This window comes from Apteryx rowi, unplaced genomic scaffold (genome assembly GCF_003343035.1).
Source record: "Apteryx rowi isolate R43461 unplaced genomic scaffold, aptRow1 scaffold_383, whole genome shotgun sequence".
NCBI lineage: Eukaryota > Metazoa > Chordata > Aves > Apterygiformes > Apterygidae > Apteryx > Apteryx rowi.
Window position 1 is genome coordinate 452,634 of NW_020450341.1, and position 63,880 is coordinate 516,513.

Below are 63,880 nucleotides of genomic sequence, written 5' to 3' on the forward strand. Positions count from 1 at the left end.
AGCTGCATGGGAGTAGATTATTGGCCTAATAAATGAGAGAAACAGCCAAATATTAAAAAAGACAAATTAAAGCCAAAAACAAATTGATTCTGAGTATTTCTGGTCCCATTTGGCTACTCAGTTAAAAGTACTTCAAAGAGTGTTATTATCAGAGAGGTGCTCAGCACTTTATGAAAATCTCCCTCTCTCAAAAGTGTTTCCTATCGGTTGCCTTAAAATATTTCCCCAAACTTCTGTTCCTTTGGAGAACCCTGGGTACAATATGCAGATCTATAACCAAAAGGAACCTTACTGTTTCAAAAAAAGGTAATAGAAAGCAAAGTTTATAATTTTGAAATAAGCTCCAGATTTCTGAGCCTGAAACCCAGGGTCACATTTATCTGTGCTAACACAGCTCTTGGCAAGGGCGTGTAGCACGTCATTGCATAGTCAAACTTAGCCTCTGGCTTCAAGCAGGCATTTCAATTGCTTGTTCAGTTACTGCAGCCACTCCCTTAGCAGGCTAAACAAAAACCTCCCTAAAACAGTTAAAGTTCGGGAGCTCTTGGCAGAGGCTCAGCAGTTTTACATCTTTTGTGCAGATGTCAGTGAGGACCTGCTGCTTTCATGGGGTTGGACATTTCCAGGGCACCTTGAATTTGGGCCCACCTGGGAGCTCTTTGATAGAGGAATCTTCTGCTATATGTGGCCAGTGAAAAAATATGTGATTGACTCACAGAAATGAATAAGATGAAATCCTTGCCTGACTCCCTGGTCTGCAGGAGGTGGATATATCTTTCACCATCCTTTCTGGATGGTTTGTCCAGGAGCCCCAGCATTCTACTTACTTCCATGGGAAACACCAGCAATCTGCCTCCTTTCTATACTACTGGATTTGCTGTGCTCTCTCTGTGCTATGAGGAGCTGCATGTATCTCTAGCATTTGTCACCCTATTTTCCTGTCTTGAAAGAAAATTGAAAAAAGAAAAAAAATCAAACACCAGACTGGAATTAATCCTACAAGTGTTAAGCAATGTTGCATAAAAAGAAACGAACAAAAATTATCCCCTTTATTGCTATGGCAGATTTCTTAAAGCAAAACTGAGCACGCTAATTTAAGAGCACCATTGAAACTAATACAAGGATCATTGGATGAGTCAGGTAGAAACCTTCTTAGTAAAAACTTCAGAAATCCAAAGTCATTCAGAGCTGTACTGCTGCAAGTGCTGTTAAAAGAGATCTACACAGAACAATTGTTCCCTTCTTTTTCACAGGCCTTTAAAGTTAGAACAAGCCTATTGAAATAAACTTGGTTGTAAGTTATAGAAGTCATTCAGCCAAATATCTAAGCTGGATTCACCTCTTTCCTGAAAGTCATAATGTCTATAGCTAAGAAAATGTGAAAGTGGATACATTAAGGGAAAATTTAAGACTTCTTACCAGCTAGACAGGAAGGAAATGAGACTGCAGCAGTCAGTTGTAAAAGGAGCACAGAAAACATATTGTAACTTGACTCTGCCAAGGTGCAGAAAGGTACATGGAAGTTGGTTTTTTTTTTTAATTCTTCTTTTTTGCAGTAGGGTTACTGTGTACAGGGAAGAGCAAAATGGACCAGAAACCTGATCAGCAAAAGTCCCACCCAACACCCATTTTATGCATGTTAATATGGATTAACGTGAGGCTTTCAAGGCTCAAAAATCATCTTGGTTTCTGTCTAGCTAGGAGGGCACTAGAATTGAGTCAGCTGATAGTATTATGGTTTCTGAGCATTTAAATTCTGTTCTTAGTCACCCCCACAGGGGCCCAGACCTGATAGAGAGCGAATTGTCCCCTCTCTCACACCGATTTCCTCCAAGCATCTCAGTTAGGCATTCCTCCAGGTCCATATGTGCTCTCTGAGCATTCCCGGAGGATAAAGGCTCTCTGAAGCTGAGGGGAACCAGCAGCCTCTCATGGGAGCCTTCCTGCTGAAGCTGAGCAGTTGTGTAGCAAAGGGTTCATCAGGTAAGGATAAGATAGACAGACCTGTGCTATGGCCTTTACAACCAGTTCTGCTTCTTTATTTTAGACTAACTGATGCTTGGGAGATACAGAAGTGTAGTCACAAGACTTGTTTGGAAATCAGGTCTTAACCGGTTGCATAAGAAACCTGTGGAAGAACTGCTGAATCTTAATCTTCCATGTGCTCATCCAGTCCTTTATTTTAAAATACTGCCCATCCTGAAAATCAGGACTTGGAACTGCCCTCTCCTGGGTGTAAATCAGCATGGAAAATTGCTCAGTGTTATTTAGATGTAGCAGCTGTAAGCTCTAGTATTAGCTGAAGGTAATGAATATATTAGTAACTGTGTTTTACATGAGGCAGGATCCATTCATTCACACTACTTTTATTTTGTGATTCATCTATAGTTTTTAATCTATAAAGGGAATATGCATCAGGTCCAAGGGGCGGGGGGGGGAAGAGGTTTGAAAGAGCATGTCAGCAGGTTCGTATTTTCTATACCCTTTCTTCTGATGATCTTCCTTTTATGCCTGCATCATCATCATACTGAAAGTAAATTAATTACATGTTTCCTAAGTATAACTTCATATAATTGATTACTAGCTAAAGTAAACCTCAAGGAAAGCTCTGTTCTTAATTTTGAAGGTCAGTAAAGAAACATCCAAAAAAGAGAGGACTGCTTATTAATGTGCTCTTAATTCTGAGGCATTTTACTACCCTGTCAGGTCAAATATATAAATATTAGTATTTATTATTTATATAATAAGTATTATAAGTATAAATTATAAGTATAAATAACATAACACTATACATACATAATCAGTTATCATCTGAAGACTACTATCAAACCAACACATCGATACCAAATTTTAGAAACTGTGGATGGCCTAAATGCCAGCTTCGTCACCTCTTCTATGGTTGAGTCTCTACTGCCAACAGGAAAGAACAGAGATACCTGAGCAAGCGTTGAACTATTACACTTTAGATATTTTAGCAATCTCATTATAACTGCAAAGTTGGGTACAGCTTGACTATTTCTCTGATGTATCATTATGATTCTCAGCAGTCACTCTGCTGACATGTCGTACCCATAAATGCATGGGTAGCAATGTGGTGAGAGAAGGAATTTCTTTCAGGAAATGAGGCAAAACTGAAGGCCTGGTCATTTATCTTGATTGTGTGTGTGAAATTTTCATCAGAGAGAGCAACACTGTGGACCAGTCTTGTTTGAGACTTCCCAGAGCTGTTTACAAGAGTAGAGCTGTTAACTTACCTTACTGATAAGGCCAGATTCCTATTTCTTATGGCTGTATGTTGCTTTGAATTGCCAACTGGAGAAGTGACAAATGGCATCCTTCTTCCCTTCTCCTCCCTCCTGACCCCTTCTCCCTGCCACATCAGTCTGTTCCCAGTGGAAAAGGAACTTCAAAAATATCACTGGGTAGGAGGAAGACTTTTACATTTTTTTCTCTTTATGTGATATTCTGGAAGATGTCTCGGTTTCTTAGACAGCCTACCTGCCAGGAGTAGAAATCCCCTGAGACCTGCTGTGACTCACAACGCCAACACCGAGAGAGAAGATTTTGGAACCTGCTAGTGTGTTAGTCAGAACAGAATGCGATTCATTCAACTCTGAATTTGAGCTCTATACATAAAAAAGAAAAGAAAAAAATAGAAGCCATTAGAGGGAGGATATTGAACTGTTGAGGAGAGGACCTGCCCAGAGACCATTTGGACAGGAACTGCCCATCCAGTTGTGGAGAAGCATTCAAAATGCCAAGAGAGGTTTTCTTCTGGCACTGCTCAGTGAATACATTGAGCACTGTGCCAGTACCATAACCGCCTCTCCAGAGCGGTGCTCTGCACGGGCAAACTCAGCTGTTCGCTTTCCTAAATAGCAGATGATTGAAGCTTTTGAAATTTTCTGAGTTTTGTGTTTTAAGACTAATGAAGCAGGTAATTACGGTACTCAGTATGAAAGTCTGGCCTGTGCTTTATAATGTTTTAAGCTGTCATCTTATTTTGCTACTTCAAAGCGCTACAGATTTGGTTTGCTGCTGACAGTGAATTAAAATATGCCAACGTACACTTTGGTTGCCTTGGGCAGATGAAGAGACTAATATCTTTTTTCTCTTCTCTGAATTTTTTCCCCATTTAATTAAGAGATTAAGAGACGTGTATTCGAGTATTATGATATAAATACTTTGACTCATATTTTTTCTCACATTAGAACATTTCTAAAGAGTTCAAGGGCGTAATTGTTCTGGCTTCTCAAATAATAGGAAAAAAGTATTTAATTATTTGTGAAAGAACACACTAACATATGCTGCATGAAATACTTCTTGATACATGAGCTAGCTAAAGTTTGCAAGGTCAGGTCTTTTGTGTTTCCTATAATTTTGGAGCCTAAGGCAGTTGTGGCAATGAAGGGAGTTATTTAAAATTCAAAGGAAGAGGATTTATTCATTAATAAAAGGTGTTTGATCTTGGGGGGAAAAAAAATAAAATTTATTTAGAAAAAAATAAACTAATGCATTATTCCTGTTCTAATATGATCTATATCTAATTTATTTATTACCCAGACTTTCTAAGACTTATCATCTGAAGAACTCAATACTTTCRTGATATTCTTTTGAAAATAAACTCTACAAGTTGTCTGTGTGACCAAAATTTGGTATGCAATTCCCGAGAAAGCAGCCCATTCTGAAGCACAGGCAGTACTCTGGCACGCATCCTAGGAAATTCACTCAAAGTAGGTGACTGAGGGAATCTTTTCCCAAAATCACACAAGTAATTTGCAGACTTTACAGATTTTAACAGTATTTATCTATCTCCCATAGAAATCAATAAGAGTTAAGTATGTTGAATCTTTTCAAAATGTCATGCTTGCCTGCAAAAAAAGGAGTCCAGATACAGTGTTAAAAAAAAAGAACACCCAGAAACAAAACCTATCTATCTCAGTGATTTTTAAAATGGGACGTGGATTTCATAATCCCTGGCATAATTTTTGATATTTTACTTCAAAACTGAGTATGGGGGATTCGTACCATACACTATTGTTTATTTTTTTCTGCTGATACTAGTTCTATGCAAGCAGATTTGTGCCACTCTTTATAAAAGTGTATACCCCAGTGTAATGTTCACTCTTTTTTGATGAGGTTAAATAGTGCTTGCTCAAGGAAATGCAAATGAAGTAAATGTTGATTGAATTTAGACTGTCAACTATCAACTTAATTTGCTATTAATATCTCAAGGTCATGAGATTAACATTGTTATAAATAATTGATCTGAAAATAATTCCAACAAATTATTGGATTGTGAACTGAATAAAATTTTGCTTGTTTACCCAAAGATTAAATACTGCAAATTTTTCTCTACTGAGAAATTCCTCTCTTTTAAATTGTAGAACACTGCTGGATATGGTTGTTGTCTTTCAAGCTGATCAAGTTCAAAAAATATATATATGTGTGTGTGTGTGTGTGTGTGTGTGTGCACGCGCATGTGAGAGAGAGAGAGAGAAACCTTCAAAATGAGGCAAACCTAGTCAATGTGTTCAATATTAGCTTTGTAATAGGTGATATTCTTCAGGAAAAAATTATATTTTGTTGTAGATTATGTTTTAAAAGTCCCACAGAAGGGTGAATGAAATAATGCAACAAATGGGGGGGTTAAACACGAGTCTTTGAAAAGTGGACTAGAAGACCAGTGTAATAGGTGTAACTTGAACAACTAAGTGTTCAGTGGAGAAGTAAAAACAATATGTAGCTCAGAGGCCACAGCGGGGGAAGCCGTGTGAGCACTGTATGAGCCACAGAAGTGCCCTCTGTTTTACTTTGGTAAAGTTTTCATAGCTTTTTGTTCCCTGGCCATGTCTGTCAAAAAAAAAAAAAAGTACAAAGATGCTCCAGGCAAAACTTTCAGTTTGTTAATAATCTCCTGAAAGCTTGATACTTTATTGTTTTGGAAGTTTTATTGCTTCAAGTCTGCACCGGGGGTATGACAAAATGGTAAGAAAATAAAGTTAAAAAAGCCGGATTGTAGAACATGCATTCTTGAAAACTGTTGAGGGAGGCATGCATCTCTTGCATCTTATTTCTTTCTAGTAAATGAGAATGAAACTATTTAGATCCATGAATTGTGATACTATCTCTGCCCGGTCATTTAAAGCATCAAAGGACAATTGCATTGTCCTTTGGACAATGACAGAGATGCTTCACTGTGAGTTACTTGACTGAAAAAAGCATGTGTTCAGGGATATTTCTCCAGAATATTCCCCCAGCCTCCAGAAATTTGCAGAAACCATGTGATTCAGAGATGAGTTTCAGTGAAATAATTAGAAGACTGAGGTTTACTCATTTAATTATCAAATAATCAATGACAGATGTTGTCCTCATAAAGCCTGTTTATGTGGGGTATGAAAACAAAATCTGCTGACAATCAGGTTTCTGATCTTCCCAATTCTTTTTTCCTCTAATTCCTTGTGCTTTTTCCCCTGACTCCTTGGCCTGCTAGGAAGAGGAGAGAACAGGGGATGTGAGTCCTGAGGCACGTATGACACTTGCACAGCACTTTTCTGCCTGTCAGGGTTGTTAGTGTGATAAGCTCAGTAGATGACAATCATCTGCCTCCCTATGGCTTATATTGATCGCTATATTGCTTTTAATTAGGGAAAACCTTCAGGAGGAGTTTGAGTGCACCCAGACCCCAGACCCTGGCAGCCTTGGTGACTCTCCACTGCAGACTGAGTCCTCAGCATTGTGTGGAGACACACTTCAGCAAGCCCAGCTTGTTACAGCTTGTCCCACCTGGGCAAGTACTGAGATATTTTTATTTTTAGGAGCAAGTAGGATGGAACAATTGTGAAGACAGTGGCTGATGGGTTTGAAACTGGCCATTGCACACTAACAGTAGTGATTATTCTTTTTCTGTTATTGAAGTATTGACTACTTACTGATATTTATCGCAACACAGTGCCCCAAATGCCACTAGTTTTAGACAAAATAGCTGTGTGTCTCAAATACAGTGTAAAAGTTGGTCATTTTTGATACATATAAGAAAAAGCTGTTTATTATATACAGAGATCTGCACTATCAAAACTGGCAATTTTAGAGGCACTTAACAGAAACAGGATTTTGAGCTAGCGCATGCTTGCTCTTCCGCTAAACAAGATCCAGGAAAGGGATCACTCAGTGCAGCTGCTGTGCCTTTGGCTCGCAGCTGGGGGACAGAGATGGCAGCACCAGCTCGGCTATGCCACAGTCTTTGAGATCCAGGTAGTTCTACAATAAATTTTGTTCTAATTACTCTAATTTTCAACAACCCATTCAGTCAAAAATTGACACATTTTCAATAATGAATGACACACAAGTACTTCACTCTCAGATATCCCCAGCTAATGTGATTCAGTCTTGGCTTCATTTGGCTATAGGCACGGCTTCCAATTCAAACCAATTGATACTTCCAGAAGATTAAAGGGTTGGGGTTTTTCTAGTATTTACTTAGTGAAGCTCAAAATGCTGCAGACAGAGTTGCTGGCAGGGTAAGTGTAGGCTGGACATAAATTAAAGAAATTGAGGAAGGAAAGGAGAAGAGATGGGAATTACAATATATTCTTGTATGTGGTAACCAGGAAAAGGTTTGAGGTCAATTAACTGAGATGAATTTTACTTTTATTTCTATATAAGTAGAAGCTCCTACATAAGTAAGAGCCTCAGTACCATTCATTTAGGTATATGCATGTGTGTCTGCATATACATCTCCATAACCCCAGGCACCAAGGTCTTCATTTGTAGTAGCTGAAAAGCTGCCTCATCATTTCATAATCTTTGTCCTTTTCTTTTTCCCTCCTCTCCTACTCTTAATTTCCTTCAACCATGATGTCTAAATATAGACTGTAACTGTTCAGGAAAGGTTTCTGTGTTTCCTACTTGCTTTTTAAAAGCACTAAGCACATATTTGGGATTCAAAATCAATTCCTCATTAGCCATTCAGTATTAGTATACACTCATGCATAGAGTAGTCATCAGAAGCTAATTCACGTGAGCCATGTGATGGAAGTGAATTTTTCAGAAGCATTTACAAGGCAAGAGGTAGGCAAACAGATTTCTGGTGGATGTTTCATATAAATGAGAAGCAGGAAATTGAGGTGGAGATGGAAGGAGGAAATGGAAAAGACTATTGAACCTGACTGCTAGCGAGGTAGAATAAACAGGAAGGCAAACAAATCAGAAATGTCAGAGCAAGGAAGTGATACAAGGCTCTGAAAGTAAACACAGGATGCTAATGGTTGATCTGATCCTGTTTGATTTTTGATCTAGCTTGTTGCTACCTGTATTCCATTTCAGAAATTTTACATTAAAGTGATGTCAGCTCTGATCCTTTATCTGTTGGTTGGATGGTTTGTTGATCCTGTACGACACAGCTAAAGATGTTACAATTCTGCAAAGACCGATGCATCCACACACATCCGTGAGACCTAAATTTATAACATGCTACTCAACAGATTTGATGTCAGCGTTTTTTTAAAAGATGTTCTACACTTTGAAATGAAAAATGTTACTAATAGTGCAAGGCAGTGAAAACAAGAACACAGAAATGAGCTGAGCTTTAAAAGAAACATTTTATTTGGTAAAAAATAAAAGTAATAAATTATTTCAAGACAAATTTTGGTTTGTATCTGTACATACACAGTACATCCATAACATAGCTACTATGTAATCCAGGAATTCCATCTGAGAAAACGGATTTATATATTAAGTAACAATTTTAAATGAAACCAGGACATTCTTATACATCTGTCAGTATCGAAGTCAACTTAACAGAAATCCTTTTTTTTTTCTTCCAGAAGTTTTAAAATTCTTTCTTTTCTCCTTTGGAGTCAGTAATACCTCTTCTGGGTCTTGTGTGTTTGTAACACGCCTTGTGTTTCTTTTACATTATCTAGATCAGTGTTTCTCAGCTGTTTTTAACCGAAGACCAGATAATTTTTTTTTTTTTTTTAAACCCAAGGACCACTTCTATAGCATTGGTGTACCAGCTTCCATTTTCAGCAGGCAAAAATTACATTGTGAATGTCATTTATGGCTTTATCTTCTGATTTTGCTTCCTGCCTTTCCTCTATGTGGAAATATGTGCAGATGCTTTTCTGTTTTGTCTAGTTGATTTTTTTTTTTTTTTAGTTATTTGAACTCACTTCCATGCCACCTTCTGAAATCTGATGGATTGCCATGGATCCACAGGGATCCTGCACTGAGGGTCTAGACCCTAAAATCAGAACCATATTTTCACACCAGCTTATGAAAGAGTTGGAAGAAACATGTCTGCTATGGTGTGTCAAAATCAGACATGGCCCAAAGATGACAACAAAATCATATATTTAACACTTTCCCAAAATATGCAAGCTGGTTCTTGTAAGACTTTGCTGAGGTTTTTTTTACACCAAAATCTAACAAAGCACATAAATGTACGCCTGGCATTATGCTTTAACTTTATCTTGGGACTGCCTAGTTTAAAGGTGTGTTTAATGTTTCATTGGATCGGTTGTTCAGGGCTTATCCGAAGGCCTAGGAAGCTGCAGGCAATCAGTTTGAATTTTGAGCACGTTCATTGCTAAATGAGGCAAGAGCAGACACTGTACAACAGCTATGTATGAGTCCCGTTTCGAATGTTAGTAAATGAGTTACATTTGTTTCTTAAACACAATAAAATCTTGCCGCTGGCGCTTAGTCTTTAAAATATTTCTGCTTGGACTGTCATAAATTCTGTGTGCTTCAGAGGCACAAGAAGTAATTTTTTTCATCTATATTTACATAGGGAAGCAACACTATCAAAATTAGCATATATCATGGGCCTCTTATCAGAAATGTTTATTGTTCCTCCCAAAATCTTTTGCATTTATCCATGGAGTTTTTAGTTGTGCTAACACATATGGTGGGAGAAAGATGCATCATGTTCACAGAATCCAGCGGTTTCTTCCTGGGGGATTTCCAGTCATTTTTATTAAACTAGATCCTCTTCCAGAAATACACAAAGATATTTTCAAAGTATCCAAAGAACTGATTTGGTAATATAGCACCCTAAATCCTACTGGATTTTCAGAAAGAAGACTTGGCCACTTCTTCAAATGTGGCAATATATGAAAACTGTTTTTTCATAGCTCCAAGCAAGAAGAGGATCAGACAAAACTTAACTAGTCAATGTTACCAAAGGAGAAATCCTAACTAGAAGCTTTGATTAGAGCAAACTCCCTCCATTCTGAGCTAACCAAGAGCAAAGTTTTTCTTCTATCTCCTTTCTCAAGACAGGACCTAGGTCTGAGAACACGTGACCCCTTGGGGTCACGTCGAAATGTGAAGAAAGGAGGCTTAACTGTAACCCTTAGCTTTGAGTTAAAAACTGAAAAAAATCACTCTTTTGAAAGGTACTAAGACAGCTGTAAGTGCCTGTATGAAAAAGAGAATGAAACGGCAAGGCGGCCTTTTGCGCAGTGCTGCCTCCTCCCTTCTCACAGGGGTGCTAATGGGATATGTACTCATGCAAGGGAAGACAAAAACAGGAGTAACATGGCTGAACAACCAGTGAACGACTGCAGCTTTTTGTTGTTCTAACTCTCTTGACTTAAATGGAAATAAACTAAAATATCACAGTATCCAAGATATGAACTAGCCCATCTGTCCAGCACAATATTGATATGGGGAATACATTACAGTAAGCACCACAATAACCTTACTGATCTCTGCGTATGTATACTTACAGTTGCAAAGCTATGTATTAGTTGTACAGCTTGTTGTACAGAAAAAAGAATGCTACAGATGAACACAAATAGTATTTATCGTACAGCTTCATGGAGCTGTTTTAAAATTTATTTTTACATAGTCTCGCAACAGATTTTGGTATTATTTTCCATATGACTCCTTTTATAAATGATGACATTTCCTAATACATTTTAGAAAGCTGAAAAATGGTAAAACACAGTTTTTCTCTGAACAATATTATCTCTTCAGCTATTAATGGACAAATGTCTATCACCTGATAAGCTTAGTCTTATTTTTCACTCTCAAGATTTGTAAGAAATAATATTACCCTCATGTTAGACAGCTGTAAATTCAATTCATCTTAATTTTTAAGCTCTCTTTACATCTAGTTCATATTTGTTAGCATGCATAGAGAGTACAGTTCTTTAGGCAAGTTTATTAAAAAAGGATAATAACATTTTGCAATCTGAGAAGCAGTATAAACTTTATTACAAGGCTGAAGAAATGAAGCAATTTATTCACGGGGTATTACGACTGCACGTGGTGTGGTTTATTTACGATGTGAATGCACTGCACACCGTACGAGGGGTCTGCATCTACTGACACTGCTTGCTGCACAGCCTTACGCTGCCCACTGTGCTCCTGACAGCCACCTCCGCCCTTCCACAGTTCTCATCAGCTTTCGCATAGGCACCGTCTTTGATCCATTATGATGCCAATAAAGCTCCATTTAATGTGGAAATGACACATAATTTTTTATGGATTTCGCAAGTCCCAAGCCATTTGGCCAAATGACTGTCATGCACAGTAATTGCTATTACTTCACAGCCTTACAAAACTGGGAGTGCATTGGGCGTGCCCGGAGTGTAACTAACATGCAATGCGTAAAGCATTGCTTTTATGGCAAATGAAACAAAATGCATCTCCTTGGGAAAAGGAGGACCATCAAGAAAAGCTTGGGAAAAGACAGTGCGAAAATATAAATTACATTTTTCCCTCCAAAAATGTGCATATCACTTTCTTGTTCAAGATGAGGATGCAGGTATCTATTCTTTTTTCTACTTCTCCATTTTATCCTGTTAAATAATCAGATTCACCACAGACACAAGGCAAATCAGATATGAATGGAAGAACATTGTTTTCCCACCTTTAACAAAAAAATCTGGAGAAAATGTGATACAGTTGGTCCTTGCAGCAGCTGCCCCATAGAGCTCCCTGCTGTGCTCCCCCAGCTCTGAAGAAGTAGCTGTATTCCTGCTATATTCCCTGGAATCGGAGCCTCATGCTCCTCAGGCAGCATCCTGCCTTGTAACATTTCTAAAATAGCAGTGCCAGTACATTAAGAGTCTGATCCAACTTCCATTGAGGTCAGTGGAGGTCTTTTTCATTCATTTCAGTTAATGTTGGATCAGGCCTTAATGCAGCAACATTCTTATGCAGTGTCTCTGAGGAAATATCTGAAAAGGAAAAAAAAAAAACCCTTCTAGTTCTACTGTGATTAATATTTTATATTATTCAGACTATAAGCGGGCTTTTCACTGAAGCCTCTTCATCTTCAGGGTATAAATATAAAATAACACTATACATCTATAAACACACAAGGCTTTGTAAATTAAATCATTTGTTTTCTCAGGACTCTCTAATTAGAAATCAAATTTGATCAAAAAATAGTAAAATATTTCCAGATTGTATCAAGATGGATTTCCTAACTTTACTACAGAATGCAAAGAACTGTCATTTCAAAATTTGCCAGAAGGCTCTTGTCCTCCCCTCTTTCATTTTCTTCCCAAATATAGTGTTGCCTGCAAGTATATGTCAGAGCTCATACGAGTATAAGGGAAATCTAAAGATTCCCCTAAACCTATCTATCTATCTACACCATTTTTAGCACTACCTGCATCTTATGTTCCTTTGGATACTATCCCAAATAACTGTCTTGCTAACAAATATTAAGATTATAAAAAGTACAGTGTGAACGGCCTTGCTGTTGGCTGGTTAGCTTTGGAAGTATGCTGTGTCTATATTGAATATACTCCTGGAATAGTAAGGGGGCACTCCTTGCACAGGGGTCAGAGTTTGAAATTGCTGCCTCTGTTGGGACAGAATATTTCCAGTATGACTGGCCATTTAGGAAAAATACCAACTATGACATTTCACCATGGAGCAAACAGTGTGACTAGTGTTCATGAAGAAATTCATAAAAYTGCTTCCATGATAACGGGTAAAGTGGGGACTGGAATTTTCAGCAGAGGTTTGAGACACATGACTTAAAAATAAACACCGTCCTCACAGTGGAGCAGTTATTGCTATGATGTGTCATGTTCTCCAGTAAGGTTGCCTGAGAAACAGTTTGAACAAAAAGGTGAGCCTGCTTCACTGAAGTCACAGACATAACTACTGTGAGCTCCTGGGAGCAGGGGCAGGTTACAGGTGACAAGCAGATTTCAGCATAAAATCTCTTGCCACAGCCACAAGTAGAAAAGACACAGGTAGAACTTGATCCAGCTGTTGCACAAAACACCTTTTTGGTGTTTGAAGAATAAAGCCAGGCCCTTCACAGTGGGACCCCACCACAGAAGGCTGTAGGACCTTTCAGATCTAAGACTAAAGTGTAATCTTAAAACGTGCTCCTGAAACATTACGGGTGCAAAGACTTTAGCTATATAAGCTTTCAGCAATCAAGTTTCCCATATTTCTGTATTTCTTTTGCTGGAAATTTACAGTGCTGCCTAAATCCTGATAATGCTAAGCTGCCTGGTGACTGTTGCAGTTGTAACCCACAATCAGTTTTACTAATAAGGCATTTTTCACTCTCTCACTTGCAGGGCTTAATTCTTAGTGTTTGTTCTCAAAGCATGCCTAACTACCTATAAAACATATGAGCCATAGTTTTGTGAATCTCAGTTGGATGTCTCGGCTAATTCCTACTGATGAGAAGTAGCAGCCATGCTGCTGCCAAAACACATCACTCTGGCTGTATTTTTCATAAGAACTGATCTGGCTTAGGCACTTAATATCAGGAGAATTTTTATGATTGAAAGGCTTGGATGAACACAGATGCATCCCTTTAGATGGTAATTAGGTGCCTAAATACCTTCACTAAAGTTGAACACTTGCTACCACCTTTCACTGATACTTTCTGTGGCCTAGGAGAGGTGTCTCACTGTTTGATGTGGTGAGCTTTGTGAACCTCATAGATAGCTAATCACTCCTGGCTTTGTAGCTACCATCCTGACATAAGGCAGCAGGAAATGAACAATTCAAGCATTGCAGCATTGAGCTGACATCCCCATCATATGGCTAGACTTAAGTGCTTTCAACGTTTTTCAAAAAATTAGGTTATTAAAGTCACAGTTACAAATATATCTGCCAACATTTAAAAAAGACTGTTGCATGTGAAACTCAAAACTTACCTGAGAAATGGAAGTCCACAGACAATTTTTTTTTGGAAACACCAAAGTGAAAATTGTAACAAAGGATATTTTCTAGAATACATTACAGAATACTGGCATGTTATACAAATGTAATTAATCAGTTGAAATCTAAACTAGTTGTAACTTCTTTCCAAGGCATCTTGTTTGTTTTTTTTTCTTTTTTTTTTACTTTCATCCTACATTCACACTGGTTTAACCTTGTAAACAAGTCTGTGAAAGCTCAGATTAAGGTCACTTTAAGATCTGTGGTGCCAAGTACTTCAGAAAAATATCAAATTACGTCGAAAATCTAATAAAGTAAGTAAGATCCATCTGTGGCCCAAACAGTTCGATAGATGCTCTTGGGTAAATTAGTAACAAGATAAAGCCTAAAAGAGGCTTTCCAAGATGAGTTTAAAGGCTAAATAACATGTAATGAATTAACATTTGCGTTTATCATTTTAAAGAGTACATAAATGCTGAAAAGATACAAGCCACTATTCCTAGTGCTATGCTATTTTTAAAGGGCAAATCTTTGGAAAAGTATTATTTGAACTTTAAAAACATCCTCCATCTCTGTTTTACACTTAGTCTTACAATACACTAGTACATATTTTCTTCACAAGGAAAATGTATAAAATTAATGTTACAATATAAACACTATAAACAACTCCCTTGAGACATCTTATGGACACAGAATTTCTGTAATGACTTAAGTATAATAATTCTAGGATAATTATGTAAAAATATATACATTCATTCTAATGTCCCAGCCCCTGAAGAAACCCAAGTAAGCTCTACAAAAGTTGCCTATCAGTCTTATCCAGTTAGGAATGCACAGCTTTGCTACTCTTGCTGAATTTCAGACAGTCCCCAATCAATAAAAGTTTTACTTATTTTTGTGTAGAAAGTTTCCAAACTTTTGCATAAATCCTCTGAACTTATTTTCATTAGGCTGCAGTGGATGGTAAGCGGTTGAGTTGTAGCTGACCATGTGATTACTCCTGCCATAATTATTCCCTAAGGGTTTGCTTTTGATATCCGAGAGATGTAAACTGGTATTTGGTGCATTTTCTGCAGATTGGCTAGCATTTTCCATTTTACAGAATGGTTCAAAGCGACTATAAACACGCCTTTCACTCAAACGAGGTCTTAGCTCCTCTTGGCGTTTTGAGCTTGCCAGCTGGGGTGTCACTGAACTTGCTCTTTGTAGAGTAGAAAGGGGTGCAGTGTCAGGAGTAGCAGTCATTGTAATTTCTTTTACATCTTGATACTGAATTTGTTCTGTGTTAAATCTTGGGGTAGATGCATCTCCTGCAGTTTCTATGAACTTACTTTCAAGGGGGCACAGGACAGGACACTTTTTATTGCATTCATCAGACGGAGGTTTTGGTGGTTTTGGTGACTTCGGAGACTTTGGAGACTTTGTTGGGCTACTCGTGACATCTTCTTTACTTCTGTGCAAGCTACCTTGAGAATTTGATGATGTGTTTCTCTTTCTCCTTGGAGAAGAATCTGTCTTATTCTCAGAAATCTTTGGTTTTTGATTCTCTTCCTCAGAAACCAAAGTGTCAGAACTACTACACATTCTGTAAAAGGCAGGAGCTTTGTTTTTTGACAAGTTTTCCTTCTTGTCTGGTGTGAGATTAAGAAGTGACCGCAATTTCTGGGATCCTTTTTTTAGAAAACTTGGGGAATTCTTAGTTTCTTTCTTTGACGTGCAGTCCTTACTTGACTCCTCTTTGCTGGCTTCAACTAGAGCAGCCATAGAGATTGCCTTGGTAGCAGTCGGATTCTTTAGCTCTCCTCCGAGATTCTTCTCCTCCTGTGGTAAGTGGTTGGTCACACTGTGCAAACTTTTAGAGCTTTTTAGTAAATCCTCTGGAAGTTTTGGACTAACTGGCTCTTTAAGCCTATGCCTAGTCAGTGTGCTGTAAACATAACTGGATGCCTGTTTGCTGGCACCAGGGTCTAATATAGACTTTGAATTAAACATGGGAAAACTTCTCCTTTTCAGTATATTTTCATTTTGAAGGTTCTTCAGATTTTCTGCATGTTTGTCTGCACACAGTGTTGTGTACAAGTAGACAGGCAAGTCCCCTGTTGCATTTGAATTTACACTAGGTTTTGTGTTGTCTGCAGCATGAATTCTGTGGTTTTTTGGTGCATCTGATTTAAGTGGGGCATTTGTGCTAAGCTCTTCTAAAATATTACCTGTTCCATTTTCCACACTTGGGGCATGATTAGATGTCCCTTTAGGTGTTGCACTTCCTTCTGAGCCAATTATAGTTGAATTTGAAGAACTTGCACAGCTGCTTACTTCCTGCTGTTCGGGTAGAGTTGGCTGAAACACCAGTGATGATCTTAAGCGAGAATGAGAATAAAGGGCATGAGCTTTAATATTTTCAGCTGTGTCATAGCTCTCATATCTGTCACCCAAGGCTGATCCATTAGACTCTGCTGGATAATCTGATTGATCATTTAGGTATGACTTAATTCGCCAGTTACGTAGGAATGATTTCGTCGTGTGCTCAAGGGTCGGCATCCTTTGCTGCAGATGGCGGATATGATTATCTGTTCCATTAAAAGATCTCCGTACAATTGAATTCCTTTCTGCGAGATTTATCTTTGGTCGTGAAAACTGATCAGCAAAACTTTGCTGCGGTGCATTGTAGTTATTTGCATATCCTCCTCGTAATGAAGATACAATACTAAGGCTATCAGATGGCATTTTCCAAGTATTTGATGGATTATTGGCTCTATTAATAGCTCTGTTGAGCAATAGGTAAGGAGTCCTTTCTGGCTTCTCTCCAGCATAGCTATGTCTCTTCCAGTGCTCATTTTTTTCACTAGGTTGATACTGCTGGATTGGATTTTGCATATTAAAACCTGGATGAAATGGTTGTTTATTATAGGTTTGATTTCTCAAGCCGTATTTATCGATTTCAATTACTGCATATCTTCCGCGAGTTTTCAAATAAACAGGATCCAGCTTGTGAACCTGATCTTGCCTGCCAAAAAGGTTCCTTTGGCTAGAAACTGAAGCCAAGGAAGACACCGAGTGTTGGTATGTATCATTATCCCAAAGTGTCCTGTGACTGTTTACTCGCACTAATTCGGGGGCAAATGAACTAGGAACAGAAGAACGGGCATACAGTGTCCTGAACTCTTCATCAAAGGACTCAACCAGCTGTCCTGTGATAACTTGAACCATACTGAGGTTGGTTTTTTCAAATGACCACATAAAGCTGAAAAGAGAACAAATGACCATTAGAAACAGTTCTTCTGAATTAATGCATTACACTGCTTCCTCTTGATAAGAAAGCTTTCCCCCAAACTTGGATTTTGCAGGCATACTTTTTAAATAAATAAATAATTGTGGGCATGATTCATCCAATTTGGATTTGGGAGGTCTAATCTAATGCCATTTGAACTCAGTAGGAGACTTTCCACTGATTTCAATGGGAACAGGAATGGTTGTGTAACTACATAATTGCCCTTATAAACACTGGATATTGCAAAAAGTATTCACAAATGTGGAACACTGGAGTACAACTGCCAAATGGTACAAAATTATCTCCACAAAGACAGAAACTAGGGTTGATTAGACCCACTGTATTCAATCCTGAGTCAGAGAATGTTGATGTGTGGTTATGTTGAGTGTATTTGGAATAACATGCAGAATTGTTTCCACAGTTGTGAATATACTTTATTTTAAATACATTTTTAAAGAGACGCATTTCGGAATTGTTAAAAAGATTACATTTTCTACTATGCACACAGACTGGATATTAATACTTCTTTTAACTGTAATGTGCAATATTGAGATGAAGGAGGTTTTTCTCTTTTCTATTGTACTTAGAATAGCTGAAGACATGCTAAAAGTGGAGAAAAGCCTCAGTGGAGAAAGCAGTTTTATAGCTACTTTATAGCTGTAAAAAGAGAGAAAATACATTAACATGTACATTAAGGAAGTTTCAACAAGCCTAATGTCATGGTGTTACAACCATGTAACCTGTAGATTATAACAAATAAAAAACTGTTTTATTATCCTGCTTTCATGTCAAAAAATAAGTGAAAGAAAATTTAAATGAAATCAATCAACGTATTTTATTTGCATTTCTCTTCTGGATGTTAGGTAAAAGATTTGTTCTATTCATGTATCTATCTTACTGATTTTATTTGTTTTGTTAGTTTTGTATCTTTCAAGAAATAAAAGTGTACTGAGATTAAATTAAATTTTTACACACAATTTTTTTTCTATTCATTTTCATTAAATTACTTATTAAAAATAGTATATTTTGTAATATTAAAAAAATAATCTTAACTTTAAATTGAATTCAGAGAGCAAGAATTCAGAAAGACTCATCTTTCCTGATAAAAATCACTAGATTCTTTTACCAATCAAGCTTAATTTCTACAGAAATTGATGACTGCAGCCCCCGCAGCACCAGGTCTTAAAGCAGTGTTATTTTTCAAAATGAAATGAGAAAAACTATCACATTCTCACAAACTCTAACACTGTCTGTAGATATCAAAGCTTTCAGACTCTCTCTGGACTCTCTTACACTGATTCATTTATGAACTTGTCACTTACCTCACTACCATTTATACACATCAGTCTGAATTTGGGGTTGGCTGAATCTCAGAGGAAATAAAGAGCGAGATTGTCAAAAGCTTACAGTGGTGGAAAGCTATGAAAGCCAGTGGCTATGGGTCTGGCACCCTGACACCAGGCTGGTAGAAGTTAATTCAGTGGGCAAAGGAGAGAGATGTCGCGTGAAAAGAAGGAAAATATCTAATAATGTGTGAGACAAAATTGTGCTTGTTTTAACTTATTTTTTTTCCAACTCTGCAAAGCTGTAAGTTCTGCCAGCCTATGCTCTGCACACATATACTGGAAAGAAGGTGGAGAGCAGAATAAGGGAACTTAGCCAAGTATAAATACAGATTAGTTCAACTTGGACAATTCTGAATTTGACCATGATATACTACAGGGTGCCATAGAACATTTCTATAATGTTAGTTTTAGAAGATTATTGCAAGGAGGAATTATCCAAGGAGCTTAGGAAATATTTTGGTTAGCATTTTCTAGAATGGATGTTAAACAAGAATAATTCAAACAATATCAGACAAATCAGAATTTTTCTCTTTATTTATCAATTCTTCAGCTGAAGCAAAAGCTATATCCTTTAGTTCTCATTTGTGAAAAACTAAGAGAGGACCTCAAATTTTGGCTCTGTGTTAGACTAGCTACCAATAAATACCTATGGGAACTTGTTAAATTACAGAAAAAATAAACAAATTTGCTGACAGATTTTACCAGAAGAATTTTTAGAAATAGAAAAAAGATTTTGCAAGAAGGAGACATATTGAGATAACCAGTGTTCTATCGACACCACTGTAACTGATCTTACCTGTAAGAACCATATATGACTTTCTTACAGTCAACAAGAAGAAATTTTTGTTCCATTTTTCCATGGAATTTTGTTCCTGATTTAGAATAGTAATCTTGTCCTTTTACTGTCCGCACCCTCATATTCTGAAAAAGACAATTGAAATACTTTAATTGGTACACTATATTCTACATTTAGCATCCTAAGGTTTAAAAGTCTAGAGGTATGGTAGGAGAAGAGGTATATTATTGCATATAAGTAAACTGTGCAGGGCAGTAAACTCTGACTAAACTTGCCCCCTTGGGACCCAGAAAGACAAGCCTTTGCTTTGTCTTTGAGTGTGAAAGACTGATGAGGTTTGTTAGGCCAAGGACAAGTGAAATTCCCGTTTCACAGCCGCCAGTCCCAGAACTGAGGTTCTGGCACAAGAGATAGAGATTTTGTAAAAATTTTCTTTTCAGCATCTGATGTTCAGTATTTGGAAGATTTCCAAGCATCTCAGCTAGTCAAAAACAACACCTGAAAAAATAGTGTTGTTCTTTTAATTGAATGAGACTGCTATATCCATCACCATAACTACCTCACTCTGAGATGTTTTATTGAACAATACCACCTGGTCACAGGATCTCTTGTAGTTCTATCTCCAGTAAGATTCCTCAGTTGGCTTTTCAGCATGGGATCTATCACATCTTCAAATTCAGAGATGCCACTGCAGCATGCATAGGTAGTGCATACGCTACACAGGAGTTAAGTATGACTTCTAAATTCTATTCATAAGCTCCACTTTTTACTTATGAGAACACTCTTCAGTAAATTCTGCTGGGGAAATTTTCCATGATGGATCTAAAAAAAAGAATGGTCATTTTTTTTTCCCCAAAACTGTGTATGAAATTGGTTTAGCTGAGCCAATATCTTTTATGCATGTGCAGTTCTGAATGACTTAAATCACTTTTTCTCTAGTATCACTTTTTTATTTTTAAGTTCCTAGGAATAAACCAAATTGAAAGGAAAAAGTTACAGAAACTTCTGGACTGTAATAATAATAATAATAATAATAATAATAATAATAAAAGTTGTTATACAGAGACAACAAAAAAAAATAGTTCAAAAATTGTTACAGAAAGCTGGTTATTTATAGGAAAAACAAAAATTATATTCAACACAGATCAGCCTAGAGCATCTACCTCATGTAAATGTGGAACAAAAAAAGCTTCACAAGACACAAAAAATAGCTTGGAATATCCCTGTGAAAGATCACAACATTTACTGTGGTTTCTAGCCTTGCAATATAAAACTATTTGTTCTAGCAACACTAATTTGTGACAATTTACAAGTATGCCAGTGGGCGTGAAATCCATAATTTAGTATTGGCAATAACAAAACAGAATCTACATGATTACTTCATGAACTGTATATATGGAAATAGTGGAATTTAAGACTTGAAAATATAGATGAACAGCTTGCTTCATTTGACTATTCATAAAACTGTAACAGTTAAATTCTGTCCTGACTTTTACTGCTCCAGGCAGAGGTTGAAAATCATGGCAGAAGTGTGCTCTGCAAAAGCCAGGTACAGGAGTAGGTCTGTTCAGGGAGCAAAATGGATCAGAGTGTGTACCGTGTGACTTCAGCAAAATCAGAGGGATAAAATAAACATTTAATGCTTAAAGTACTTAGGACTCCAGTCTATAAAATGAGACTGACTCTGCAATATTCTAATACTTAAAGACACTTAGAGCCTTTATTGTCTAAGGGAGTTCTCATGCATTTATCTAAAACACGGGAAGTTCTAATAGAGGTTGTAGAATTCATAATGATACAGTGTCTACTACAATTTAATGAACTGTATTTTTTCCAAACAGGAAATTCAAAAGGTTAGAAAAAAAATCTCCACAAAATGAAAGCATCTTTCCAAATAATACATAATTCCTAAATCACTATATATTTTAGTTTCAGTTTCTATCTTAAAACATACCTGAAAACAGAGAAGCTTACAACTTCCACAGAGATAATTTGCAATGACTAGAGTTATACATAAGAGCTGCTCAGCTGGCAAATTATGATCTGACTCAACCTGTTCAAGTTCCTTAAATTTGATGTATTAGATGAGTTTTTATTTAGCAGGTTGTCAAGCAGTGTTTGAACAAAAAATGCAATTCAATTAAAATGTATGAAGACAGCATTTAAAATTTATTGTTAAAAATTATTTCAATATTATTCTTTTTATTATTAGAATTTTTAAAAATATTTCTGCTAGTGACTTCAATGTATTATAAATGTGCTAGAAACATCAGATATAAAGTTTATTTCCTAATCTTAGTTTTGCATATCAAATTCATTAAATAAAAGAAGCATTATCTAGTAGTGCTATCAGGTTTTAAAAAGTACGTGGGCTCAGTAAAAGTACAGATGGATGCTTAGATCTAGTTTCAGGAAAAAAATAAGAAAGGGGCAGAAACAAAAACAACCCAATTTGCATTATTGCATGGGAAGTTAACGTTAGGTGTCTGTTTGCATCTTTAACTGCTAACCACCCTTGGCAATCTACTATTGTGTCCTTCAGGTTTTCTCCACTTTGGCTTTTAACTCGGAACCCTGAAGAGGAAAGAAAAATTTCCTGCTTTTCCAAGTGCTGTTTTTCTTTAACTTTGAATGAACCAGTCCCAGTGAAAAAAATTTTTCTTTCTCTACCGGCTACTGAAACTGCAAATAAAAGTAATTACAAGAAAAGCTTTTCTTTAGAACAGTAAATAGTGTAGAAAAAGTAATTACTTAAAAAAAAAAAAGAAAATACTGGAATTTACCCCATTCTAAAGATTATCACCATATTAAACATTTATTTAATGTAAACTAAAATGCTGTGAATTAGTTATGAAATTTGAATTTACTTCAATCATTAAAACTATTTTCCCCAATTCTGTTTATAATTTAATTATATTTGTATGTCATATTTATCTATATTTATATTTATATCACTTATAACTTGAAGAGGGGGTCACTTGAGATGCGGCTTTAATATTTTTAAATAACTGTAACAGATTATAACTGGCCTAAAGCCATGTCAGTGGAATACATCAAATCTTACTGAGATAAGGCCTGACCGATATTGGACAGAATATCACCTGGGAATCTGGAATGCTGTCAGCACAATCACAGCTAATGGCTTGCAAATTACCATACACATATAAAAAAGCTTTGCCTTAGGTGTTCATAATTTGAAATATAACTTCAAGCAGGCATATCTAAAAAAGGAATACAATTTACATTAAATTGCTGGGGTTTTTTGAAATCTTAGTCATTCCATTTCCTCTGTTCTCCTGAGTTTTACCTTTTTTCCCTTTCCTTCTCTTCTTCAGCATTATTCCTCCTGCAGCTTTTGTGTCCTGCTTCCTTAATCCTACCAGATCTTTCCCTGTCTCACTCTGTCATCTTACTAAAGGACTGGAACATGGCATTACAAAATCATGTGCCACAGAACATGCTCACTTTCCTTATGTAATACTTCCTTTTCCTCCACAGCTCAGCTGGTATTTTTTACCTGCTTCAAACTGTCTAATTAGGTGTCAGGAATGAGCACCCTGAATAATCTCTAGAAATACAGACAATATTTTGAGGACGTAAAAGAACACTGGGTTGATTTGGAGACTCTGTTAATGTTTTCCATTTAAGATGAGAAGCRCTATATCTATACATATGGAACTGCCAGCTCCATTTTGTCTGAAACCCTGGGCTCCACCTTTCTACTTGGTTTTATCCTAAAGCTGCAAGACTCCCATACTAACAGTGCTAACAACAGCATGACATTGATTACTGTAGAAGTGTTAAGCACCACTGTTGGTTAAGGCAATGATTTATGAACCTTCAGAGAAATATCTTGGGCAAACTGGAAAACAATGAACTTACGCATTCAGGCCAGGAATCAGGCTAGCCTGACGGGACACGCAACAGCACATAAGATCAGCTCTAGCAAGTCAAACTGAAAATCTGTCTAGTCCTCTCACCTGTTTTTGTCAGTGACAGTTAGTGGGTATATATGGAAGTATAATTTAACTGAGAATTCGATATTTTAGGAGGCTGGTGAAGCCAGACACAGCATCTTTCCTCTCCTCCAAATATGAGTCGTAGGAGACTCAGGGACTGCTCACATTCCAGAGGTGTCTGGATGGCCAAACCGCAATTTAAGGATGGCCGTGAGGGCTATCCAATTAAATGTCATCCAAATGATATATGGGAAAGAAGTTCTAACTTCTCTTTTTATATATGACTGCACCTCTCTCTTCCCAGAGAGAACCACATGAGCATCATTTAACATTTGGAAGTATCATTCCACATTATGCATTTGTTTTCATCAGTAAGAAATCTCCAAAGTGATAGATAAGTACAATGAAAATACAGGTTTCAAGCATTTCATTTCAGCACTTCATTTTTGTAGAGTCTGTTTTTATCATTGTTCAATTATGCACCCTGTACTTGCTGTCAAGAACATGCACAAAGAAGAAAATGGATGTCTAACTAATATTTAGCATAACAGCTTTAAAGAAAAAAATCACTTTTCACATATTGTTCATCATTACTAATGTTATTTATTGTCATGGGCCTCTCCTCTTACTAAGAGACAATATTCACTGTTCGAATGCTAAGTAGGTTTCGAGTTAGCTTCTGTTCTGACTTAGAATCCGATTCAATGACCACTAATGGCAAATTCTCAATGACTTCACTAGGGTCAGGGCCTTAGCACACAAGTTTTCTCACAGATATGACAAATAGGCTGTGCATACCTATTTAATAACCAAATTTGGCCGATACTTGGAAGCACTGGAAAACTATTTATGATATTGATAACATTGGTGAGAAATAATGGGCTGGATTCGGCTCTCAAGAGTACATTAACAGCTCCTACTATGTGTCTAAACATCTGTATCTGGGAGTAGATTTCACAAAACAAACTCCTGTTACTGGTATTATTTTCTCATTCCTCCAGTTCATTAAAAATACTGAGAGGAGTATCAGGACATAAATGGCTCCTACTTACTTTCAATATTTTCCTCTAGTGAGATGATTCTTCCTTACTGCCAGAGAAGTAAATAGGTTTTTGGCAGAGCATGGAGCCTCTGCCACCTGCCTCACCTTTTATCAAATAAAATATGATGATCTGACATCTGCTGAGGAACTGGGTTGACTTCTTGGGCATTAAACAACACCAGAATTTCCTACATTGGTTCATTGTTTCTAATCCAAAATTAAGTTACCAAATTAAGTATTCTGGTGGTAGAGGGGTTTGTCTCAGTTTTGCATTTTGCAGTGCAAATCTCTGTCATAGTTTCCTGCAGCAGCAGGAATAAAGGATCTTTGGAAAAAAATTGCTGTTACAGCTTTTGAAAAATCATCTGAAAAAAAGTCAGTATCTGTAATGACTCTTTGTTCATGTTTCTATGCAAAGGAATTGCTGACTGTGAACAGGAAGTCAGACTGGTGAGAAAGTTAATCAAAAGAAGTTTGGATGGAAAGAGAAGAGAAGAGAAAGAGAAATACATTAATGGGGAAAAATGTAGGACAGCTAGGAAATAATAAATGAAATCTAAAGTGGGGAAAGAAAAATAGGAAAAGATAGTAAAGGAATTCTTTATTTTAGCTGTGATCCACTGGCGATATTAAGGTGAACATTAAGTAAAAACCAACTGACGTGAAGACATGTTGTAGAAGGGACTGAAAGAGTCTCCAGTAAGTCCCTGACTTCATATTCTTCTATATGGAATTCACATAATAACTAATAATTATAATGTACTGTATATAAATTTGGGGGGTTTATATTTGTCAATAAGGAGAAAAACATGCCTGATAGCAGTCAGATTACAGATAAGGAAAATTATCTGCACAGATAGTTAATTTTATGCAGTTAGAATTATGAATACATTCTCTTTTTTTTTCATACAGAAGACAATTTAATTGTAAATCTGGATTCAAAAATACAGTCGGTTTCACCACTGCACCATCTCATTTTTTTAACCAATTTAAAGGAACGGAAAAAGAGCCAGAGAAGGCCTTGATTAATACAGAACAGCTTTACAGAAACTCCTCAGTCAAGACTGCATGGCACGAAGAATGTCTACCATACTTGTGCGCGACTGACCCAAATCATGCCAGAGAATAACCAGAACAACGCTGCTGCTGCTGCTTCTCAAGGAAAAGAAATACAGCCATACACCTCTGTCCTCTTCTTGCTTTCACTGAGCAAAAAAAGAGGGCCACAAGCCAAAAGCACAAAAATTTTATGGTGGTCTGTTCTTGTGAACCTTGAGGCAATGAGAATAAGATAAAGGGTTGAAAACTTCTCCAAAGTATCTCCAAAATATTGACTGTTCTCTCACAGTTACCATCAGTTTCTCTTCATCCCGAAGAAAGGCACAGAATGATTACTGTGGGAGTGCTCAGCCTCTACTCTCCGAGTGAGATCCATTGGGAGTCTTCCATGAGCAGCCCATTAACTCGAAGAGCTTTACTACAAGCTAGACTAAAACCACAGCACACAACAGGATTACTGTTTAGCTCTTTGGCACGTATTTTTCATTTTCTGATATACTTCAAAATAGTCTAGGTAAACCCTTCAGAGTATGAATTTATTTTATTTTATTTTCATGGCTTTCCTAGATATCTCTTGAAGTGCACGCTCCTAATTAATTTCATTTGGGGAGGACAAAACTGCAGTCATAAAAAGACATACACCATCTTTGGCAACCTCTATGGCATAGTTAACCCAAGTAACCAGCAAATGGTGGTATCTCAGGTTCCAGGGTATGGAACTATTGCCAAACAGTGACTTTACGAAGTCAATTACTACCAGTGTTTACAGACCTGCAACATAGTTGTGTTTTCTTTCAAAAGTTGCCACAGCTCTCTGTATTAGGCCACCAGAGGGCAATCCCACACACCCATATGCAAGAAACAAGCATGGAAAGCGGGGTGGTAAAACTTTTAAGATCATAAGTCAACACTCCAGAGGAAAAAAAAAAATCTGTAAAATACAGGTTTGTTTGGAAATTCTAAGAAAAAAAGCCCTCTTTATACTCACAAAAACACCATACCTCCTATCTGATTTTCAGACTGTGTTCTTAAAATCATGATGCTAAGAAGAGCTTTTATAACATCTTGCCAGAAGCAAACATGCCCTAAGTAGTTAGGGAAACAAGGAATTGCAAGTGGAACTGAAGTTCAAACATGGAAGTGCTTAGAGCTTTGCAAAGAAAACTGTGGAAATATCCTTGGAACATTTTCAACAGTTTTCAGTGTTAGCTACAATACAGTAAACCTAGAAGTATTTATGAAGTATTTATGTCAGGTCAGTGCAGCATACGGTTTGGATTGCGCTCCCTATTAAATATTAAGGTGGTACAGGACAGCTAGCGAAAAATATAACCATTAGCACTCTCCTTATTATCTTTGTCACTGCAGAAAATTACGCATTCCATGTATAAAAGTAAGTGTAATCATACCATATACTCTCTACATAAGACAAATATATGTTAACATGGATTTTCAGGAAAACATTTCTAAAATAAAATATAATATAAAATGAAGTATTTTTCATATATAATCATTTYAAAGGAAATGGTCATAAAATGAAGTAAACTATTTTATTTTTCTAAACAATTTACACAATCTTTATGATTCTATTTGCAGGCTGATTTAAGAGAATAACAAACAAGAAACTAAGTTTTTCAAAGCTGTAGTATCCCTACATGGATATTAGTGGAAATTATTTTCTAAATAATACATGAAAAATTATGCAATTCTATCAAATACACTTCTTCTGACACACGTGAAAAAGATTAAAATCTTTCTAAAGAGCATAACATTTGTATAGAAGGTTCTGCTGTGGGCTTACCTATTTACACTTTAGAGTTATTTTGAAAAAGCAGTATTTGATAACCACTTTTTAAATAATAATGCCTTTTTAGTGGGTTGCAGAGGAATGAGTAGTGAATGTGCATGCACTATAAAGCAGGAAGCCTTACCCTGAGTCTCTGAACTTGACAGCCTTGTTTCTCTGTCATTTTCAGAAAGTGACTGAAGTTTGACTCATCCAGCAGGAGATACACTGCAATCCCTCTAGCAGATGCCTCTACAATTTCTCTAAAGATATCCACATCTGTAAACATATCCATAACTATGGCAATGACCTGAATGAAAAAGAAAAGACACAAATTACTGTATTGTATAAATGCATATATAACATTCTTCACTAAAGTTTGTGCCACACAGCTAACACTATTATTTTTATCCGTCAAAAAGTTCTAATATTTTCCATGTGGTACAACTTAACCTCGGAGGCTTCTCAAGATCACTGGATCTTCTTTTTGAGAAGTTAGCTGATGGCTTGTGTGACATTATTCACAAGCACCAAAGTCTGGCAAAAAGTTGTGTTGTGGGGGTGTATAGGGATGAGTGGTACATGGGAAAAAGGGAGGTCAGTGGGAGAGAAACTGAGCAATACTTATACTGTGAGAAAAAATGGAACCATCATAATATAACTGCAGTGTGACTGCAGAAAAGAAAAATCGAAGAATACTGTTACTGTACAAGGCACTGGTTTATCTTAATTTAAATACTGTTCTGGGTTTTCATCGTCTATTATAAAGCTAATAGCACAAGAGTTTGAAGGAATCAGTAAGGAGATGTTGAAGAGCTGGAGGAGTAAACGAGGACTCTAGGATTCATACTGATTCAACACACTCACTGGGATGAAACTTCCTCAGCTGGTGATAATTTGGTTAAGGAAGATCAGAGAGTGCTGAACACCAGGCATTGATACCCTTCAATATTCAATTACTGGAATTGAGTTACATTCAATTACTTGAATAATGCAGGTATTTCTGACCGGGAAAAACAATGTCCTGCTAATGGTATTTTGGAGACAATATACTATTAACTCATCATTAGCAATTAGGGAAGAACTTATATTGAAGTGTCAGAGGAAATAACACATGAATGGGTGTCTGTGTAACTTTTAAAGATAATATCCTTATCCATTAGATTCTTCATAAAAAGTTCTAATGAGGCTTCTTTGATGTGACATGCTCTATGATGCTCATATGAATTCAAACCAAATGAAGCCTTTCACAGGTATCAGGGCAGGCTTGACAGTAACCTTGCTTTACCATTCTCACCAGTTTTTAAACTCTCCATACCTCAACTTTAATGTTTAATTGTGAAGTTACAATCACTAATTTTATTCTAGAATTGAAACATTTATCTCATTCACAAAATCAGGTAAATGATATTGCACACACCAAAAGTTATGTCTCCAGTTAGTCACCTGAATCCTGCCTGCTTAGAACTAAAAGACTCACTTATGCCAAATATGTACTTATTACACTGGAAACATGAATGCCATCCAGAGAGCTGACCTACAATAAAAAAATAAAAGTAAATAATCAATGTCATTAAGAAAGGTAAAAAGACAATGGCTTTGACAACTTCTGAAGCATTAAAAATTAGAAGACTTGGTCTTTACCATAGCATGTCACCTGGCAGTAGAAGGAATATTTACAAATTCATCAGGTGGAAAGGAACTGAATAGCATGAAATCATTCAATTCTTCTTCAAAAACCACAGAAATATGTAATACATAAGTAATATGTACTACCTCATTCATATGTACTACCTCATTCATTTTAGTGACTTTTTGAAAATAAAACTGAATGTGATTCTTAAAAGTGCAAATTACTTCTGAACCTAAATTTGAAAGGAAAGACTGATAAACACAAAAGTTTATCCTGACTGTAAGAATCTCATCACTTTTAGACTGATCCTTCTCCTTGGTCTTGTTTCTGAAATAGGCAAAGTTAACTGAACATGGCAACACTATTTATTTATCTGTTTTGTTTCACTTATGTCTGAGCAGAAATCTGCCAAAACAGATCAAATATGTTAGGTAAAAAGATCAAAGAAGAAGGTCTATTCTCAAATAATTGTTTTGTTTTGTTTCACTATGTATTTGCGGCCTTTCCTTCTCAACTTCCTAACTTCTTAACCTTTCCTTTTCTTCAGATCTTTTAGAAATAGTTGCTCATCGTAATCAGGTATCCATATAAATGTAGGAGATAGATAGACTTGGAATAGATTCATCAGTGTACACTGATGTGAATACAGGAAATATTCAAAGTCATCAGTACAGCCTTCAAAAATCCTTCTGACATTCTCCTATGGCAGGAATCTAATGTGTTAACTTGTTTGTAGGGTTTGTGGTTACAAAGTCTAATACACTGGAAGTGAACCTTCAGAAGACTGCATTAAACATATATTCACAGATACAGAAAAGAAGAAACAAGAATAAGTAATAAAACTAAAAAACAAAGCTGACTATAATGGACATATCTATCTTTGACATGTCTACTTTTACAAAGAAAGGAAGACATATATAAATAAATAAGCAAACAGGCCAGTAAGTTGGTGGCATGAGAGTGCTGCATGTGCACTGCTAGGAAAAATAATCACTGCTGTTGAAGATAGGTGGATATACCATCTCTTAGAGATGAAAAGGGTACTCCTCTTTGTCTTCACTAGTAGAATTATTCTTAAACCATTTATCTTGGAAATTTTACAGTGAATTCTACAAAGCACCAAACTACTGTTGCAAGAAAAAGCAGGTTTCACTCCCAGACTTTCAGTGGGCATTCTGATAGCTAAAGCTTTCACTAGCTGAAAAATCCTCACAGATCTAAGGACATGCAGCCAAAGCCATGGCCATGATGTGACCACTGACTGTTCATCCATTTTTCCGTCCCCTGCAGACCAAAGGTTGGTCATGAAGGAAGCCCTCATTAAGCCTGCTCAGTCACTCTTAGCAACACTCAGTGAATCTAGTCAACACAAACATAATTAGGCTCAATTGCTGGAGGAAGAAGACTGACAAATTTGAACAATGTATATGATATACAGTGATAAGACATAACAGTCACAGTGATGAGGTCATTTCTGTAGACTGACTTCCTTAAATCAAACTAGATGTCTGCTTATAAAGTGAAGACTTTGATACAGAGAAAGAGGATTCCATAACTGTCATAGAATATTCTGGCTTTGAAAGGTATTAATCTTCCCTTAATTTTTAATTCTTGAGTACAATTGCCCGTACATTTGCCTACTTTGCAGCAGAAGGGAGTACTGAGCTTGGGGAAAGAGAAACCCAGTAAGGAATTAAGGTTTCCAAGGAGACCTAGCCTAGGCAGTTACTCTAAAATTGGTATTCTGTAATGTTTACATACCTTGATTAAAGCTCTAACTGGTAACAGATGTGGGATTAGTTACTTGCTGCTGTTTGGAATAAAAGATTTCACTGTGGTGTTTCACATCTGTTTTTGAAATTGCAGAGCTTATTCCTGCCCTGGTAATTATAAGAAGAAGCCACATAACTGTGAAAACTAGCAAGGAAGAAGTCACTGATAGAATTCAAAGTGCAGACAAGAGATCAGAAAATTGCCTATTCCACAAATTCTGATTCTTATGGGCATAATAACACTACTCTGTGTAAAGAAAAATCTCCCAAAGCAGAACAATCCAGTGTGTTATGCTAGACATAGTCCGTTTCTTTCCAAAACATATTTATTTTCTGAAAAGTAGAAGTCTTTTTGAAAGCAAGCAGCTATGCTTTCATAGCACATACAAACACCACCCAACAGTGCAGGGGAGAATGGATGGGTGCCCCAGTTCCCAGGCAAACAGCACCAGAATTTCCAGAGAACTTTTTAAACCTTGAGAAACTGCTTATCATCCTGATTGAAAATGGCCCTCATCTGGGAAAAATGAAGTATTTTACACTTTCAGGGAAGAGAAAAAAACTGGCAGAGCACAAAAACTGATCTTATGGATAACAGAAGTGAACTACTACCACTGATTTGGAATTAAATAGAAGAAAACATTTCAAAAATCAACTAAAATTGGAGCCAATGCAGAAAACAACCTCCTTTATACTAATTTTCTCCTCCCAAAATTGAATTAAAATCAGCTTAGGTTGTCACTGCTAATCTTTTCCTCTCATCTGCCAATTCTTTTTTTAAGTGATGAATGCTTTTTGAGGTTAAATTTTGATTTTGATTACATCCTTACAGGAGTATAAGTTCTGCTGAAGTAAATAAACACAAAATTATTCCTAATAAAACCAGTGGTTTTACCAACTTAAATGAAGGTACCAGCAGAGCAATATTCTATTGTCCTCATTGCTATCCCAAAACTAAAAACAGAATATGGTTTGCAGTAGAAAAGTAGTGCTTCACATATTACTTTTTATGTTAGATACATTTAAGTATAGACAGAAAAGTATAATTTCATTGCTTAGCACTATTTTTAGGAAGGTATTTTAAAACAGTTATTTTTCTGTAAGCCAATATATTTTATTAAATTCACACATTATCAGGCAAAATAACATTTTAAAACTCATTATTTCTAAAGTACCAGGTCATTTTAATACAAAGTTTTTTTGATTCTTTAATAGGTTTCAATAATCTTTGAGTTCAAGAAATGACTGATTCCTAAATAAAATACTAGTGACAAGATTCCTGAAAGATAGATACCTGCATTACTCCTAGGAACAGTTGCTTTGGGCCCTTTCATGTCTCATGTTTGCTGAAATAGTTCTCACCTTCACAAACTTTGTTCAAAGGCTTATATAAAAGGAGCTGCACAGACCGATCCCAGGAGTGCAAATATACACATCACTAAATATCTCTTAAGCAAATTCAGTGGAGGCTACCAAGATGGTCAGGGGTTGCAGCACATGTCTGGTGAAAAGGGGCTGAGGGAACTGGGCTTGTTCAGCCTGGAGAAGGGATGGCTTCAGGGGGACCTCACGGAAGCCCCCAGTGCCTACAGGGAGGGTGTCAAGGAGACAGAGCCAGGCTCTTCACAGCTGTACGTGGCAGGAGGACAAGAGACAACAGGCATATATTGAAACAAGAGAGGTTCAGACCGGACATAGGCAAACACCTTTTCCCCACGAGGACAGCCAAGCAGTGGAGCAGGTTGCCCAGAGAGGCTGTGCAGTCTCCATCCTTGGAAGGTTCCAAGCCTCAACTGGGTAAAGGCCTGAGCAACCTGGTATGATCCCACAGCTGACCCTGGTTTGACTGTGAGGTTGGACTGGAGACCTCCTGAGGTCCCTTCCACCCTGACCAAGCCTGTGATTCAGTGATTCTAAGATCTCCACTCCCCTCATTATCAAAATCCAAGCAAATCTTGCCATGTTTGATAAATATTATCAACCTTGCTTTAGGTGTAAAGAGAACACATTTGAGAATAATGAGAAGGAAAGGGTTTTTTCTACTTCTCCCATCTTTGGTAAGAATTTTGATGAGAAAAATCACTGGATTTTAAGCTTGGTAATTCAGTTTTAGGACATCAAAACCAACCCTTATAACAGGGGTGTTCTGAAATTAAAGGACAGACGAACTGAAAGACATTCTACTGCTTGTGTCCTGTAAGTCTCTTCTGTATACCACTGACAGTTTCACTGGCCCAGTATCTTCACTCCTTTCACAAGCACTAATTTTCATTTTTAATGGAAATCTTGCAGAGTCTGTCATTTAAATCTTTCTTTCCGATAAATAGTAATAAAAGAGGAATCCTCTAATTCAGCAGCTTCCTTAGGTCAGGCTTCTCTAGAGCTTCTGGAACACCACCAGCTTGCCTCATCCCAAAACCAAAGAGCTGTGTTTCAGACAGAAATGCAACTCCATTTTCCTAGGCCTTCTCCCTGGTACTGTAGTCAAAATTCCTTTAGGGTTCTCTGTTTTAGGGAGAATCTCCTTGTGATGCCAGATTGGCTCCATCTGAACCTGACCTATCTCAGAGAGTAGGTAGGCCATGGCCATTGCAATACAATGCAGAAATGAGATACAGTATTGGTCACCTACTGCCAGTAAGCAGAGGCAGCCAGCACACTGACTGGCTGTACCTTACAAGAAAAAGAGACACAGAAGTTTTGTGATCAGTGCAGGCAGCTTTTCCAGTAGTCAGTTGTATAATACCTCTATTACAAACTGTTGCGTTTTTTTAGTTATGTTAGGCTGTTGTTTATAGTTGGGGGTCTAGAAGACAGATCCAGTTTATGCCTGCTGCAATTACTATTAGTAGCATCCTAATAAATAATGTGATATCCAGAGGCATATTTTGTGGCAAAATTATTTACTGCTGTTCACACCAGAGTGCTATAAGATGATGGTTCATTAATTTCATATTAATTTTCAAAATTAAACATAGCTCTGAACTGGTTTCCACAATTCATCCTTCCACTGCAAAAAGTACTTTGAAACCATTGCGAATTGCACCTGAACCTCTCAGGTCACCCTGTGGCTGGTTGACATGCTAAGGTCCTGCACAGCAAATCTAGCAGAACAGACACCCTGAGATGAAATGCCAAAAAGCAATATAATGGGGGAGCCCTACTCTGTAAATAGGAGCCTATACGCAGTAATAGGAACGGTAATCAAACATCTGTGTATGATTGACTCTCCACAATTACTGTGGCAATGTAATGGAACACGTACTCAGATGATTTACACTTCTGCAACTTCCATGAAGTTAATGTCACTGCTTGGACTATATTATCACCAAAATTGGCTCCCTGGGATCATATTTAATTTATTTAAATTGGCTCAGCATTGAGAGAGCAATAGACCATAACCATGCAATGTACTTCTACTAATACACTTCCATTATTACATTCTTTAAAAGCAATTTAATCAACTACAGGGCACTGTCTGGCACTTCACTGTAACAGCCCACTATACTACCTCAGACCAAGCTGCGGTATCAGCTATCCTCTGATAGCTGGTATCACTATCTTCTTTCCCTCCTTCTGTTCAAAAAGAATGTTTGTGCCCTCAATTCTGAAGATATGCAAAGTATACAGCTCAGAACTGAATGCATTTTCTGATCACTAAGCCACGATAAACATCACCAAGACATGATAAACATATCATGTTACATACCTCCTACACAATATGAGCATTTTAAGGTGAAAACTAAATTTAATTTGAATAAAAATTGACTTCTAACATATGTATTAGCACCCTTCAATACCTAACAGCTTGTCTCTGTAACAGTATGTTAGACATACTCAACAACAATGAAATTTGTGAGACTAAACCAGAATACTACAGATCTCTGCTAATACAATATGGAAAATCAATGCAAATTATTCTCAGAAAATTATTAACACAGGTAACCACATTAAGCACCATACAAATACTTTAACTGTAGCTCACATGGTAAAGACTAATCTGTAGGTACATAATCTACTTTACTGTCCAAGAAACATGTAAGACAGATGTGTGTTGGGGTGACTTTCTAGCAAAAAGTAATGGAAAAAATATTCTCCGATCCTAGCAGCAAAGAATGCTGTGGCAATGATAACAGCAGCTCTCAAAAAGGGCATGATTTATAATGTTGAAATACACTGGGAAGATTTAGTCTTTAGAATATACCATCTTCTGACAACTAACTGAAATTTCTGTCTTTTACTCAGCTTGGCAATATTTGTGCAGCTTATCATGTCTCTGAATAGCAGATCAGAAGATTAGGGTTAGCTCTTCTACAAATGAAACTAAAAATAATGCAAAAGAAAAGTTCTCTGAAATGCAGATAAGATTGTTTTCCCTGAAAAGTGAAGGTACAACACCCTTCTGCATTACCTTTAAGAAAGCTATTGCAGGCTGAACTAGCCAGATGCATACAATGTACTTACTGTCTTAAAATGATACCTGCAGTGATATCACTCCAAATCCACGCAACTAATTTTACAGGTGAGTATCTTGCAAAACACATGGGAGTGATCCATACTAACTCTAAATGTGATCTGTATCTATGGGTTTGGCCGTTGTTATTCTGGCTGAAGGATTAGTAAGAAGTTAACTCAGGTTGAGCTGACTGAATTACAGGCACCGCGAGATCCTCCTTCAGTGTGGCAGGCAGCAGAGGTGCTAATTCCTCTGCAGCTTCCTTCCTCCGACGCAGAACTGAGTTTCAGCAAGTCGCAGAGAGGAGAGATGGGAAGGGGATATTTTGGGGCTTTGTAGCGGGGCCTTTCCAAGAAGCATGTATAAACCTAACCTTTGGAAGAAAGGAAAGAGATAAGACACTGTGCGAAGAACCAGCTGCTGCCCAGAAAACCAGCTGCTGCCTACAGGCCCAAAAAGATTTTCCTAAATCTGCACAGAACGGTCAAGCATCAGTAAAACAACAAGCATACAGTGTTTAATTTTAACACTTTCCTTTCTGTTTACAGCGCTCCCATAGATAAATAAATCACTTCTGGTATTTAGCAAACAAGCAAGCTTTTGTCTGTCACTGTGATTAGCCATGGGTAGAGGTCCTACACTTAACAGAGCACAGAAAATACTTGGCATTACGATGGGAATGTGCCTGGGAGCTCACTCTACCCTTTCTCCCCTCACCATTGAGCTAGTTGCTCTATCAATCCCATTCTCAGTCCCATGTGTGCTGCAGCTGGTTTGGTAGCACAATTTTAATATTTGTGTTTAGCTCTTCAGAAGGTTCCTATTCAGCTGCTGTTTTGGGAAGCTGCCAAGGTTTTCCTAAGAAAAGCAAACAGAAAGGAAATGCCAGGATTTTCTGACAACCTATAACTCAGCTATACCAGAATGGAAATCCATGAGAAAAATAAAAGGTACTTCTCTAGCCTCCAGCTTTCTCTATGATGAATTTCAAAGACTTGCTGCTTAGTTAGAAATAATTTTTTATTTAAAAGAGTATTAAGAGCTCTAACATGTGGGTTCTCACCGGATCCCCTTAATATTTAGGGAATGTTCAGTCTAATTGAATTAATATTATAATGTTTAACTTTTTATTTTAAATTTGTTTGTAAGTAGAGGTACTCATTTATACATGTGTGCATTACTTAGTGACTACCTATAAACAAACAATGCATGATCATGTGATAAGCCTTAATTATTTTTTGAAAGTGTCAACAGTAATGAAAGCATGCTTTGTGCTAAGCTCTTAATAATTTTTACTTTTTGACCTGCCATGCAGGACTGAAAATGTCATCTGAGAGCCTTGGAGACCAGTCTCTTTTTTGAGACTTCTACCAAATAATCAGAGCACTCCTAAGAGCAGTAGAAGCTCCAGGCTAGCTTGTACCTGGTCAAGGGAAGTCTGCATTTTACTAACACATTTTTAAGAACTCTTTCAATACTTTAAACTATGAATGGCTGCCATGCTTTGCCATATACAACTAAGTCCATGGGAAAAAGCAGCCTTAAACTCTGGAAAAAAATGCAAAGTGATATAAACATTAAAAAATTCTCCATTCAGATTGCTCCTGCCTACAAATATTCTGTATGCCAAGGTTTGCCAGTTTGCCTTTCCGCTGCTCCGTTCAGTTTTCCCCAAAATCTTGCATAAACAAATTGCCAACACTGAATCCTGCTTGCTGAGAATTTACACATTTAAAAAATCTAGACAGTATATATAAAACCACAATACTAATGAACATTTATAGGCTGTAGACTATAAACTATAAAAACAAGCAAAATATCCTTAGAATAGACAACTTTGCTGGCATTTGTTAATTAGACACTTGGAAGCACTGAAAGATTCTCTTAGTTAAAGGCAGATTTATAGGAAGAAGAGATGATTCAGACCCACTTTTCTAGACTGTGAAAAATAATTTCATTCTTATTTTGCTTATGCAAGAGCTGCACACTGTTCATCTTTGTGACTTTAATAATCAGCATATGTTTCTGAAATGAAATGGGAAGAGCTGAATATCTAACATTCATATTTTATTAATAAACAACATATTTAAATTATCATCTACAGAATCCAATGCTGCTGCTAGTATATTTAGAATACAGATAAAAAAATTTAGTTAAAGCATAACTATAATGTTCAGTTGTATAATGCTACCTGAAATCCCTCGTTGCTACTTAGAGGAATGACTCTATGTACTCAATGTACTACAGGTACATTGACCATATAAGAAATGAATCAAAAAAGACAGGCGGGGGATTTGAGGCAGAGTTGGAAGAAGTGCTTCCAGTAGTAGGCCCTAGAAAATAATGGTGGCAGGTGAAATGAAGTGTTTAAAGAAAAATACTTTTTGTTATTGCTTCTAAGAGCAGGAAGATTTAGTGGATCCAAGTCAGCACACAAACTTGACTTGTTTCAGAGTTACTTATAATTTAAAAAGATAGACTTCTGAATGCCTATATACTATATCTTAACCACACTCCGCAGGGAAGTACTGATGAGGGTCTATGACACATTTTTGGTATGTGGAAAATGAAAACATAGAGTTATGGGGGACTTTTAAGCCACGTACCAGGAAGTCCATGAGCCATATAGCAGGAGGCCCATGCAGTGAGTAACAGAACTTCATTAGAAATTCTACATATTAAAGATGATTATGTTCTAGCATAAAAGGCCTTGCATCCAAAGGAAAGACACTCTATTTTGGACCTCAGTGCCCAACTAAAAGATATATTTAATTGCTGGATTTCTAATTAGTGGAAGCCTATAGACCAATGAGCATGACCTGATTATACTCAAGATTGAGAAACAAGTACTAATTATACAGTTAATTGTTGGAGGTCAGTCCTTGGTAGACACACACAACTTGCTTTTCAAAAGGATAAATTTCTTAATCCTGAGCAACACTGCTGTTGAAACTGTCTGAGAGAAAAATATAGGAAAAAAAGGTGAATAAAAAATTGCTAGGCGTTTCAGAAGGCTTTATTAAATGCCCGCAGAACCACAATCAAAACCTAGAACCAGTTCTGGTGAAAAACCTCCCCTAGTTCATGGCATAATGAAGGTAATACCAAAGTGGAAAAAGTAGTCCTCAAAAGGTGTTTCTGTTGGTATTTGGAAACAAGCAGGATGGTGTCCTTGTCTCATAAGGTTAATAAGGAACATTCCAATCCATTAGCAGGACAGTAAGATTTTTGACAACATCTGCTAGGGACAAATATTTAAAAATTAGCAGACCTGGATAGTTTGTACCTAAGACAGCTAAGGAATTCCCTGGTCTGCTGTTGTTCATTTTGAATAAAACTTTGAGTATCAGGGAAATCCCACAAGCATGAAACAGCGCTTATGCTCAATATACAAAAACAGCATGATGACCGTCAACCAACTGGTTATTTAGCCTGACTTCTGAAAAGAAAACTGATGAAAGATTCAATGAATACAGAAATAAAAGTTAACCATATATTTAGAAAAGGATAAGAGCAAAACAGTTCTTTTCAAATATTGCGTATTTCATCCTTTCTCAAGATTACAGATTTTGTGAAGTGTTCAGCTTCATATATCTGATTAAAAAGTCAGTAATAAACACCAGAAGTAGACACATTTAAGGATGGGTAATGGACAGGTGTTTAAAGCAACTGTCCTTTGAAAATGTTATGACTGAATGTGGGTATTTCTAGCAGAGTTTGTAGAACTCAGTGATATTAAAGATATTCATATTGTTGACACAAACATGAATGCAAAATCACTGTAACAGAATTTCCTTCCTTCCTTCCTTCCCTCCTTCTTTCCTTCCTCCCTCCCTCCCTCTCATCATAACCTCTCTCAAGAACTTCAAACTCAATGACATTTGAGAATGAAAAAATTTTGGATTTTGGATAGTGATGTGAGTTTTAACTGTGTTCATACACATATCACACAAATAGCAACAACTTTAAAATAAAGTCACTTTTTATTGCATGTTTTATGACAGTATCTTCTTGATATTCACCACAAAGCTTTTTCCTTTGGCTACAGATGCTATTAACTTCACTGCCATCTCAAGCCCTATAGATTTACATAATTTTGTTTAAGGAGATCAATTCAGTTAATAATATGGTTAGCATAAACCAGAAGATACATAATCCGGGCTGTTTAAAATTACTGGTCACAGGTCAGTTATGGGTCAGTAAGATGGAAAGCCAATGATCCTCCTGTGTAAATGGAAGAGGATGAACAATGAGGTGGTTTAACTCAGGGTTTAACTCTGACAAATTCTCTGTTGACCTTACAAATATATCCCACAGATTTATCTTCAAAATTTTTCCAGTTCATTTAATGGATACAGATGTTAAACGTGACATAGTAAAATGCATTTACAAGTAAAGATACCATGCCTGGGCAAATACCCATAGCAATATCTGTGTTGCTAACAAAAGCAACAGCAACGAAACCTGATCAGAGCTCTGCAACACATATTACAGACATAATATATGTCGGTATATGTCTGTATGGCACATAATTACATCTGAACACTAGGTAAACCACCAAGCCAGCCAAATGATTTTAACTATTTTTTTTTTAACATGGCGCCACTTGAGCAGAGCTCTACTCTGCTTTGCTTTAGGAACCTCAACTGATATTAGGGAGAAACAGATTACACCACCTGCTTATAAAGCAGCTACAGTTAATGTTGCAATATATTGTTAATTATGGTGTGCTGGTAGGCTGCATTTTAATTTCACCTATTTTAAAGACTGGTTGTGAAACTAATTAATTAATTAAATATTGTCTGAAAATCATGTTGAGATCCTTGGGTGAAATCCATTTCCCTGGTGTGCTAGATGATTTATTACAAATCAGATGAAAAAGGAAAAATAATTGTGGACCTGTCTAAAAGCATCAGCAGAATGTCCTAAAGATAAGAAAAGATTAATCTAGTTAGTAAGTAATTATGTGTAGCTTTTCAGGAAAAAAAAATCAAATTTAAAATTTTATGCACATTACCAAATGGAGCAAGATGTTTGAAATAGTAGGGAAGTAATTTAAAAAATGCTCAAACCTCCAATAAGGCAAACTGAAATGAAGCAGATAAGAAATTCTGGAATTCTTGTAGACCCCAGTGGAATGGATAGTGAACTGGAGCTAAATAAGGTACTAAACAAGTCTAATTCCTGAATCAAGGACAGCAATTAAAAAAGAGGAAAAAGAGAGGAATTACAATTAAAATTCTTACTAGCTGAAGGAGTCATAATTTTAGTACTATTTTTTTAAAAATATTTTATTTTAAAAATAATTTCAATTGTGAAACCCTCTGAGAGCTTTTTTAAGGGAAATCTGATCATTCTTGTCCAAAGGTGAATCTTCCCCAGAGAGTGAGGTAGTAACAAATCAATGAACAAAGGAAATGAATAAAACCAAGTTTTTTTAAAAAACCAAAAACATTTCTTATGCTGCCAGGTTTTTGCTGAACTGGTCTTTTGGTTTCAATGTGAGCTGAATTTTGACTTCCCATCTTTGTCAGACCACAAGCTATACAGCATAAGAATGATCTTGATGACACCTGTGCTATTTTTTGTACATGCAATTAGCATGAGCTTTCACTGATCTACACACAGCTCCTCAGCAAGGCCACAGAAGTATTAATTCATCATTTGCAATTTGATACTGTAATTATGCAAAATCACTGGAAAGATTATTTGGTCTTCATGGTAAAGTCAGATCAGATAATCACAATGCTTCATCTTTGGTATCTACTAGTCTTTTCATTTAAACATAAACATGTATTTTTAAAATGTATTCAATGTATTCGCAGTCTGTTCTTAAATCAAAGTCCTAGGCCATTTCTGGGACGTAGCTAAGGAAGAAGAAACATATGGCCGAGCAGTGGGACGGGGTTCTGGGATCCACTCTCCCGTTCGGCCACCGACTGGCACTGGGATCTCACACTCATGGTCTGCTCTCATTTTTCTCATCCTCACAAGGCTAATGTGAAGCATTCATTCATGAATAAATAAAATGAACAAAACTGTTATTAAAATAAATGAGTTCTCGGTGTACAAGTAACTGAACCCTGTATACGCCGTTGAGCTAGTGAGCAACATGGTAAATAAATGGGGTTTTATTAATACATAGAAAAGAAACATGTTATCTCACGTCTTCCATTGTACGGCTGTATGTGAGATCATTCCCCCTTCTATAAAATACTCCTCCTGACGTACATTATATGCCTGTTACACCCCCTGCACATTTGGATAATGATAACTAAAGAACTAATCCTGAAGCATGCTGAACACCAGCAAAAAAATGGAAAACTCCCAGCAGGGCAAAGGAGTGACGGAGTCTCTTTTAAAACATCACAAAAGGCACCTAGATTTAAGAATGGAGGAAAAAGAAAAACAGTCTCAGTGGCTCCTACTGCAGCTCTTAAGTAACTTTCTAAAGTAGTTTGCTTTGAGGGATTCGCTGCCTGCATTTCATTGAGGTACTCTCAGCCAAAAAACATTCCCATGCTGAACAGATGTATACCTCAGGGGTATATATGCAAGCAAACATGGGAAGTGGAGAGACTGAAGAATCAATTCACTTGTTTTACCGATGAAAAGAGAACCAATCTCCTAATCATAAGGAACAAAGGCAGAAACACCACTGAGCATGCCACCCATGGACTTACATTAAGCCACATTTTGCCAGAAAACTTGCTCTTGAAAAATGTACTAAGCATGTTAATAGCATGGCATGGTATTTGACTTGTGTTGCTTGAAATAAAGATGGAGATGAGAACCTGCGATACCTCTGTGGTGGAGAGGTGAAAATTTTATTCCAAGAACACTTAGGAAAATAACTGCCTTTTGATGCAAAATAGGACCTTTCAAATAAACATTTGTTCTTCTGAAGTACCCTTCTGATCTCAGGAAAGATCTCCTAACTTGCCCATTCCAAATTCATGCCAATAAGAATTCTCCATACTAGATTGCTATGCATTCTCTATATGTGTACATCCCTAAAAACATGTTTTCTATAATGCAGTGTGTAGCTATGCCTGTAGAGGAATGCATGCACATACACACTGACTGAAAAAGAAATTGTGAAAATTCTAATATTAGCCTCTTTCAGATAAAAAAAATCAAAACATTGCATACTGGTGAAATTTCACCATTTCATATTGGTGAAAGGTGTGGAAAAAACAACACTCATTTCTGCTGCAAGAATAGGGTTGCTTTTATCCCTTTTTTCTTGCTCAGTTAAAAAGGCATACAGCTTTTGCTGTTCTTCAGAGTCTTTCCTTCTAAATTTGTCTCTGGTACAATCCACATTTGCTAGAGTACCTGAGGTACAGTTGTCAGGAAGGAATTCCATAAAAAATACAATATACATTATCTTAGTTGACCCGGAAACAGTTTTTGCAATGAACCAACTGTCAGGTATGCAGAAGTAAGACTTTCATGTGTTTTACATGGACAATTAAGCATTCACTGATATGCGACCTAAATCAGAAACAGTATTTTGACTAAACAACAACAAAAATATTTCCTTGTTTTTCTCTGCTGCACAGAAGGAATATTGCGAAAAAAAGTAACAGCAGGACACAGACAGACAATGAAGTGTACTATGCTCCACTTCCTATTTGGATATGACTGAAATACTTCTGCTTGAGCACGCTAAAGCAAACTCACAAACAATCTCTTGGGCAAGAACAAACACAGAAATGGCTGATGCGAAATATAAAGTTTTAAACTGCTAGAAGCACTTGAGAAGGTAGATTCTGCTTTAAGCACTTGATACTGCATTCACTGTCCCTAGTTCACGATTACTTAAGACTACGTATTTGTCTTCACAATTCACTCTGAGATTTGGAAGCGCTCATATTCACATTTTATGGAGGAGAACTCTAAGCATTTAGTTTTTGTGGGATTAAAGAACATAAACAACTTTGAGAAACTAAGTCAAAATAACTTGCAGAAGATAAATAGGAAGTCTGTGGACTAAGAGGAATTTGTATGCAAGCCTTCCAAGCCATGGACCAATGCTTTGAATCACAGGACTTTTATATTCAGCAACAAGAAGGATACAAAGAATAACATTTCCTTTTTTTTTTAAGGATGAAAAAGGTTGTTGAATCTATACAAATGCATGGAACTAAAAAAGCATGTGAATCATTCCAAAAAAAGAATTTTAGCTAGTTCTAGAGGATATTAGCATAGAAATACATTTTTTTTAATGGACTGCTGTTATGTATGGCCTTTCAAATCGTTCATAGCATAACTGAAAAAATTAAAGTTTATTGAAGTCTGGTTTTAGATTCCTACTTTACTTCTTGGTTATAAAAGGCTCAGAAACTTTACCGGAAAAATATGCAGATCTTTAAACTCTACTTAAATTACTACAATAACACTTAAGCACATATAGAGAGCTTTTCATATGTAAATCTCGAACCATTTCATAAGTGTGGGAATAACATTATTACATCTATTTTTATCTGGGAAACTGAAAATATATAAGGGTGTGTGTGTATGTCACACCTCTGTCCTGCGCAGAGGCATCTGAGTCAGCCCATCACTAACTAGTTTAGTTACTGGAAACAAGACTGGAAACACTCTAGTCATGCTAATGCGATGTTCTGGCCAGGTGAAAACACCCTGCTTCTCATGAATCTCTCCCCTGCAGTTTACCGCGCCACGTTAACAAATCCACAGAGGCGAGTGGCCCCTATTCACAGGGATGCTGAGCTCCCYGAAGCCCCCCGAATGCAATCCCTGCAGGTATTCAGTGGCGGCAAGGAGCTGAGCCTCGGCCTCCAGACCGACGTTTAGAAATCCTCTGCACCTTCTCTTCTTTGCCCACTCTCACACTGAGTGAGGAGGTGCTCACGTAGGCGTGATCCGTGTCCCGCAAATGGATTTCTTCAAGCAAATTCCATAATGCAGAGAAAAGTGGGAGCACAAAAAAAAATAATCTAATCTCACGAGTAATTATGAATTAGGCACCCAGAAGTGCTGACTCTAAGACTAGTACACAAGTGTTCAAGGTCAGATTTATTCTTAGTACCAACTCTTTGAAGATGCAATAGTTTAAGGCTTGTCTTATGCAGGAGGTCAGATTTCATTATCATAATGGCCCCTTCTGGCATCAAAATCTGTGAATCTATTAGTTTTATCAACCTCACATGATTTTGCAGTCTGGAAATGACAGGAAAGATTAATAGGAAGTCACTCAAAACTGATACCAAGCTTTGAGATTTTAAAGGATAAAAATATTGACTGCAGGATCATGTTTACTCAGCTATGTTCCAAAATAGCTTCCAAAAAAGTCAATTATTAATTAAAACTGAAAAGAAAAGCAATGATAGGGCCTRTGGAGAGCACTTATAAATACAGTACAAGCAGCAGCATACAATCCAGAAGTAAAGAAGACTGATTTAAATTTTATGCAAAAAATCATATTCAGTAAAATAACAGAATCATGACTTGCCTTGTAGGGGAAATGGTGGCTACATGATCAGCCCAAAATTGAAGCTTTGTCACTGTGATTTTGAGGGGAATGAATTTTCAACGCTGGAAGTCTTAGCTATATATGTTTCTGAAAATTCATTCTCTTCAAAATCCCAGTCACAGTTGCTTGAAAACATACCTGAAAACAAGCAAGCAAGCAAACAAAACTGTGATTTGAATGATTCTCTGAAACACTAAGGAACATTTGGCTACTTGAAAAAAATAAAACATTTGATATTTTCTTGTTTTTTATGATTTTTAACAAATTTGAGAAAAGAAGGAAAAAGATGGTATAGTTTATTAATATTAAAATCTTTCCTGGACAACCTGCTGACTTTCAAGATCCAATCATGACTTTGAAATGAATTAAACATGTCCTAAGTGAAATGCCATTCTCATTTTTCATAATGCATTAAAACAGCTAAATATGTTAATAATTACCATGAAAGAATTTTCCCATATATCATATTCAGTGTTCTGCATTTCAGCGCATGTGCTGCAATATTTATTGTGGTAGCTGCTGATAGTAAGCTTTTCAATTAAATTCCTGTGTGTGTGAGAGTGTGTTTTCATACTTATTTATATAAATATTACAGAACCTGTTTACACAGATCACTTGAAAATTATTTAATGTCACTTTTTCCCCTTTTTTAAGTAAATGGATATCCCCTATTGAAAAGTATTCATAGTCACAAGATTAATTAAGCAGTTGGATTTACGTTTTACTGTTTTGGACTAAAATTCCATCCAGAGCCACAGATAAGCAATTTAAGAACAAAAACAGAACAGATCAGAGCCTGTTACTTGTACTGCAATTGCTATAGACATTATATATTCATAATAACTATTGAAAAGGTAAATATATTATGATGTGAAAATGTAATTCAGTGTATTTTTTACTGTAGTTCAATACTACAGAATTTAAAGTCAATGGAAGACTCATTCACAAAAATTACAGTATTGGATTATTTTTAATTCATATGTTACAATACTTCATATTTCTGAAATTCTCCTTACTAGAGAAACAACTCAAAGCTTTGGCACAGTGATTTCTCGTGTAATTTCCAAATAGGAAAATATTTAGCATAATGGTCAGTAACATCTCCAGAAATAGGCATCACTAAGAAGCTTTTGTATATTTTTTACTGTATCAGGCTCTCTTTCCCCTAAAGTTTGTGGCATACTTACATTTAGCTAAGAGTGATCAAAAAGTCTGCCAAAATTCAGATCTACTGAGCAAAGATAAATTAGGCTGAAAACTAGATCCATTTCTTTTTGCATGCTTTAAACTTTATGGATCCCCTTATGTGAAAATGAGCAGCTTTCACTAAGCTTCCTTTTGGTTTATAAAACTAGAAACTCAAAATGAAATTCATGGGGAACTGAAATGCACCCAAGCAGAATGTCTTTGGTACTTCTGAATATCTTTAGAACAATATGGTGAGATTTCTATATTTGGAAATAAACTCTCACAACTTTTCATTTCTCACTCAGCATAATGTTTTCATATCATAAAACACTATATGTACTTTGCTGGAAATCAGAAAGAATCATTAAATGTCTAGCTTTTTGTTTTGTTTTTAAACTAACTGTATTCTCCGGCAAAAAGTCTATCAAAGATCAAAATCCAATTCTGGTATCAGACACACTGTTCAGATTGCTAACCTGAATGCCTGCACTTGATTAAACACTATTATTTGAAATTTCAGAAATTAAAACTTTTCTGATTTCAAAATCTCTATTTGTTAGGTATAGTCTAATATCTTAAAAATACAGCTATGTTATGAACTAGAGATTAACACATTAAACTGAAACACTTTTTTTTTTAACTTTAAATCTCAGAGGGACTATTTTGTATAATTAAATGTAGCAAGTCACCTTCTCAGTTAGTATAAACGCATGTCCCTCCATGGAATATAACAGATCATGAAATTCTGATCCCTTGAATTTTTTGAAACACCAGTAACAAAATTCAAAACTAAGTATGCCTGTCTTTGTGCACCCAAGTTTTCTAACAGTGTAGGGTCATAATTGTCTATGGAAGTATTTCTCGAGGTGTTTTTTTAAATTTATGAATATCCAGCATTGAAAAAATTCATAAAGTATTTTGGGTGGTTCTATCAAAATAGCTAAATTCCCAGTGTTCCCTTTTTTTTCTTCTTTCGTTTTGTTTGCTTGCATGCCAACATGCATGAAAAAGTACATGTGTTTGTTTCTCATATAAATTTTGAAATCATTTCAAAAGCCACAGAGTACCAATTGAGAAACTCCTCTATGGAATTGTCCTTGCAATATATGTAAGAAAAGTAAGCCTGCGTAATGTGGCAGAAGATAATCAAGCCTCTATCCCAAGAAGAAACTCTTCAAGTTTGCTAGCACAAAACTCAATTATTTTGCTTCAGGCCATTTATACACAGTTAAGAGAGAAAAAAAAATTGACAGGCACTCTTTCTTGGCAAATACTTTTTTTTTTTTGCTCCTATGCATCAACCTGGGAAATTAAGTCTTGTTTTTAGAACTGAACCTTTTTTAAGGGACCAGCCTATTTTCTACAACTTTCACAAGTGTCTTCATTCCATTGGTTTAGATTACTGTGGGACTTGGCCGTGTGCTTGCCTGCTTGTACCAGTATGGGGGAACGGAGCATGGGAGTGGCATCAGGGAGGGGAAAACAGTCCACCTGGTTTCAGGGTCCTGGGTTTCAATTATTCACAGGGCTCTGTCACAAAGAAAATGAAGCTGTTTGCTTGGAGATGAGCAATTCCTTTTTTAGTGGTTCACAGTGGATGTAATCAACTGAAGATACATACTCCTCATATCACAAGTGTACTGTGGCAAAATTTAAGAGGAAGAGACTATTTAAATATTTAAAAACAGATTCTTAATGATACATGGTCAGATTCCTAGGCCTCATCTTGCAAACACATATGCATATTAAGTTAATGGGATTTCTCATGTTCATCAATTTACGTCTTTAAATCCTCTCAGGATTATGGAGCTAATTTTAAGAAGAAAAAAAGTGTCTTCTTTGAGCAAGTATTATTTTCTCTCTCTCTCTACCTTTTACTAAATACCTACAAAATTTCTTTTTAAGTTTTGTTAGTTGTGTTGTTTGACAAAATTAGATAAAGATCACTTGTGTACAGAATTTATTTTTGCAGTGAAATAGTCTATTGTTAATTCTGATACACAAATGCTCTACCTCTAAACTTTATCCTTGCTGCAAAAAAAGTTGAAAATAACATTTTAAACTTCAATTATTGCAAAATAAAACAAAGGGCAAATAAAAAGCTCCTTTTTGTTTCAGAACATATATCTCCTCTCACATTTAATTTACTAGATCTACAGACAAATATTCAGAAATCTACCAAAGACAAGTGTTTTGACCAACTATTCAGAAGCAGTAGCATCGTTCTGATGTCACGACGATATTTCACCAGTTCTCACCAGGGAAGACATAGGGTGGTACAAAGACTCAAACCAGTACTTGCTTCAGGCGTGCTGACTTGCACCCTCCAAAGCACGACATTTCTTCATTGATGTAAGAGGCAGCTCGCATCCCTAATGTCCATGCCTGGAACCGCATTCAATAAAGATATCAAAAGTACCGACAGCAGACAGTACATGCTCACCTCTGGCTGAGATGCATGAGGGGAGAAAAAAAGAGGCAGAGGAGAGAGGGTTGCATGCTAGGAAGAGGTGGAGGGAAGGGAGAGGGAGTGGAGGGGAAGAGGAACTACAAACAGAAATGTATAAGCTTCCTATCATACTGCATGGTCAGTTCGGGGGTAAGAGCAGAGATGTCTCTGCATATTACAGACCCTAGGTACACAGCTCTTGTCTTACACCCATTTCATTTTGATTCTCAAGGAGTTCGTCCCGATTTAAACGTGATGTAGAATAGAGCAGAGCCCAGCTGAAGGGAATATGGGTCCATCTGCATTTTGCATTTTTCTTAAGCGGTCCTCTCCCATGTGACGCTGTAAGTCATAAGCACTCCCGAGCTGCCAGTATTTTCCCTGTGTGCTGGCTCCAGAGTGTTCTGCTCCAGCAGGAGGTCTAAATAGCATTTAGTCGTTGCACTGACTTCTAATAAGAAGCCTTCCAGCAACTGAAAGGCCTAGCACAAATCTCTGTTCCTCTGACATGCCTTTTTCTGGGTCCCAAGCCTCAGAAACATGCAAGGCACACATCTCTTCCTTCCTTTTTATTTCCTCAGAAAGCACACAGAGCCCTGACTTTGCAAGGCTCTGAGGTTTATGCAGAAGAGTTTCCTGGGCTCTTGAGAGCACATTGCAAAGATACTGTTTGACTCTTTTGAACGTCAAGTGGCAGCATCAAGCCCTTACTTAAGACAGAATTCCTAGAACAGGAGATTGCAATGCTGTATCACAGCACTTGAGATCAGTGCTGCAATCCCGTCATTAAATTTAACTTATGCATGAGAAATCAAATCATCTGATTAATAAGATTTCTGGCACAAGTGATTGTTACCGTAATTCAATAAGATTAGAATGCATGAACAAAATAGATAATGATATTACTGCAAAAATACTATTCCAGCATTATTTAATTTCAGTCAATCACTTAAAATATCAGCCTGGTGGTCGTATAGCACCAAGACATGAAATAAAGTGATAGCAAATAAATAAGAAATAGAAGATTGGTCATAATTCCCAAATTCATCTCTCTGCATAGTTTTCTCATTTCTAATGTATTTCCTTTGAGGAATATAATATAGGTTTTTTAGTACATATTAAAGCACCTTTCTGTAGACTCATAAAAATTTATACTACTGGAAAAGCTGGATCCACTGATGGTTGATATTTTTAGCCCCATCCTCAGAGGAGACAGGTTACAGACTTCTATCAAATAGTCAGTGGGCAGCCACGTATACTGTCTAGTATTAAAAAACAACAACAACAAAAAAAACCCTTTGACAGTGACTTTTCAGGCAATTATTGTGGGCCTGTGCAAATCTACCATTAGGCAGTGCCAAGAAATTATCAGAGCTGTAGATAGCTTCAGATATTATTATGCTTTATCATGCTGGATGCAGAGCTGGTTGCTTTGACAGGCAGCACCCCCCGGGCGTTTGAGGGAAATCAGGTTTGCTGGATGACGCTGTCACTCCTGGTAGCTGTCTGTGACATCTCTGACTGGGGACACAGCGCACTAGCCGGTGAATTCCAAAAGGCTTAAACGCGGCTGTCCTTTGGTGGCTACGCTCCTATTTCGTGATAAAGGTCCCACAGAGAAGCAGCGGGCACTCACTCTTCTGCGCTAGTTATTTCACCTTATCCTCATTTTTGTGTCTGGTGTATTGAGCATTAAAAGCTTAGTAGGAAAACACTAACTACAATACCTTCTGTAGGCTGATGCCACTCGGATTCACCTCAATTAGGAGGTGCTAAGCTGGTGCTTTGCCTCGTGCTTAAACCATAAGGGAAGCTTATTGAGCTGAAGTGCGGCCTGGCCAGCCAAGAGTGCCTGAAGCTCCCGAACACACATGACAGTAAGGCTAAGATTTTCTAGCTGCTGTTTGAACTGAGGGCATCCATTCGGCCACCTGAGCCTGGTGCTACTGTTCAAGCCTGACTGCTGGTGGCTGAAGCAGGTATCAAAGTTCTCTTTTCATCTGGCGGAGATCTAGTGCATAATCTTTATTACCCTACCACAGAGCTTCCTCTCTGACAGCAGGATCACTTGCCACAGTGAAAAGGCCTGAGGAGGGCTGGTGCCACAGTTAGCAAAAAGCCCTAAATAAAAGATGCACCAGAAAAGTTTTCCAAAGACAGCTGTGTGCCCACAGGCACTGCTGACGGGCGCAAAGGTCACAGGCGATCCTGGTTTTGATGATTCTGGTCTGGTTCTCTCACATCTTGTCTTCTGAACAGTAAGTGTAAGCACTCCAGACCCAGAGACAGAAGTGGTTAAGATAATCTGCTCTTACTTAAGGTACCAGAACACCCTATGTATGTCTTGAAGATACACCCTTTTTATCTGAAGATAAGGAAGGACTTTATGCTTTCACAAATATTTTGAAAAGTAAGCACTACAAAGCTGTAGGCATGTACTAATGCAAACAATCATGGAGAAGCATAGACATTCTCAGCAGTTAGTTTTTATAACTGTAACACTAAATGCATGACTAAGATTTTATATCAACTAAAACCACAGAAACAAGAAAACAAATACTTGAAACCTAGGCCCTACTTGCTGGGAGTACTGTTTGCTAATGGTTATTACTCTCAGACTTTTGGTTTATAATTGCATTTCTTTTTGACTGTGATATGTACTAATTTAATGTCCTTGTGGCTCAGTATTCTCATCTGTAAAACTGGAAACACTTTGGTCATGTTCTTTGATAGTTAAGGATAAAGGAGTGTATATAAATTCTGAATCTACTGTTTATGCTGTGGTATTTGGTGACTGGCACCACTCAGGAAGACTAAGATGTCAGTAAACTCTATGCTATACAGACATGTAGCAAAACATAATGATGTTTACAGCCTAAGAAAACATTTGCAAAGGATATTGGAAAACATCTCAAACAAAGGTAAGGAAAGCACAGATGATGGCTAGTTTAGTTGCTTCCACTTTTATATTTATGATTAAATAACATTAGTGCAAATTCAACTGGTTTACTGATCAGTAGACTCTGTACTGAAAAATCATTAACCTCATTGCTCAAGCAAGCTGTAGCCAGATCTTGCAATTATTTTGAACGGCTCTACTGACTTTTATTGTAAAGAATAGCACCTCTTTACTAGTAAATGATTACAGACATGTTTAACAGTTGGCTAAAAGGAAAATCCTGATCGCACTGATATCAATGGCAAAGTCCACACTTCTTTTAAAGAGGGAAATTCTAAAGTGTACTTTGACTCCTATACCATCTGCCCTGGAATACTTGCAGTACGCTTTGGGGAAAATGATCGAGCTTCAATTCAAGTGAAGTAGATACTTGAAGTTGCATCTGATATAATAGGAAACTTAATACAAGTAACTCAAGGGCTTTCAATCCCACTCCTTCTGAACAGAAGAATGGGAGATTTTGAACTGGCAACTCTCCTTACATTTTTGTGCTTCAGGGCTGTTTTGGTCCACTTCAGTGATTCTCCATTTTCCATGTAGTTTCTGTTGTATTGCAGTATGCAAATACTGCTGCAGTGAGGCAGGATCCCTTATACCAGGCTCTGTTCTTTTTAAATTCTGTCTTATGTAGTATAATACTCTAGTTTCCAAATTCTGATACATAGCAAATGAATTTAAAGTTTAAAATTGCCCAAAATGTGCCCCCATTCCTCAGAGCATCACTGGCTATGCTGGAAAGCTATCAGAGATCACAAAGCAGTGCTAAAACTGTAAGAGATCAAAAAAGGCCTATGGCAATAATAAATGTGAAGTGATTAAGCCTATAGTTCTTCAGGCAAAATTGTTCCCTGGCTGAAAAAAATTATGAAAACTCAGATCTCTTGAGGATAGGAATTCAGAAGAACAAAAATAGCACTTCAACTTTATCGGTCTTCTTCCACCAAGCAAGAAAAGGGGGGCAAAAAACCCAGAACTCAGTGGATTGAGCACCAAAAGAAGCATTCTGCCTGCGCAAAATAATTTTAAATCAACATGTTCATATTAAAATCAGATTTTTACTTACAATCACTTGAGCATGTTTTATTGTAAAGTTTCTGCTGAGCATAACAAAGGACATTTTTAATCTACTGAATGTGCAAAAAGCCTAAATGACTTTTTAATAGCACTGTTTTGTTTTGACTAAGATTTATGTCAATGAGAGAAAAGGTTTTAATGAAAAAATACTGCTACAAAGCATATGCGTTTGCTTACTTCTTATAAATGTGAACTAGACAGATATAGTAATAAAGAAATACACCTGCCTGTAAGATCTGGTCTTTAATTTTCCCTATTTTTAAAACCATCATAGATGTGTAATATTTTGATAACACATTAGCCCAATTGTGACATAAAAATGGCAATACTTGTACATTAATTCATGATAATTTTTACCATAAAATACAACTACCAAATATTGCTAAGCAGTCTTGCAAAGCTTTGACCTGATACAAACCTATGAGTTAAAAACCACACCAAGAGATTACATGATTTTTTCAGCGATTCCCACTCCCCATTCCAGCCCTAGCCTCTATCTGCTTTTCAGTTTTAGATCCTTCCTACCCAATAGGGAAAAACACCAGGAAAAATTTTGAGTATAGGGTGTAGAGCATCTGTTATATAAGAAAAGCCTTTCACAGAAGTCCCAGGAATACTGGATCAAGTCCTGTCAAATCAGAGGTGGGTCAAACCACCTGCTGTCAGTTGTGTTCCTTCACATCCCTTTCCTCTTAAACTTTCCCATTCAAAACAGTTCAAACCTCTTCTCCAGCAAATTTACCAAAACTTTCCTGTAAGTCATAAATTTAGTCATAAATTAGTCATAAATTTTAAATCTTTATAATTAAATCATTGTACTTTGCTCCTCTGAAATCTGAATGGTCACATAAAAGAATGAAAGTACTTGCAAATTTGCCCCATTAATGCCTACTTTCTTTGTATATTGCATAAATTTATTATTGTGACTGCTCTGTCACTTCTAGGGGTGGCAGTAGAAGGAGACAGGCAAATAAAATAGTGTGAGGTCTCCAAAGGCAAATCCAAGCACATAAAACACCTGAAATAATTAATTGCTGTGAGAGGAGGACAAAAAAAAAAAAAGAGAGAGACATTGAGTCACACAGTAACAGCGCAAAGAACAAGACACATGTCCTCTTCTGATGCATGGCATGTGCCCAATGTGATTAGAAAAGCTGGGACACAACCTCACTTTCTCTAAGACATCTATCAAAAGCTTACAATTATGTTTCACCTGCAAACTATACACGACTGGCATGCTGGTTTTCAAATAAGAGGAAGTCATTTAACAGAAGATGAGTAGAAGCAAATGAATTCACCTTTTAATAAGCTTATATCAAAGCAGCTGAACCAAAAAGCACCTGCTGAAATCCTTGCATGGTGGAACATTTTAGCAGGGAGAATGTCACCTATACATCTTCAACTCACGTGAGAGGCATCTGTAGTTGAGAATAGAGTCTTTCTATGTGTTACTCTCGTCTTAGAAAAGATATCCATTGTTTATCAGACACTCTACAAATAATATACAAAACTTATCAGTGGGATGATTATTTCATCTACCTATTATCTTTCCTTGAATCCAGCAGATTTCTCTAGCTTTTATGAAGAATAAAATGTGGTCCCTCTCTCTCATCTACTCGGAATGCTGCAGTTAATGAGCTAAGACAAGCATTGCCTCAAGCACAGTTCRTTATCATTGTTCCCATCTCTGTTCGAATTATATTTAAAGTAGTTGGCAAAGAGTATTGTTGAGAGAGTGAAAAAAGATTGCTCAACACAGTCTTCCACACCCATATTCTACAAGTTTCTTTCTGTATAGAAACACCTCTCTTCACACAGGCATGCAAAGAGGCTGATTTTCTTTCATACTAGAATGTAGCTTGTACTAGATTACTGTTACTGTACTTATGCCCATGGCCAAAGAAGGAGAACAATAGTGAATAATCTTTTTTTTGGTAACACAAAACATCTCACTTTTCCCTGAAACAACACAAAGCAAACAAACAAAATGATAAATCTGACCAGCAGAAAATACTTTTTCCTTTTTATATGATTATAAAGGGAGTCAACTGTATCTCTTTATTTGATTAAGTCCAATGAGCTAACAGACAACACCGGAATCATACTCACATTTTGTACACAACTCTCTCTCACGAGAATCAAAGAAAGACTTTCTAAAGGCGTATCTCCAACAGGTCCAGCAAGATTTAATAGCAATCTCTTTTAAGGGTAATTTAATTTTTTTTCTAAAGGTCCAAGATTTGCGATCTTTCTTCACAAAAAGCTTGATCACATGAGTAATTCAGTGAAAACAAGGGTCTTTTTTGTTTTCCCCAAGTAGTAACATGTTAACCATCTAAATTTCTACTTAGGCTTCTAAACAAATAACTTTTTTTTTAAAGTCTCCGCAACTATTGTTGATTTTAGGAACCCAGGCTTAAGAATTGGTCTATTTGAATGACATGAAATCAGTGAAAAGTACTGCATATTTATCGTGTAGTGGATAACTTAATATATTCCATCATAAATCCCAAAAGTATGGCAGGGAAGCCTGTGAGTGTTTTCTGGCTTGTGTTGGAAAACTAATCCTTGGGCTGTCTAAACAACATGTTCCTTTAAAAAACAGGTTTGAATTCTCTCCAGGAAGAGCTGATCCTTATTTGATATCAATCTAAAAGACTCAGAGCTACGCGTTCTCTCTAAAACTATGTAGGAATGTCTTGGTGGGGGAGAGAGGAATGCAGCTAGTAGAGTAAGAGAAAAACACACTGCCAGAAGGACCCTTTGCTGCTCTGTCCTGTCCCTTCCCCATTGCCTCACAATGTTGGTGACACCTGAGCAGAAAGTACAAGATATCTCTTGCACACAAGTACAAACCTCCTAGCTGACAGTTTTAAGGCAACTATTATGAAAAGTCATACAAGGAAGGGACACTTCATTACTGAAATCTCTAAGTTACTTTACAGTAGGAGAAGGAAGTTTCACATTAATCTGACACAGATGAGCAGTCATCTTGATACTATTTCCCAGATGAATAACCATGTCAGGAAAAACTGCTAAACACTATCAGTTGCCATTCAGACGGTCCAGCTGGGACGAGTCAGGCTGTAGGAGCACCTCAAGCTTCATCTGCCAATGATTAAAGGTAAAATCCTCAAAAACACACAAGAAATAAGGCTACTGGCTTGTTCACAAAAGTCTGTCCATCTTTAAGGTCAGACAGACCTTGCAGTGCTTTTTTCCAGGATGATTATATCAACATCTGAAAAAGGCTCATATCTCCCCAGCTGACACAGTCATGTCAAAAAGTCTCCTTGCATGAACGCAGGTTATGTTGACAGAGGAGGGCGGTTGTCGAGCTGCATCATTTGGAGATGCGGTCTAGCTACACCAACAGTAAACCCACGTTGTTGGCACATTAGGTCTGACTTAAGGCACTCTGCTGACATCACCGTGACCACATACCAATCCAGCAGAAGTGCTGTAGCACAGACTGCAGTGTCATCCCGTGTATGACACAGTTCCTCTACCCTAACAAGTCTTCAGAAGGGGCTCCCAAATATGTATTTGTCTTAAGCAAAATCTGTACTTCTTAAAATGGTTACTTCATTTTCTGTGATTTAATAATATTGACCCTTTTCTGATAGAAAAACTCCATTATTATATTAAATGCATTTACAATGAAGGTGATGTGCATAATTTTTATGCATAGATTATGCATTTAGGAAATGTAAGTGGCAAGAGTTTCTTCTGACATTTTTTCCTAGCCACTGTTTTTACTCTAATATAGTGGAGCCTTACAATTGATTTTCCTCCTTTAGTCAGGAAAAATCACTGTCAGACAGCAAGTTGCCTAATGTTTACTACACATCTCCTTAAGGTCAAAATTAACATACATAATAATCATTTCAAGGAGTGACACTTTGATGCATCAAGCATGAAAGAGGTCAAGAGGAAGTCTACTAATAAGGTCATCTTACCCTTACATATCTCCAGATATTTAAAAGAATCCAGGTTTCAACTGGCTCAGTCTCATTCATGAATTTTTGGGCTAGTTTATTTACTTTGAAGAGTTCCTTCATTGGGTGAATCAGTGGAGAAACTTATATTCCTTGAATTGCCCTTGTAGGGGGGCGTGGGTTTCCTTCTCTACCAACTGTTCAGGTAACCTAGGGAAAACAGCCTCTGAACTCAGGTGCATTCATTTGGTGGACTCATGTATATTAGTTTGGGGCTTAAAGTTAGGTGGTATGAATACTCCTGCCTCCAAAAGTCTGTTTATTTTCTCACAGAAGTTTGCTAAAATTCCCATAGAGCTTGCTTAGAGCTGTATCAGTTCAATGTGATTTGCTGAAGAACTTGTTTATTCTTCATAGGGTTTTTTTTTCATGTGTAACTTTTTTCTATTTCCTTTGACAATCCTCATATGACCACACGCTTGCACTACTACATAACAAAGAACCCTGTTTAATATAACTATATATTTATAAGTGGCTTAGGTTAGCCTGTTTACAGCATGTTTGCCTGCTGTGAGCTTGTTTTACCTTACTTTACCTTACCTTACCTACAGATCCTTTAAACTTTTCTATGCCTGTCACTTGTATTTGCAGACAGAAGAGAGAAACAGCACTATGTCTTTCAGACTTAATTGCTGCTTCCTGGAGCAACCAATCACTGTACCAGAAGTGTTATGGTTGTTGCTCTTGAGGTTGTACAGATCAACTAAATAAACCTTTGAGCTGTCACATCATAGCTCATTTGGACAGTGACACATATGTAACATTCTCTTTACTAACGTGGAAGCGCTATAGCATATCAGAGAGCTGAACTTTTTTCTCAAAAAGAAGTAAGAATTATATCTAACTTTTCTACATAACAGCATTTAGAGGATGCATACTTCCTAAAAGAGTGTTTTATGAGACAGCACCCCGTGCGCAAAAGAGCCATTGGAAAGGGCCTGGATTGCATGTAGACAGACGGCAAGGCAGCAAACACAAAAACTTTGACTGGAAACAGTATTTCTTTATGGTACTCCAAGATCTCATCACAAAACTGATCTAGTCTTGGCAACAGAGCTAACTGTGTTGTCTTTTTTTCCCTTAAAGGGGATGCATTCATAGCTCAGGAGCTCCAGCTGAAAAAAGATCACAGAGTATATTGCCCAAGTTAATGGCCATGTCTTATTATATACAAAAACAGAAGACATCAAATTAAATTCCATCTCATTCTGAAAGGGGCAACAGGGAGTAGAGTAATTCTCCTCTTCTTTGCTATAAGAGCATAGAGCAGGTGTCCAACGTAAATGACACGATAAAGGCCAAGTGATAACTCTATTTAAAGTTCGTTCTCTGGATTTAAAGCTAGCACCAAGTCGCAAGGAACCTGAAAGGAGGAATAAAGGATATAGGAAGGAAGAGTCTGGAGAAGGTACCAGGAATACAGAGTGAGTGTGTGTCACTGGAACACTTCTTTTTGTGCCATCATCTTTATTCTTTCAATAAAGTTTGAAGCACAGATTATTCTCTTTCTCTGGGAAGAAAGCATGACAATCAATGATATACTTCCTAGCAAYACTTCTGAAACCTTGTAACATCTGTTTAAAGAGGTAATATGGTCCCAGCTCAAACAGAACTGCATACTGATACAATTATTTCTTTTTCCTAACTTGATTCTACCAAGCAAGGTAGGAAACCCAAGATCCAAGTTCCCCTGAGTAGAGATAAATACATTCAGAGAAGTGTCCACATTTCTCATAAATTAGACATTAGCCAGAAATGAAGGTAAAGTAAGCAACTAAAACTTACTTCGTTGTCTCCTAAATCTAATTTTTTCCATGCTTCTTCTGAGCTGTTTTTAAGACTTTCCTGCCTAATTTCTTCAAGGACAGTTGACATGCAAAATCACAAAAACTGAGACCCTTAAAGTACATGATTCTGATGTACATCAAGATGTTATTTTCTTATAACAACAGGCTAGCATACCAAACCCATGCATGTATATTCCCACTGACACATGAGAGAAACCTTAGAGCATACCCTTAACTTAGACAGAATTATATCACTTGAGGTGCATTCAGCTGAGGTCAAAGAAAAGGTATGCTGATTACCTACAAATTTCTCATGGACTGGTCAGCATTATAGTAAAATGGTAATATGTTTCATTAAACCTTTTAATTTATCTCTGATCCCTTGTAAATAAAGTTAATAACATTGTTGCATATGATAGCAAGGGACTGATCTCAGCCCAGGAGAACCTTTTAGTTTAAATTGTTAGCAGCCAGATCATTTTTTCCTGCCAGTGGCAGGGAAAAATAATGTCTCTGCAAAGCAACAACTTGATTGTTATTGCTAATTTTTTTTGAATATTTTTCACATTTACCTTTCTTGCATCTCGTATCATCTTCCGAATAGTTTCCTTTATTGTGTAAGGCTGCGCTCGGGGCGGATGAAAAAGCAGATCAATATTTGTGCCACCAGAAATTCCAGGCATCAGGTAAGGCCAACCTAAGTCAAGATTTGGAGCTTCCACATCTGATTCAATAGGCCAGTAGGTTCCCGAGGAAGAGGTGTCATCAATGGCATGGTTAGAAAAATAAATTGTGTTTTGGGGAAGTTTATGGACATTGTTCAAAATATAATCAATTTCCTCATCTGCTAGGAACTCTGAGCATCTCTCTTTGGAAAGAAATTCTTTGTACGCTTCTACACCTCCTTCAATAAGAGCATCAATAGCTACTCGATACCATTCCTTGTAATGAGGTTCAATGTAGTTGTCTGATCTGCATTCATCATGTAAGGACGAAAGCAAAGATGAAGTTTCCATTTTCACATATATTTCGTATAAAGTCTTTTAAACTTTCATTCATGAGCTGATGAAATGTACCTGTAAGGAGAGGAAAGAAAGAAGGCAATCAGAATATTTGTGGCAGTCTATGACACACACACATCCTTCAAAATATTTTTCAAGTAATATTACTGTAAGTTTTGTTAGCACCATCCAGCTAATTCAGAATGTTTTGAAAATGCTCAGGGATTTATCTTCCCGAATGAATACTAAGAAGCTACTTAAAGAGCCTCTTCTACATAAGGCAAAACTAAACACACAGGAGATTAAGTGATTTAGCAAAGTTCCTATATTAAAAGCTACAGCAGAGCTGACAATACAGTGAACACCTCTACCAGCAGCTCCAGTATACACCCTATGCATATTCCAATATACTACTGTAGACGGTATTTCAAAACTCTCTTTACGGTAACTGGCAGAACAGTATTAAGAGAAACATTTCACAAACTAATTTTATTTCCTACTTTTTGATGCATTAAGCTTTCTGTTGAATACATACCCTCTTTCTGGCTTCTTTGAAACCACAGTCTTTCAGGCCCTTCTCCTTATCTATCTGCTCTCCCATGCTGATATAATCCATCTGTTGCTCACAACAGGACCAGCCTATCTCATTTCAGTGAGTTATGAGGAACTCCAGAAAGATTTCTCCTCCCACACCTAGGATCAAACTCTGAATCAGCAATCTGATGTCTAGTTTCCACCCTGCTCATTCCTTTTGCCAAAAGGAGCGGCTGCTTTAATCTTACCTTTTTGTTCAAAACATTAATAATAAATAAGATGTTTGATGCTGATGATTTATAAATTCATTATTACTATCTTTTTATTTCATGCAACAGAGGCCGGGAGGGATGGCTCCTGCTGCATCAGCTTGGGATTTAAGGTACACAGAGGACAAACAGCCACCGTTCCTACCTTTACATCTGTGCAGCTCTACAGGACTGCAGGAACTCCACAGTCTGCCTAAAAACTGAACCTTAAATGAACTTCTGCACTGTACAGTTGGGAGGTAAGCCAGAAGAAAAAAGGGAATTTTCATGAGAATAGCACAAACATGGTCATGTAAAATAGAAAGATGAAACATGGTAGCACTGTTTGATCTTTAATGGCTAGAACATAAAGCCTATGTCATAAAGAAGTTTAGAGAAGGTTAGCAGAAGTAGGGAAAACAGGTAGCAAGGCAGAGTAATTATGGTAAGTATATACAAAGCATTGTTTGAAAGTTAACATAAGGTTTCCTTACAAGCCTAATGAATAGTATAGCAGTATGATAGTGAGCACTAGTCGTACGGAGTGCTGATTTTATTTATTGGCATATAAATATAACATAATTCTCTCTTCATATGAAGACCCTTCAGATATCTTTGCAACCAGTGCACTTGCATTCCACAGTCTGTTGGGAATAGTCTAAATCTTCTTGAAATGAAATCTAAATTAGCTGCATTAACCTAAAGGAATGAAAATCAAAATCTCCATATACTACTGATACTCTAAAACCCAATCAAATGTTCAATTAAACCAAGATTTCTGAGGAACTTGGGAAGTCTGAGGTTAAAAAAGGATGAAGAAAGAAAAATCCAGATCTGAGGCTGGCATCAGCACATCATATGAAATAATTCCATTTGAATCCTGTCTCTCAGCCAAGTAGCAGGATAGATCTTCCCAGATAGGACTGCTTTTGAACCTGCGGGAAAGGAGTGTTTCTGGCTGCTTCCAGAGCAGCTCTTTGTGGTGAACTGGAAAGCGGCAAGTGAAAGGGATCTGATTGCTCTCCATTAATTGAGAATTGCATATATCCCTGCGACAGATATGAAGGGCTTTGTTGTACACTGCCATAAAAAGGTGGAAAGAAAATGTTGTAGAATAGGAACGGTAGCATTTATGTGCACACTTTGTCCAGACACAAATGACAACATGTGATGAAATGCAATGGAGAGCCAGGCACGTGGTGCAGACACAACCCGACAACTGAAAAGTCAAACTCTTACAGTACTGTGAAATTAAAACTTTCAAATCAGTGTCTCATGAGAGCCAATTATCTGGAACAGTTTTTCAAGAAACTGGAGATGAAAAATGAAAAACTACCAAGTGCGCAAAATGCAGAGTTACTTATCTGAGTTGTCCTGAAGTTATAACATTAATATAGGTTACTTAACTGAAAATCTAATATACTTCTATTGTAGGAATTTCCAGGACTAGTATCACTCTAAACACTGTAAGAAAACACTCACTCTTATTACGACATTAAAGGCTGAATCCTGATTCTACTAAGGCAAATGAAAGATTTTTCTAAAATGATTTTACTTTGGCAAGCATATGCGCCTAGAATAGGAATTTTGCCATTTCTTGCATATATATAGTTGAGAAAGACATCTAGATGTTTATTTCAAAAGCTTGTCTAGATCTCTTTTTCTTCTCTTCTCTCTTTCCTTTGAAAATTAAAAAAGGGAATGAGACTGCACTTAATAAGTTGTGCAATATAAAATATAGAATGTTATGAACAAGTGAAATGAAAAAAATGATGTGTGTGTGTGTGTATGCATGTACACTGGCTCACATGTCTCTTGTTCTTTTGGTTTGCTTTTTGTAATAATACAGTATATCATTTGACTTTTTATTGAAGACAATGAATTAATTAATTGTGGCATGGGTCAAATGTAGTTACTTATGCTCAGACACATGCTGAAAGCTGCATATAAGTATAATATAATTTTGGAAAGGTGAGACTTCTACATTAGTACAGTCTCTTCCAAACAAGACAAGTTATTTTACACAGAATATATTTGATGTTGATCTTTGATTTATGAGTGCTGCTTATAAAAGATGTTTAAAGCAGTATACATTTATTAAAGAAAATAAATGTTACGTTTGTCAACACAGAAAAAAATCACAGGACAGATGAGAAGAAATAATTCTAATTCTGCTTTTTGGGATTAAGGACATCAGCATGTAATACGGATTGAGATGATGAGAAGAAACAGAAGAAAACTCTCAAAGTAAAGTTATGGCTCCAGGCATATTTGACAAAAGCTCTAGATGTCTTGAAACTGGTATTTTCCTTCTTAGAAAGTAACAGCTATTTTGTAGGAAATATATCTATGGCACTAATAAAACTTTTGATGGATTGAGAGACAGAGAAAAACAGATGTTCAGACAAAATTCTGAAATAAATTTTTTGGTGTCTTCCTCAACCATGTACATTGACTTCTGCACACTCAACTTGATTCTTTGAAGATCAGGATTTACTCTGCTTAGGTAAACAATTCTATTACTAATATGAATGAGTAAGGCATGATGGGCAGAATCCAGCCCATCCTGGGATGTTTCCGGTGGCCTGACTAAACCCATCTTCCCACCTCTGCAGATGTCATCTACACCYTACCAGACTTCATGTATTGGATTCTACATTTTACCAGCACCAGGAAAGCTGGTGTTCTTCTGAGAAGTAACCTTAACTGTTAATTACAGTCCTTTCTATATGTTTTTGGGGGGTGCACATAATGTCCTGTGTATCACCCATCTTCTTGATGGACACAGACACCAATTGCTTAAAACTTTTTTACAAAGTACCACATGGGCTTCAATTGAACGAACAGGGAATTTACACTCCAAAGCAGCTGCTAGAACTGAATCTTTTGATGAAGAAAGCAGATTCTGAATCCTGCACTGATGTGGCCATCTTGTCCTTTTATTAACAATATGCTCTGATCTTTCCAATGCTATTGTCACAAACCCAGCAAGAAGAAGGCTTTTGCTTTGAAAGAAGAGTCAACGCATGTTTTTTTGTGAAAAGATACACACAGTCGCTTCCACAAAAGCGACGGATGACAAATGGCCACTGAAGAAAATGATACAACATTTTGCAGTKGTTCCAGAAACACAATCCTCCAGGATAGACCTGAAGTCAAACAACTTCCTCACCTTACTCCTGTTCTCAGGATTTCCAAAATTTGCCACTCAGCACATTATTCTGGAGAACCTCAGTCTTGCATGGCTGAACCTTGGGAAGGCCCAGGCCATGGTGCTCTCCTTGGGAAGCCCTTATGTCTTTTCCGAAGGAAATGCGATCACTTTTTCAGTTTCTGCAAAGTTTCAATATTGCCACCACCATAAAGGGAGACTGAGCTCGCATGACCACCTTGCTGCAGTGCTTGCTGCCCCGTAAGCCGGGGGTGGGTTTTGGGGTACCCACCTGAGCACCTCAGGCCCATGGCTCCTCTTGGGAGCAATCTCACTGCCTAGGGGCCTGGTCTGACCACCCTTCAGCAGAATAAACAGACATTTTATAACAGCTGCTTTCTATCAATCATTGCATTACAACACTGTATCAGCAACAAATAATAATTATTAACATTAAGCAGCAACAGGTAATTATTTCATTATCACTACAGTATTTTTATGCGGATGCAAAGGGCACAGAATTCAGGGGAAAAATAACACCACAAGTGTTCCTGCTGCTTTTTTTTTTTAGGCCGGAAAGTTAACTTTCCCGACCAAACAAACCCAGCCCGGCCCGGCCCGGCCCAGCCAAGCCCTCCGCAGGAGCCGCCACGTGCTTCGGGAGCGGCACGCGCGTCCCCCACGGCCAGGACGGGCCGCAGCCCCCAGGCGCCGCCGC

General features: G+C 37.1%; 1 protein-coding gene across 1 annotated transcript; it reads right to left on the reverse strand.

The window, feature by feature from the left end:
• Positions 1-15,036: 15,036 nt before the first annotated feature.
• On the reverse strand, positions 15,037-59,244 carry FAM83B (family with sequence similarity 83 member B). The gene is made up of 4 exons (XM_026074268.1): positions 58,801-59,244; positions 27,556-27,720; positions 19,565-19,689; positions 15,037-17,395 (listed from the first exon to the last, which is right to left on the reverse strand). The coding sequence occupies exons 1-4, from the start codon at positions 59,242-59,244 to the stop codon at positions 15,037-15,039; spliced, it is 3,093 nt and encodes a 1,030-aa protein (XP_025930053.1).
• Between the last annotated feature and the right edge of the window lie 4,636 nt (positions 59,245-63,880).

Coding starts and splice junctions, on each gene's coding strand:
- FAM83B (XM_026074268.1), bottom strand. CDS start 59,244: ATGGAAACTTCATCTTTGCTTTCGTCCTTACATGATGAATGCAGATCA. Junction 27,721..58,800: donor TGATACGAGATGCAAGAAAG/GTAAATGTGAAA, acceptor TTTTTCATTCAG/GTCATTGCCATAGTTATGGA. Junction 19,690..27,555: donor GTCAAGTTCAGAGACTCAGG/GTAAGGCTTCCT, acceptor TGTCTTTTTCAG/AATATGAGGGTGCGGACAGT.